The sequence below is a fragment of the Echiichthys vipera genome (assembly GCF_963691815.1).
Source record: "Echiichthys vipera genome assembly, chromosome: 2".
Classification (NCBI taxonomy): Eukaryota; Metazoa; Chordata; class Actinopteri; order Perciformes; family Trachinidae; genus Echiichthys; species Echiichthys vipera.
In genome coordinates, this window is record NC_139827.1 from 22,845,719 (window position 1) to 22,917,807 (window position 72,089).

The 72,089-nt window shown below is 42.5% G+C and overlaps 1 protein-coding gene across 2 annotated transcripts; it reads right to left on the minus strand.

Annotated features, from left to right (window-relative positions):
- Positions 1-16,706: 16,706 nt before the first annotated feature.
- mxi1 (max interactor 1, dimerization protein) lies at positions 16,707-46,388 on the minus strand. 2 transcript variants are annotated; one of them, XM_083922690.1, is made up of 6 exons: positions 46,072-46,388; positions 43,640-43,742; positions 38,755-38,784; positions 21,769-21,883; positions 19,533-19,731; positions 16,707-18,963 (listed from the first exon to the last, which is right to left on the minus strand). In XM_083922690.1, exons 1-6 carry the CDS (start codon positions 46,298-46,300, stop codon positions 18,800-18,802), a joined length of 840 nt encoding a protein of 279 aa, XP_083778816.1. In that variant the 5' UTR covers positions 46,301-46,388; the 3' UTR covers positions 16,707-18,799. The 2 variants fall into 2 exon arrangements, with proteins under 2 accessions (XP_083778816.1, XP_083778817.1); XM_083922691.1 differs by lacking the exon at positions 46,072-46,388 and adding an exon at positions 43,929-44,342.
- Between the last annotated feature and the right edge of the window lie 25,701 nt (positions 46,389-72,089).

Consider the following 72,089-nt stretch of genomic DNA (forward strand, 5'->3'; position numbering starts at 1 on the left):
TAATTGGACTGGTGGCAGCATGTAGTTGTTGTTGTTAAAGAGAGACTGAAGCATGAAATAATAACAAAGGGACGTCTGTGATACTCTTTCACAAAAAAGCAAGCCCACGCAGCCTCGAACACGCATCCACACACGCACGCATGCATGCACACACGCGCGCACTCACGCACGCACACACACACAAGCATAGGCACAAAAGTACACACTGTGCTCTAAGTGTATACACATACAAACTCAACACACGCACACACACACACACACACACACAAACACACACACACACATACACACACACACACACACGCACACACACACACACACACACACACACACACACACACACACACACACACACACACACACACACACAGACCTTCACACTCTGTAGCTGCAGCACACAGAGACGACACACTGAATTTGAATTCTCCTCCCCTACTGTAAGAGGGGGAGCGGTGGTGCTGTGTTGATGTAGCAATTATGATTCTCGTGCTCCAGTATTATAGCCAATCCTAGAGGATTAGGGGCACAGAAGAAGAAGAGTTAGTCATTATGCTTGTATGAGCGTCACCTCTATCATCATAGCAGTCATCTGCTGTGCAGATATGTTAATTGAGGGGTTGGAGCGCAGAAAAAGCTGATAAAGGCAGACACCTTCACTAACAGACTGTGGGAAGATGACAGTGAATGAAAACTAGTGTGAAGCTGCAGCTGACAGATATAGAGAATATAGTCTCTAGTCAATCAGAATAAGACCTGCAACACCACAGCAGCTCGATTTAATGATGTATGGAAACACATGTAGATCAAAATTAACGGCCTGTTCCCTCCAAATTCCTAAACGTATTTTCTCATCTTTTCTCATACCTAGCCATGCAAATTATCTTGGTCTCATTTGCAAAAGCACACTGGTGTTGAGCCTTTAAATAGGTGATTTTTCAGTGCTTTAAGGATCACAAACTGATTTTTTTTCACCTTGGTTGTTGTGTTTTGAGGCGGCGCCAGATCTTCTTTCAGGGGAAGAATCTCCTGCTTCACTTTGCCGTTGTTTATGGAGCCCCACATAACATTTTCTTGCACTTTAAACATAAGCCTTCAAATTTCCCACACACAGCTCAATCTTTTAAAATGTGCTGCCGATACTACAGATCATTTTTTTACATTCCTCAAACATCACAAAGAATGTAATATTTTTGACATAGATCATGTCTCAAACTCCATAGTTCAGTCCAAAAGCATGTAATCCACACCCCCCAATTACTAAGACAGAGCTCAAATACAAATAATAGCTCATACATAGTTGCAACACACCACAGATGTTTGTAATAACATTTCAGTCTACTCCTATAAAACAAAATTTAAGAAAGTTGCTAATTAGAACTACTTAATGTAGTCCTGGCTGCAAAGATTTGTAATTGTATTATATATAACATAATTTGTACCCCTGATTAAGTCTACATACATAATACTTTTTTATTTTTTCAATAAATACACGTTATAGTAAGCGAGTAGTTTGACGACAATCCTTAATGTTCCATTTATTTGAAGACTCTCAGATGAATTACCTTTTGAAGGACAGACCTTCGTTGAGAAAATAACACCACTGCAACAAGCTGAAGTCAGTGTATTTTAGTAACGATAGACAATACAGTAGATAAATACTATAAAAAAAATTAATAATAATAATAACAACAACAACAACAACAACAACAACAACAATAATAATAATATAACAATGTATGTATTTAGAATTCATAATTAAGTATGAACACCATGTAGGATTTTTTAAAGAATATTTGGCCCAGCTGTGGAAATGATGACAAACAGATCCCACCATCACACCGTCACATGGCCTGGGGCTCAGCGCTCTAGCCTGTCATGTTGTGGTCCTGGTAGTCCAGATTGAAGCCTGAGAGAGAGAGAGAGAGAGAGAGAGAGAGCGAGAGAGAGAGAGAGAGAGAGAGAGAGAGAGAGTGAGAGAGAGAGAGAGAGAGAGAGAGAGAGAGAGAGAGACTGTTGGGGACATGGCTGGGCTAATGCTGTGTCTTATCATACTTCCCAACAACACATGGTGACTCATCAGCCTCCTCTTTCTCTTTTATTTTATCAGACCCTACCACATTTTCAGCAGTCATCTCAACTATCTCTGTCATGTTGGTCTTTCTCATACCCTTCAATCTCTTTCACCTCCTCTCTCTCACACACACACACACAAACACACACACACACACACACACACACACACACACACACACACACACACACACACACACACACACACACACACACACACACACACACACACACACACACACACACACACACACACACACACACACACACAGAATCAGATGCCTGGATAGATGATGAGTCGCTGACGCTCAATGACAAGCTCCTGTCCCGACGCTGACATATTTCGCTGTTGTAATCAGACCGTTGTGCACTCACTCCCTGTACGGAAACACAGAGCTACATTCATAGATCTGGTTTCATAAAAACAAACCAGGTGTAGTATTGGTGAATCAGCCTCAGCGTAACCAGGTGTGAGGCAGCAGGGCTGTAGCTTCCCCAGAAAAAATAAAATAAAAAATTTGCCTTTTCAGTAAAGTCAACTATTTGAATGGATAAACATCGGTTATTCAGAAAAACTCTGCTCTGCTGAGAATAAACAGGAAGAATTAGTAGAAATTAACCTGAATCATAGCAGTTCAATTTCTACTATATCGTATGTTCCATCCTGAGGGAACAGAAAATATGTCACATGATGTGTTTGACAGAGCGCTGTTCACTCTACAAAAAGGCTTGTGGTTACACACATCACCTGCCAAGCCCCGAAAGTCTGAGTCAACAACATGAGTGTGGATGATTATCATCTGAGACATCTCCAGGGCAGCTGCTGCAACTGGCTCAGTCCTCCCTGCCTGCCATGCCCTTTTAAACTAACACTTTCCTCCTCCTCAGCAGTCCCACTTCTACACGCAAAAAGTACACACACACACACACACACACACACACACACACACACACACACACACACACACACACACACACACACACACACACACACACACACACACACACACACACACACACACACACACACACACACACACACACACACACACACACGCACACACACACACATACAGAGAAAGAAACAGATAGGAAGTTAGATTTCTGTTATCGTAGAGACCGTGAACCATGTGCGAGAGGATATCCCTACATTGAAAGTTACACACAAAGGAGATGTGGAAAGAGACAGACAGTTTTGGCCAAGTCTCTTGTCTCAAAGGGAAAATCGGTTAAAGGTCCTGCAACATTTTACTTGTATTAATCATTTTTTATTGCCAAAGGGCGAATGGGTTGTTGTGTAACTTAATAATCTAAACCCTTAACTGACTCCCTTTGTTGACTATAAGAGCCTGTGGACATACTTCTATGTAAAGGGTCTGGATTTTTCGAAAGGACGGACATTTTGCACACTGCCGAGTCCCATACATCTCTTCAGCTCGCCTACAGCCAACAGAACAAAATGCAATCTGCTAACGTCAACAAATGACCCAGCACAGTCCACACATGCTGTTATTCCGTTATACATTCTGTAGCAGCAGCCTGGAGACGGATCAAAAGATTGGTGGCTTTACTGTATAACGGCAGAAAACAGGGAGGTGGACTCGGGGCGGTCCTGGATCAGACTCCTGGAGCTGGGGTTTAGGCTGGCTTTCCCCCGGTTCTTATAAAAATCCTAGAGAAAACACTGACATGTGATATACAGTATATCGTGGTTTTAGGTGGCTAATGTCAGCTAATGTTAGCTGGCTTGCTAACGTTCAAAAAACAATGGCGCTCCTAAAGAGGTTAGCTTAGATGCTGCGGTAGCATCAGTTTTACCAAACTGGAGAGTTTTTCTTCATTTAAAGAAGTGAACGACACTGAAGGCTTTTCTCAATGAAAAATGTGTTGCTCTCTTCTCCTGAGAGTTTGATAGACAGATGGTTCATCCAATCACCTGCCAGGTCATGAAAAAGTGCCTGACCTTTCCCAAACAGTCTCCTTCTCAGATGGTTCTGTCAGGTTAAAGATCTTTTTCACCTAGGAACTGAAATGCCTAAATGCATCCATTCTCGGTGTTATTAGTTACACTTGTGTCCACTTTAATAATAATAATAATCTGAGACTAATGGTTTGCATGATGAAACAAGAGATACCAAGACTCCCCCAAATCCCTTTGATTTGTTAGACCCAAAGAGATTCCAAATAATATCATACTTCATATATCACTGTCATGGATTCATTCATTGTGGATGAAGAGTGACAGAGCAATGAGAGGAGACACATTCAAGGATAAGTGAAGCGCATAGGAGGGATCCCTGTGGCCGTCTCCCAAAAGCTGTGCAGTTGTAACCTCTCCAGGGGCTACTGACACTGACGCTGTGTGACGCAGAGACAGAGAGACATGTTAAAGGTACACGGAGTGAGGAGGAAATCGTGCCAAAAAGAAACTGGGGGTAAGAAAAATAGATACTAAAAGATAAAGAGAGCTTGACAGTCGTGACATGATTGTAACAACAGCTTGATAAAAATACTCTAACCTTGAGTGTTCAACAAGGGCAGCCTGTCTGTGTGGCAAGTAACATTGTGACAGAGTCAGCGCAATGGAAGTGTGTGTGTCACCTACATGTGTCAGCGGCTGATATCTGTGTAGATGTGTGTGTGTGTGTGGAACAGGACAGTGGAAATAACACGTCACCCCATCAGCAAAGTGCTACTTCCCATTTTTTGCAACAATCACATCTAAAGAGACGCTACTCAGCAGAGCAGGAGGGCCAGCAGACAAAGACCTTCCTACTTAACCACGCAGTCATCTGTCACGCTGCGGGGACAGACAGGAAGGTAGTAAGCGCCTGTCGTTAGTCATGTATGAACCTCTTGATTGTGTCCAACTGTAACCTTAATGACCTTGACACACTGCTGTTGCTCATTTGCATTTTTTTTAAGAAGTCACACAAGAAGAAGTAGCAGCTGCCCCCCCCCCCCACACACACACCCACACACAGGCGCGCAAACACACACACACACACACACACACACACACACACACACACACACACACACACACGCACACACACACACACACACACAAACTGACAAGCACTCCCTGCTCAATGTGTCACGCATGTTGCCTGTAGCTATACTGCCAACCCATTCTCATTCCCAGGACATCAAATTCCAACATTTTGTCATGGGCCTCGGCGTTTGGCCAAACAGCCTTTAACTGGGATGGTGGGTGAATCAAACAAACACGGCATTTCACCCAGCCCTGTTCATATCATGTACATCACTGTAGTTACATTACAAATGCACTCATTTTAACCCCATCAACAACCTTTCCCGAATCCTAACTATGTAGTTCTTTTTTAATTCAGACAGATAGATAGATAGGAACTTTATTAATCCCTCTGAAAGGTTCCCTCAGGATATTACAATTCCAGCAGCAGCACAACACCATATAACAATAGGAATATGACAAGTATGAATGTAAAAAAGTACAAAAATGCTAAATATATATATATGTATATAGAAATATAGAACTAGAATTATATCAGGGGCAGCAGATATTTACATCGATAGTACACAATGTGGCATGTGTCTGACTCGCAGGGCTACTAAGTGCATCGACAAGTGACACCAGGGCCCTGACACAAGGGCAGTATGTGAGGAGTTGGGATCAGGACAGGTTGATACTGTCAGAAGCGCTTGTGGACGGTTTGAACAAAAATTGCTGCAATAACTAGATGAGACATAATTGACCATTTAAAAAATGGCCATCATATACTTAAATCATAACATTCTAAACGCTTAATCACTCTCATTCATTCATTCATCTTCAACCGCTTATCCCGGGGTCGGGGGTGCTGAAGCCGATCCCAGCTGACATCGGGCGTGAGGCGGGGTACACCCTGGACAGGACGCCAGTCTATCACAGGGCACATAGAGACGCAGAGACAGACAACCATTCACACCTACGGGCAATTTTAGAGTTATCAATTAACCTAACACGTGCACGTCTGTGGACTGTGGGAGGAAACCGGAGAACCCGGAGGGAAACCGACGCACACACGGGGAGAACATGCAAACTCCACACAGAAAGGCCAAAGCCGGGATCCGAACCTGCAACCTTCTTGCTGTGAGGCGACAGTGCTAACCACTACACTAAAATTCCAAATTCATTTACAGTGTCCTAGCTTTCAGATGATGTATACCACTTCAGTGTGACATCTACTGTTGACCTGCTATCGCCCCTTAAAGATCCCCTGCCCCCACTGAAAATGGGTCCACAAGGGTTAGAGTAGATATGAGCAGTGGAGACAGAAATTGAAAGTTAATGTTATTCCTGTCATGGGTAAAGCTTTGAGGAGGAACCAAAAGCAGAAAGCAACAAGCGAGAAGTGCAGAAATAACTGATTTAATATAGCACAAAAACTGACACAGGAACGAAACTGGACTTCACACAAGAAATCTGACGATGATCTGACAACAAGCACAAGGGAACACACTGACTAAATACTCCAGGAAGGGGAGACAACGAGACACAAGTGAAACACATTAGGGCAAGGGAGACAATCACAGATTGGCAGAGACACAGGGCACAAGAGAACTTCAAAATAAACTAAGAAATAAAACCAAGAACACAACAAAATAAAACAGGATCATAACAATTCTGATGTGTGTGTACGCACACATACTTCATGCCACCCCTGCATAAGTCAGTACTGAATCACATGCCATACCATGGCTTGTCTTGAGACCTTTGTTGTGTGTTGTCCCCTTTGCTTTCTCTCTAGCCATGTTTCCTGTCAACCTCCACCGTAATCTGTCAACAAAAGTATAACTTAAGTATCTTTATAATGCTCGAAGGTGAAAACATATTAATAATGTGTTATCACAAAGCTGAAAGCGTGCAAGGTTGTTTTTTTAAATTATTATTATTCTGAGCCAAATCCAGTGGCCATTCTCTATTCAAATATCAGAATACGAGGAATAAAATCATTCACTTGGAGTCGATAAAGAAAGACTTCATGTCAGAAAGTGATATAAGATCAGTTCTGCTGGGATATTAAATTGGTGACTAATCTAATTATTTTCACCAGCCACATTCTCTGGTTAAATGAGTTTCAGATTGGTTTCCACTGATAACATGGAAGCAGCTGTCACTTTTAGTTTCCCGTGTATGTTTGCAAGGCCTTGCTGTTGGTGTTTGAATTACCTCAAGGCTCAAGGTAGATTTATTGTCCTTCTACAACACAGGGTTACACAACGAATTGCACTTGATATCCTATCTCCCCATGGTAGACAGCAGGAAATATAATTTGCATGCATTTGATTTATATGCTCCAGCATACTTGACAGCTTTCCTTCAAACTGTAACAGCAAGCGACAAACGGTCCACCTGTCTGTTTCCTCAGGCTTCTGCACCTGCTGCTAAACAGGAAATCGATTTATGGGAGTGTAAATGGGATAGAGGCGCCAGTTGTTGTGTTATCAAGCTGCTCCACACTCCCTCAAACACTTTAATGGATGCTCAAAATACAGAAATCCCATTTATTCAGGAAATAAAGTACGTTCGGTACAAGATGTTCAGAACAAACAGTGGAGGAAACAGTAAGTCATGTATTTCTGTCGACAACAGAAAAAAATAACAGGAAAAAAAAGTCAGATGCCTAAAGTCTATCATGTATCATTTGCAGTGGAGATCAAAATTAGAGAACAAGTTATTAATACTTTATTCTGAAATGTTGTTATTTTTTATTGTTCAGAATGTTTTAGCTGTGGCTATACCACTGCTGTACTTGTACACTTGTACTACATGTTTTTTTAAATAACCAAGACACTTCAACAAAAACCTTTATTTTGTGAAAAAAAGTGAACAAAATTAGAGAACACATTCAGATACTTGCGGATACCTCCCAGTTATTGGTGTCAATCTGGCACCTGATGACACTTTACCTAATTGTTGGACACACCCTTTTTATCTGCAGCTCTCCTGGTTACTTTGTAAGATGACAAGCTGCTCTAAGGATACTGAAACCCTGAGACAGCAGGTTGTCCAGATGACGCCAAAGGGATGACCCTCTCAGCCATCAGAGAGAGGTCTGGGCTTCCAAATGACCCCAAAGCCTGAAGCAACTACTCATATTTGCAATCTTTGTCCCAGGGCCCAGGCTGAAGAAAATGTCTTAATTGGCCTTTTTCTTTTTCTTTTTTTTTTTACCTCTGAGCCAATGTGGAAAAATCTATTAAAACTTCTTTGTGTGTAAAAGCTCCTTCTCATCCTGCTGGAATTGCTACTTGAATGCAACGATAGCAAACAAGCTGCTAAGAGAAAACCTCGCCTGAAACCTCACAACGATTTGTCTTTGTCCGGGTGACTCACAGGTCACACAACACGCACAATTTCCACCCAGGCTTTTGATTTTGTCTTCAAGGACTAAAAAGGCTTGAGGCGTGAGGTGAGGGGAGGGGATCTACGTGCCCGCTGTGTCTGCTCGTCCTGACAGCATGACTAACCCCATGGCAGAGAGACAGACAGAGGCTTGTCAGGATTGGTTGCCCTAGAGCCTGGTCAGGGCATGACGTCGACCAGCATCCAAAACAGTCCTTATCCTTGGAACATTGTCTGTCACACTGATACACACAGACACACCTCTGCACACACACATACACACACACCTGCCTCCTCATTTCAGAATTACAGCACACCTTAGGTCTTGACAACATGCCGACAGTCACTCCAGTTACGTGATGAATAATTTGTTGTGCTGGCTCCCTCATCCATCAGCAGTCAAGGACATTTGTGGGGAATTGCTTTCCTCCTCTGATAAGGGCGCTGTGATGTCAGAAGACCAGTCGCCGTGGGGGCGATGACTCATGTGCATCACTGGAGGAAAGCCCCACTGGCGTGTTTCATTTTACCCCCTCTCATGGACTCCCACTGTTGCACTATCAGCGCAGTAATTGGCTGCAAGGGTTTGCTTCTCTGCAAGGGAAGTCGAGGGGGGTTGAAAAACAACAACAATATGGAGATGTAGTCCAGACTATGAGTCATGAATGCTTGTGACATTCCTCACAAGTGGCAGAGCCAGCCAACAGTCACTCTGTCTCATTTCGATCCAGGAAACCAAAAGCCGGCCAGAAACATTTTAATCAGGCAGCATAGCCTATTTCCTGTTTACACACATAACCAGCAATTAAGTTGTTAATGAAGAGCAGCAACTGGTCACTACTGACCCATGCGACATCAAGGACCGTCATCTGTTAGTGGATTTGGGTACTCTAATTCAAGTGCGGCCAATCAAAAGCACTTTGTACAAAAAAAGCTGCCTCAGTTTTAGAAGTCCGTCCAAAGTGGCTAAAAAAAACAACTTCTATCCAGCGAGTGTGACCTTGATTGAAGTGCAAGTTCCTCTGGGAAATAAAAGCATGCTTTCCAAAAATCTATTTTTACTTACAAATGCATGATACAAACATCTATGTCTCTTGAATATATGCGTCATACTCACAGACTGTTTGACCTCATAACTCCTAGCCCAGTTTCTAACGGAGTGCTTCTCCGTTCTCAGGTAACAGAGTGTTTCTGAAACCACATAATGGAGTCGATGAAGTCTGATGCAATAGTTCAGCACAAACCGATTCGTGATATGTTGGTCGTAGCTGACAGCCCTTTGTGAAAAACACGCTCGGGGGTTAAAACGACAAAATATTTTATCAGATGTGCCTTTCGTTTAGCGATGGCGCTTGTGGAGCTTAAAAACGCAAAAACAGAGTACGGAGTGGAAATCTTAAAAACGCTCCACTGTTGCGTTTCCTTCTAAATTGGGTTAAAAACACAAAAGTGGGTTCTGATCATAGGTTCTTATCTGCTCCTGCAGGACCTCCCATTTACGTAACATCCATGTGCAGTACAGGCAAACAACAACAAACATATCAGACTATTTCTATCAGTCGGACATGTTTTGGTTTTCAACTGTAGGCTGAGAGGGGATCGGGCTTTTGGAGTAGCAGCTCCTAAACTGTCAAACGTGTTACCTTTGTACATCGTTTGACTGTTTTTCCTATACAGCACTTTGGTAGATTGGTTGTGGACAAAACACAATGAGGATGTCATCTTTGACTTTGGGAAACACCATCCATATTTTTCACCATTTTATGGACTGAATAACAACTCGGTTAATCAAGAAAATAATTGACAGGTTATTCGACAACGGAAATAATCATTAGTCGCTGCCCAAGCTGCAGCGCTCAGTTCAGTGGAAAGACAGCAGGGAAACAGCAATTATACGTGACATTTCCAGGAGCTGATGGCAAGATGAGCAATTAACATGGAGCTAATCAGTTAAAAATGCATGATCTCGTAGCTCTAAGCAGATTCTGTACCAGTGTGGTGTGTTGGTCGTCAGTCTAGGAGGGTGTTTTGTGTTTTATTTAAGTTGTTGCCTATTTTTTCTTCATTTCTCCAATTTACTGACAACCCAAATAACACAGTTTAGAATTAGCAGTGGGCTCTCTCTCCACAAAAAGGTGTCACTTAACTTTACGAGCAAATCAGTGTGACAGGAGTGATAGTTTATCAAAAAAGATTTCTCCAATAATCCCATAATGTCTGATTTTCTTTGCAGCTCTGATTGGAAAAACACAAATTTACATTGTTTATCATAACAATATTAGTAGTCCTGCTTTTTTGTCATACTGCGATCTCGCTCACAGAGGTTCTCTGACTGACAGCTTACTAAGAATGCTCAGCCTTGAGATTTGCAGTCCTTTTGTGCGGCCTAGTGGTGCAGTAAAATGCAGCCAACTCCCCATAATGTTCACATAGTCAGAGTCAGGGGCAGGGTCTGTATGCGTCTACTTTTCTGTATTAAACGTGGTTCAATTCTGTTTTGATGGGAACGGCTAAAAAGCTAAATTCACGAAAAGATATTTATTTTTTCACATTTTTATCTTTTACGGTACATAGAGCAGCATTAAAAATCACATGGGTTAACCTTGCCGTTACTGTGCATTTAAAGTCCCATATTATAAAATGTGAGATATTTCTTTTTTTTTTTTTTAATTTTGAAGCAGGTTGAGGTGCTTATATAAATGTCAAACTGTCCAACGCTCAATCCACGGAAAAATGCACACAGCCTGTTTTCAGACCCTGTGTTTTTAAACGAGCCGTCAGGACTTCGGTACGGTTGTGATGTCATAACCATACTATATAAACGGTGCGGAGATGCTGAGATTGCAGATGTGGAAGACTTTGAAACGCTGACCAATCACAGTAGCTTTTTTTGGGGAGGGAAGCTTCTAACTCCATTTGTTGTGATGGCAGTAAAGTAAACTGAACTCAACGCAACTCAAATCAAGGCCACTATGAATTAAGTCGATATGAATATGAATATACCGTATATGCTTATTGCCTTATTGCTGGAATGCCCAATGCTGAATGGACATGTCTTCCAGCCATGGCCTTGAGTCATTTAATGCTGATCCAGACATCTCTCACGCTCTAAAAGCTTTGGCAACAAATCAGATAGGTATGAAATCAGTGCGAATCTAAATACAGATTCACTGTGATTGATTTCTGTTCAACACTGAGAGGGAGAGAAAAAAAAAATGAGTGACACATGAGAAGAACATCTGCAGTGTGAACACTGGGTTACAGCTTGTGGCAAAAGACAAAAGTATTCGGTGAAATCCGAACTATTTGCAAAGAAAATAACACAGATTTATCTCCAAATAAATTATTTGATAGTTGATTAAATGGAAGACTTTTGGAACAACCTGCTAGGCTCTGTAGAATTATTGCAAATAGAAAAATGATTGAGAAGAAGGCTTAACGCGGTGCCGTCAGACCAAGCAGATTTCTGTGAAAACAAACACAGTCAGTTAGCGGTGACATAACTAATGCTATTGATCATTTCCTGGCCTCTTGTGCCTCCCAGTGGTTTGTATATGTCATGGTCTTAGTTTCCAGCTGTGTCATGTGCTGTGATTAGTCCTGTCTTTATACACTCTTTTCTTTTTGTTTGTTGTCTGTTCATTGTTCATTGTTCATTGTGTTTTCCTGGTGTTGAAGCGTTATTTAATTCTTGAGTTCTGCCTTTAATTCCCCAATTTTATAGTTTATATTCCTTGTTTTGAGAATAAACAGTTTATTCTGTAGTTCTCGTCTCCTGCCTGTTTCTGTATCTGCGTTTGGGTTCACCTGCCTGCTTCAAACCGCGACAGTATATTATTTGGGCTAGTGTCACCCTGTATAGAGATATATTTTTTGCAGGTCTGTATGCTGTATTCATTCCTCACATTATGTCAAGGCAATATGGTTTTATCCCTGCCATGAACTAAGTGTACTGATAGTATATCATGCTATACATAGTACAAAATGCACATAATGATGACTTTGTTTTTGATTTTGTGATAAAAGTAAAAGATGAGACGTTTTCATTTCGCTGTCAGTGGTTGTCAGGCTGATATACAGGAACCACTAACTATTTTTGTCCTCCAGGTGGCAGCATCTCTCTAACTATGACACTGATAAACCAGCGAGGATGCAGCCTGTCACTGCTTTGTCAACAGCTTTTGAGAGGATGCTGTCTGTCTTTCCCTTTATATTTTTGACTCATACTCAAAATAACGTGTGTAATGTAAAATCATCAAAGCAAGCATGCAGGTACATGGAATTACTGCTATGGAAAACATGAAGCGTTGTCAGAAATAAACCCCCCATACAGTAGCCTTGGCTGAGATTTAACTTGAGATTAACAAGACCACAGCATGATTTATTGATAATGATATTGCATATGTATTTCTGCATTTATCAAATAATAAAACTTGTGCACAAAGAGACTGTATTTTACTTTTCCCTATTGGGGCATGCACTTGTTTTCAGTTTGTGAGTTGACATTTTCATCATTAGCCGCCCAGATGTCAGTGTTTGACAGTGTTGATGTCAAGCTGTAATGTAAACTGGATTATTTGTAGTTAAAGTGAGTTCTTTATGACTCTGATGGAGCAACATCTTCATTATCGCTGTGTTTCTCACCGCCGTTTAACACGGTGGTTTTGTACAACTTGGGAGGTCGAGCCAATTTCACAAGCTGTGATCACTTTAGAGACATATTACATGTGGTGGACGCTCATGTGGTCTGTTAAAGAGAACTGTAAGTCTCCCCACAAGACTGTTTTGATCACATAGACATCATGTGATCTCCGTCAGATTTGTGGCACGTGCAGACTGCTGGAGGTATAATAGTCTAACACATTATTTTGACTCACGTGACACCTGTAAGCAAAGAGAAGTGGCTGTTGACCTTCTGAATAAGATCTTTCTTTTTTTCCAGTAAGAAGTGATAAAAGCTGCACAGACTTGTGATCACATTCTTTAAACCTTTTTTTTTTTTTAAATGATCTTACTGTTGTTGTTGCTGTTATTGGGAAAATAATAATAATTTCTTCATTCAAAAAGTTCACATACTTTTTGCCATATAACAACATGACATGTTTGCGATATATTTATGAATCTCGTGGAGAGTTAAAGTGTAATCCTGGCACAAAGTCTTCTCATGGTCTTTTTCGGCACTTACATACATCAAATAAGCCATCCAGACAGTTTTTTTCATGTAACAACTATTAACGGAGATCAGGAGAGACGCTAACAATCAAACGTGGCTAGCACTGATTAGCTCGAGGCAGTACGGTGAAGGCATTAATAGGCTTTTTAACTACTAATACTGCTCAAATAACCCCAAACATTCACTAACTATGTTGTAATGCCTTCACCGTAATGCCTCAAGCTAATCAGTGTAAGCCACGTCCGGCTGTTAGCGTCTCTGCCGGATTTCTCCGTTAATAGTTAATACATGAAAAAAACTGTCTTGATGGCTTAGTTGATGTATGTAAGTGCTGAAAAAGACCATGGGATGATTTTGCGCCGGAATTACACTTTACGGGTCCCGAAGCCGTCTTTTAAAGCTTCCATATTGTTAAAAGCTAGATTGAGATGCCTTTATTTATTATAAAGCATGTCGAGGTGGTACATCAATACTATGAAAGCATCAAAACACTGAATCCACAGAGAAATGCACACAGTCTGTATTCAGAAACTCGCTTTTAAACAAGCCGTCAGGACTTCTGTACAGTTGTGAAGTCACAACTATACTAGATATAGATAGAAAATGCTGCTGCAGTACTGATACAGTCATTCACTGTCTGCAATGACGGTGCAGAGATGCAGAGCAGACTGGACCTTTTCAGGAGGGCTTAAAGAGACAGGCGCTAAAACAGAGCATTTCAGACAGGTATATTCATAGACAGTCTGAGAAATATAGCATGTTTTTTTTAACATTAAAGCACGTAAACATGTGCCAAAAATACAAGTATGGAGCTGGAATTTAGTAGAATATGTCCCTCTTAAGAGAGATCAACATTTCACTACTCATTTCTTTGACGTTCAACTCCATCTCCCTGTCTTCACTAAAGAGTGGAAGTTGCTCAGTTGTCAAAACTGGACCAGTAATGTTTAATTCATCATTGCACATCCAAGCTATTTGTACGATATCAGTACTGCCAGATATTGTTTAAAATGTAACTAATAACACTTAACTGCCACTTTATGACCACTTACTGACTTTTTTGATATTTATAGCACTATTTTAATTTAAAAATATATATATTATATATACATATTTTTTTTCCCCGTATTTATTTTTCAGTGTACTTGTACAGTAAAGCCAGTTTCCTGATATATATTAAGTTTTTGAAGGAAAGTGTTTTTGCAGAATATAGGGAATAAAAAAGTGATAAAATTCTGACAAAAGCAGTTTTGCAGCACAAGTCATTGCTTTACAGTCCACTGAAACATCGCTTGGTATAAAGAGGCCGGTTGAGTCATTCAGGTTTGAAAATCTGGGTGTTTTTATTGTAAGTATTGCATCTTACACGGCTAGAATCATCATCAGACTGTATGTTTTACAAAGGATGGCCACAGGTTCAGACTCCCTATGTGGGACTGCTCGTTTGATTGGGCTAACTTGACCTCATGGACCCGTTTGATCAAAGCCACACAGCAAAATGGAGTGTGGTTTACAAAAGACAGGGCGACTTCCACGTTGTTGTGGCTGGTACACTTCTGGCCAGGCTGCAAAAACTGGAAGTCAGCGCTCCTGGAAAAGTGAGCCTGAACCCCAGTCTGGACAGTGTGTCTAAACCTAACCTTAAACACAGAAGTAAAAATATAGCTTTGTGATCACCAGCTTATGAAGATATGCTATTGTTTGAAACTGCAGCATAGCCAGAAACTCTTCTGTCAGACATCCCAAAAAACCTGGGCTGATCCAGGACCAGTCTGCACCCAACTGACAGCTGAGCTCAGTTAACTTTCAGTGCAAAAAAAAAAAAAAAAATAGCTGCAAATTATGTGATGAAGCCTTCACTCCCAGTTATTATATCGGACACTGGATATATTTGTCTTTTTCGGAATTCTCCAGGAGTGTGATATTTACTGAGGAGCAGGTGGCAATCAGCCCAACTGAGATCAGTGCAGACTAGTCATGGACCAGGTGCCTCTCTAAAGCTCAGCCTTAATAAGAACATGGAGTGCACACACTCACACACAAACTCTCACACACACACACACACACACACACACACACACACACACACACACACACACACACACACGTTACACTCACACGAGAGAGGACAGACCTGGCTTCAGTAAAATATTTTGTTTATCCCATCCGGGGGAGTAATCAGAGTAATTTTCCACATGAGACAACACAATGAGTGCCAGACAGTTTTCACACATTTCAGTGATAAACAACAAAACCCAACACCATCGCAACCGTCCCAATGCAGTAAAAATATACTGTAGTCCGAGCAGGTTAAAACACCACAAAGATGCGATCCAGATCTGCACAATGAGTGGAATTAATTTGTCCTCAAACACGGGACCTTTTCCCTGTCAGCAGGTTCATAAAACATATGAAGACGAAAGAAAAAAAAGAGTTAAAGGTCAATAACTTAAACAGGGGAAGAATAAATGTAAACTGTCCCTCAGAGAGAGAAAGAGAGAGACATAAAGAGAGAGGACACTGAGGTGTTTTGAGGTGTTTTTGGCATTTTTCTTGTCTTTCAAGTACCAGAAGTGGTGACTTTCTGATTCAGTGCCATGTCCAACAACCTCAACATAGCTCTGCAGAGAGCGTACATGTCAAACTCTACACCTTAATGATGTCCTTCAGAGAAACCAAAGAATTTGTTCTTTTTTTTGTTGATTTTTTCTCTTTAAATCCTCAGTCGGAGGCATTGAACTTTAAATGTAAGACACATTTTGTCAACTAAAACACAAGTCTAATAGAGACTACGATCCTCCTAATAGAGGAAAGTGGAGTTTTAGACCCCTTTTATTGTGTAGTCGCTGGCTCAATATTTGCCAGTAAAGTCTCGGCCATTGATAAGCCTTGAGCCTTGGGGGAGTTGGCTCCGGACAAGGCCGGTGACTCTAAACAGGCGAGGCTCAGCACTAGGAGCAGCTTAGGGGCCAATTACATTTCAAGTGTCCATTGAATAAAATAACAGAAAAAATAAAATAAAACAAAAATGGCTACATTTCTTACCCCCCACCCCCCCCCACTCCCACTCCCACCCCCCAAAAGCCATAAAATATACAGTTCTTGAAATAAGGAATGAGGAATAAGCATCAAAATTAGGAGTAAAATAAGACAGAACCAAAATAAGTTAACTTCTTCCCCACCCCATTGCTTGTGTTCTTTGAGGGATTGAGAAATAAATATTTAAAAAGGGGAGGCGTTCTTTTTCTTTTCTTTCACATACAAAAGGATTCATGTGAGCTTTGCGAGAGAGAAAGACAGTGGGAAAGAAAAGAAAAAACTGTGGTGGAAGTGCAATTCTTAATGCCACTGTAGTTGGGATGGCGAACATTGACATCATACAACCCGTTTTCTTTTCCTCCACAGATCACCTGACCACCTGTGGAATGCCTCTGCCCCCCTCCCTCCAATTCATGGGCATTTTAAACAAGAGGGGGAAAAAAATTCTAATAAATAAAAAGAGTGCCACAAAAACTCTCCAATAGAGGTCACACTGGGTCGCTTTTTCTGCAACTGGATGGAAAGCTGTTCTGTTGTTTGCTTTGTTTTTAAAAAAATCACTTTGAAGAGTAACTTTTCAGCAACAGAATGAGTAACAGTGGGCAAAAGTGTCCATGCCACATCCACAGCCACTCTGAAGAGGATAAAATCTTTCCAAAAATGGAATTTAAAATGCACAATAAACACAGATCAAACAGCAACAGAGGCAATAGTTCTATCCATGAGCTCTTACTTTTTTTTGTTTAAAATCTCCTTTTTAAGGTTTAATTTATTAAGCTATTTGTATGTACAAAAAAAAAAGCAACTTGCTTTCTGGACGGTCACACAGTCTTTAGGGGAGAAGAGAAAAAAAACATTAGGGAGTTCAAACTGACGAGAAAAAAAGGACTACAAGAGTTATTGCTTGTTACTGCTGGAAAGAGGATCTATTCCAAAGTTTGTTTGCACTTTTTCCTTGTTGCTGTTTTTTTTGTTGTTGTTTTTGTTTTACTTCTTGGTTTGTGCCATTTCTATGGACAGCTCTAAAGTAGGCAAGTGCAGGATAGCTCGTTGTAGCTGCTTGTCGAGGGGAGAGAAACCAAAAACACACACAAGTTACAATTTCCACTCAGCACCCACATTCGACAGGAATGTTGTTGTTTTTTCCCTCCGTTTTTTTTCTTTTTTTTGGTTGTTTTCCTCCGTGCTTGGTTGGAAACAATCAGAAACTGCAGACACACTTTGTTTCGCTTTAAAAGCTCAGCGGTGGTGGATCTGATCTGCTTCCGCCGTTGGTTTGTTTCACAATAGCACCAGTTTGAGAGTTCGAGCTTCTGCGGTGTCGAGCAGAGGTAATGAAAAAAACATTAAGACAGGGATTAAATGCAGGGCTGAGGGGACGTTTATCAGGGCCGAGCTGTGTTGATATGGCAAAGTTCAACCCACAGTGCTGATTATAGTCCAGATTAGATGTGCTCCCGTTTATCCAGGCCAGACACCAAGAAGAGATAACACAGGGCCAGCTCAACACACACGCTTATACGCACGCACACACGCACACACACACACCCCACAGGAGAGAGAGCTGAACAGGAACTCTGAATTTTTTCAATATCATACAAATTTAAGTGCATTATGGATCAAATTAGGGGTTGTGTATCTAAAAAAATTTGACAGTACGCGGACATAAAAGAAGTCTAATCAATTATTAATTTCAATTGCGTGGGTTTAAAAACCAAGATGATGTATATATAGATATACATATCTATGTATATAGATTTTTTATCAACCAAGTCTCTGATCTCAGTTTTAAAGAAAATCAATCAGCAGTTTCACATCACTGCGTTTGGGGCCCTGGTGTCGTTGTCGGTCGGGGTGGCTCAAAGTGGTGGAAAAGCTTTCGGTGGAGCTTCTCTAACAGTGGTTTCAGCAGCGCAGTAGGAGTGGTTGGAGCAACTGAAGGCTAGGAGCCGAAGGGGGGGGCACTGCCGAGAGGCGGGAGCGACAGGAACGCCAATAGCTGGGGGGCGTGGCTGTCGTCAGTATCGACTGGGTGTTTGTACGTAGGCATGGCTAGGTGGATAAACGGATTGGGAGGGCGGGCCAGTTTGGCAGGGAGGAGGAGGAGCAGGTGGTGGTGGTGGTTGTGGAGGTGGTGGTGTGGGGCTCTAGGAGGAGAAGGCAAGTTTGACACTGCAGGAGGAGTAGCCCTCATCGCTGCCCATGCTCTGCAAGCTGCTGTGGTCGTCCAGGTCGCTGGTGCTGGCTGTGCTCACACTGTCCAGCTCTCCATGGGAGAACTCAGTGCTTTCCACGTCTACCTCGATCTCCTCTGCAGCCGAGTTTAGAGAGACGGACAGAGGGAGGGCGGAGACAGAGAGAAGAGAAGAGAGAGAGAGAGAGAGAGAGAGAGAGAGAGAGAGAGAGAGAGAGAGAGAGAAGAAAGAATGTCAGTGTCAGGATAAAGGGGATGTTTTAAGGATGTACCTGATGATACTCTGTATAGAGTCAACAGATACCAACATGTATAAAATGCTGCATCATGTGTTCTCTTACAGTTTAAACACTTTATATCACTATTTACATCACTGTATTGCAGAGATCCATTTAAATAAATATGTCTCCAATTAACATTCTTTCACTTGGTTGAACCACGTTTTAATGACAAAAACTTATGAAGGCTTTAATGTGAATGCTGATAACTTCAACTAATCAAAGATTACTTCAAAAATGTTCAGGAAGCATTAGCATTTTAAACCTAACCCGTAACGGGACATTTGTGTTGATTATTTTCCTCAACACATGACTGCACCTACAGTCCTACAGGGACTCTGGTGTGCACAACCTTAGCTTTGTAGTGGCTAAATTAAAATCCTGTTTAAGGACTGCAGCCTCGCTCACCTTGGTCTGAGTCAGAACGGTCGGAGCAGAGGGTGGAGCCCACACTGTCCGTGCGTATCCTTTCCCCCTCCCCTGGGCTGCTCTGGGCTGCAGCACCGCTGCCTCCCCGCAGCAGCTCCAGCTGGCGCTGGAGGTGCCTCTGCTCCCGCTCCAGAGAATCCAGCTGGTACTGGCTCTTCCTGTCTGCCTCTTCAAGTTTCTGGTCGGGAGAAAGAGAAAGGGGGGAAGACAGACAGAAGGTGAATTATGTGTATAAGGGACCAGGGTGAAACGGAGAATATATAGATAAAGTGTAAGTGTGTAAGAGAGGGTAGCCAGATAAAGGTGACATTCAGAAAAAAGGTGCGACAAGAAGAGCAGACTGACTGAGTGATTGAGGGCAAGAGGAAAAGAAAAATAGAGATAAGAGTGAGAGTAAGAAAGCTGGAAGAACAAGGAAATTCCTTTTCTATCAAACGGCTGTCACAATACAAACCAAACAAACAGCAATTGTTTCAGCATTCAGCCACAAACGTCTTGTGTAGCCTTGGACTTTCCTCCCGCCAGCTCTGAAATCCTTAAATGATTTCCCTCAACTGCCTTATTTACACCGTGTCACCTCCTTTACTTGTGCCTCTGTGCACGCCTTATACCGTGACAATATAAGCGAGGGCCGTGGCGGGGACTGATACAGCCGTGTTGCAAGTCTGACCTTGTAGCCTTATGTCACGTTCGCCGATGGTGACGAGCGTGACTCCCGGCGATGGACCAAAACAATAGGCCATCGATAAGCTGGCGAGACTCAAGTTGACAGCGGCAGAAGTGTTGAGCGGTGACAGTGGTAGGGTGGAGGGGGGCACAACAATATCAGCTTTATGCCTCCCCTCTGTGTTACATGAATGCACGCTACGCCAGGCTTTTCCCATGCAGACTGCTCAATCTCAGACAGTCACATGCCTGTTTTTTAAGTGGAAGGGAAAGCGTGAAGCGGGGTGTCTCAACGTGTTATATGCTCAGGCAGGGAACGTATCAGCAGTGACCAGCTGGATACTGGTTACATTTTAGCAGGAGTTTGTTTGATACGCCAATTTTAATGCTGTGGCAAATGTATTATATTTACACATCCTCGGCACATTTTTTTTTTGTCAAATCATTTGGATGGAATTATTCATGGATGTACTTTAGGCCTTCCCTTCGTTGGATGAATTTGATTTACATTACTTACACATTCATAAGTTAAAATGATCCGCACAAGTGTAAGAGTCTTGTGATGGAAACAGCAATGAAAATTGCAATAAAAATGCACACTGCAGTCAATAACCACATTTAACGAGGTTCATTTCAAACCTGTGTGCCATGGCATCCTCGCCTCTGCAGCGAAACTAATGAATTGCATATTAAGAGTGGTCCCAGCAGCAGGTAGTTTAATCTGGCAGCAAAGGTCAACGTATTATTACCATAACCTGTCATTTGAGCAAAACATTGTTATCTGGTTTTAATCTTTGATCAGATTTGTTGTGTGCACTGCATATTTTATTGTCTTTGGGGTCAAATGTAATTCAGATACGAACACTGGTCTTGCTATTTCTGCTTACTTAAAGGTTCCATATCATGCTCATTTGCAGGTTCTTGTATTTTGGGTTTGTACTAGAAAATATGTACATGCTTTAATGTTCAAAAAAACACTTTATTATCATACTGCCTGTTTGAATATACCTGTATTCCCCCTCTTAGGGCCTCTTTCTTTAAGCACCCTTCCAGAAAAAGCCCAGTCTGCTCTGGTTGGTCAACATTTCCAGGTCTTCCGCATCTGCAGCGTCTCTGCTAAGTCATTGCAGTCGGGGAATGACTGTAACGACTTCCTACCTTTATATAGTATAGCTGTGACATCACAACCGTACAAATCCTGGTGGCTCGTTTAAAGGCAGTTTCTGAACAAGGTCTGTGTGTATTTCTATATAAACCTTTTCAAAGATGTAAACATAAACATTCTAAATGTGTCCAAGTTTTATTCCTGTTGGAGTGTTTGTGAAGGATATCAGCTGACAGGAAGTTAAAATGGACCATGGCTGTTGCCCAGCAATGGAATTCACTCAAAAAGGTCTAAATACTGTATGTATATAGCACCTTGACCTGCTTTATAACAAAAAAGACATGGAAATCTTACTTTTTACAATATGGGACTTGCGTTCATCTTTCACCCTGTTGTTCATATTTAGGTACTTTTAGCTCTGTGTTTTGTGTAGTTATCTGATACCTTTATGTGTGCTTTGGCTTTGTTAAGCAGGCCCAGGGTGGTGTGGCGGTTGCAGTCGGGTCCCAGGGGTATGAGGGCCTTCAACCTCTCGAGACACAGCCGCAGGTGAGCTCGTCTGCAGAGGAAAGACAGAAACAAAAAGCGGAGCAGAATAGATTAGCTAAATGACAGTGTACAGAAGGGAAGGGCTGGACGGTAAAATGTGACATGTTTTGCATGCTCGTTGTTAAATGTCTTGCTCAAAGGCACCTGGGAATTGCAACCATATTTTAAAGGTCAGAAGGTTCTTAAAACACCTTTTAAACCAGCTATTGGTGACACACCTTGTGTTTCTCTGCCCTTTATGTTTTTCTGTGGCATTTTCTATATTCTATTTTTTCTCAGGCGCAGATGACTAACTAAACACAGATGTCAAGGTATTTCCATGACTTTACACCCTCCCCTAGAAAAAAGCAACTCATTCACAACTTTTCTTTTTTTTTTTCGTTTGAAAGATCTGCACGTCGGCACCTTAATGCAAGCAGCATTCTCTTAATCTTGAGACGGAGGCTCATTAAGACCCATCGCATTCTGACTATGTGAGAATCCACCGGCTGCAGATCCGGCTCATGTGTTGTAAATTCCTGGCTTATAGTTCAACAACACGGCAGGTTACTTATGATTCACCTCTGATGTAAGCCTTGAGACGATACATTATCCTCTGTTGGGATTTCTCGCACCGGGGTTTAGTTACCCGTCACGCTTACATTACACACAAAAACAACTTTTAGGTGAGACCGGGAGGGGCAGGGAGGAAAGGTGTAATGGCATTTCCTGGACCCTGCTCAGCCCGTCCGCTCCATCATCCTGACAGTCGCTTATTCTGTGACTGCAGACAGGCCAGGGGTACTATCTATCCTGCTAATGGCTCCGAGTTGAGAGGTAAAGAGTGATAATTGTGGCTATAACACAATCAGCGCTCCATTAGCAGGAGCTGCCCTTTCAGCCAGCCTGAAGGGAAAAGTGGAGAGACATTAAGAGTCAGTGGACTCAGTGGAGCCACCCAGGACCTCAGGAACAATCTCTGGGGGGGGGGGGTGGCGGGGGGCAAACCCAGGGGACCAGAGCAGGAATTCACTGCACTCATTACGGTGGGCTACACTGCTTTCTGCTATGCTCTACTGCTTTATAACTGGTGGAGACATGTGCACTGGCTAGACTAAGTTTATCTGTGTGTGTGTGTGTGTGTGTGTGTGTGAGAAAAGAGGAGGTTTGGCTATGCATGGTGCTGATAAGAACAGCGAGCCATTGCAACAGCACAGTATGCGTGAGTGCGTGCTACACGAACAAGTTCTACATGTCTTGGGACTAAAGGGGGAGGCGCCCCGATTACGTCTGCCGTGCAAAAAAAGTTTGAAAGTCAGAAAACACGTATACACACGTCTTTAGTAGGGAGTTTGTCATGATGATCAGTAAGGCTTCTCTCAGGTCATCTGTCTGTGTAATCAGTTCACAGGAGAGAGAGTGCACCTTTATCTGCGAAGTGTCTGTCTGTGTTTGTCTCATCTGAACCCCAACACACCGACACACACACCGGCACACACACACACACGCACGCGCACACAAACACACGCACACAATATCAGCTGGCTATTAATCACTTTCTACTCTTTCAAAGCAGCCTGTGGGGATGGGGGGTACACACAGCTACACCTGGGAGATGTCTAGGACACGCTACAGAGAGGACAACATAGCCGAATATCTTATTGTCTCAGTAATTCCGAATTCTGACCATTTTGTCCAACACTGTAATTATGATTATTACTTGATCATTTGGAAACAAGGCACTTTAGTTATTTGCCATGGTTTCCATATGACTATTTTGAGATTAAGTAGGGCATGTACATGGAATGTTTCAACATTGCTGATAGGCCAATAAATTATTTATGGTGCAGCTGTAGCTGAAGAGCTGACGTAAATATAATTTTAACGTTACATGCAAGAACAAACTCGCTCGTGAACGTACCATTTTTAATCCTAAAACGTTTGTACTACTCATGCACGTGTACACTGTAAGAACATCTTGTACGCATAACTTTTTCCTCAATCACAAATACAAAACATTTTTCCACACAGGGGCATGGAGTGCCTGATAAAGAAGACTGTGAGGGCAGAGCAGGACACGCTGGTCATGTATGGGCCCGTCTGTGTGTCTGTCTGGCCCGTCGGGCGTCGAGTTAACACACTCCAGACACTGGAGACCACGATCTTCTCCTCCAGTCCCTTCGAGATTAAAACAACCATCTCAGCAGACAACCTCAGATAACCCCAACTCCCCTCTTCCTGACCCAACTGACATGATGAATGTAGGGAGGAAGTGGAGGGGCACACTGACCGCACAGGCACTGCAGAGTATCACCCACACATTTAGCGCGCTCTATGACCGAAATACCCCGTTATGGTTCTTAGCGCTAAGACTTCAATTAGTGAGTGTGATGTGAGGCGTCACTTGTCAGGCTGCTGAATCACCACCTTTAGCAGAGTCTGTGTTAAACCACAAACACCCTTTCACACCCCTATGATGAGGATGCGGAAGAGGGGAGTCTGCCACACTCTCATCTCTATCAGCAGTTTCAGTCCTGGTTCTGTCCTTTTCACAGCTACTTTCGTGGACTCTGTGATCTCCTCTTACAGCAACGCATGCTAATGGTTGGTAGAATTCAAAACTCTCTCTCCCTGCCTCTTAGTGATAGACAGACATGTGAGAAATCTGCGTGATATTCGCCCCAATCACTGGTCGCATGACGTGCTTTGCTGTGGAGCTCTCTGATAACTACAGAAGGTAGAAGCCCTGAAAAGCACAAGAGGGAGTGACGGTGAGAGACGGAAAAGAGAGATAATGTACTAATGCATGACCATCACACTGGGCTGCCTGGTAATAGGAAGTCAAACAACTGGAACCCTTATACTCAGCTGCCAAGTATTGCCGAAATCATCCTGGGAGAAAAAAGTGATTATGTCCTCAGACAAGCGGCTAAAGATAATGGCAGAGACAGATTTATCATGTTAGTCTGCACTATCTCTAACTGTCTCACTCAGGGGTTAAAGGTCATAAGCTTCTGGCTACTGGTAATGCCCCCAAGACAGGTCCCTGATCTTTGAAAGGGTTTGTTTATCATGTAGACCCACAGCCAAAGAGCTTAAGCCATTTGCAGCTTTCTATATGAGTGGCGGCTTGTGACCATAAATACCTGCATGCTGCAGCCAGAATCTCTCTTTGCCTCTGCCCTCTTGTAGCCACGTAACACAGCAACTGGCAAGTGAGCCTACTGTTTCCCTTAGTTCTTAGAAAAGACCAGTGCTCGTTACATAAACAGCAATGGATTTACTGTGCAGCCAAATAACTCTGTGTCCTCAGTTGTTAAAGCTTGGGATTGGTAAAGTCAACTTTAGTAAATGATGTGACATCACACACAATCATTTTCAGTTGTTATAAAATATCAAGTTGACATATAAAAGAAACTAGATAGATAGATAGAAGATATTAAAGGTTCCATATTATGCTAATGCTTTAGCCCCTGTCTCTTTAAGACCCCCTCCTTAAAAAGCCCAGTCTGCTCTGAGTGGTCAGCGTTTCCAGGTCGTCTGCATCTGTGATCTCTGTGTTTCTGCACTGTTGCTGTTCCTGTCATTACAACCATGGGATGACTGTAACAGCACTGTAGCAGCATTTTCTAACTCATAGTATAGTTGTGACATCACAACCGTACAGAAGTCCTGATGGCTCGTTTAAAGGCACAATTATACAGGCTGTGTGTATTTTCCTGTTGATCGAGCGTTTGGATACTTTCGTTGTATTTATATAGCACCTCAACCTGCTTTATGATAATAAAAAAAGACATGGAAATCTCAATTTTTATGATATGAAACCTTTAAAAAAATAAGTTTTGTGCTCAAAACAATCAATCAAAGTAAAACCTAAAACAGTCAACTGTCAACAACAGTCAAGGTGGAAAAGAGCAAAAAAAGGGGTAAAAGTATGACATTAATTAAAATATCCCTAATGCAGACTAATAGCATTGAAGGCTCCACTCTTTGTATTTCCAGTGTCTAATGAATGGCACAGTGAGCTGTAGGTTGCCTGAATGGGGTAGTCTTCATCTGCATTGGATTACATAACACGTGGCCAGTTGCTACCAGGACCTGTGCTCCAAACTGTCACGCACAGCAGGGATATCAAATCCCTCACTAACAATCAGACAACACAGGCAGAAAAGCCACATCTTTGCTTGTATTCAATGGTAGGAGATTCCTGGCAAAGTAAGCAAATAAAATACCATGGTTCATTATGGGTTGTTTTGGGGGGATTTTTTTGCTGCCTTGCGGGTACACCTTTGCAAACAGCTGTTTTTGAAACAGCTCTTTCTGGTGGTAAGGCAGGGTGCTTCTGTGGATTCAAGCAGAGTTCATAGGAGCTACCTGCAAGTCACGGTAATGCATGCAGCTTGTAACAGTGTTTATTAAAGAGCTGCATAGGCAGGAGCTTTTAATGTTCACCTATTATTTTTATACATTCTCCCTCACAGTGATGTCTCAATTAATGGTGGCTTGGATCAGAAATTACCCTGAGACATCATAAAATTATTCTGAAAATAGGACAAAACATGCATTTCAACAGGTACATTACAAGCATTATTAAAGTATTCACTAAAATTGCTGCAGAAGAACAAATCATGGAAAACATGTCTTTAAAAATGCAAGCTGATTTATACACACCTATCAAAAATAGGCGAATTAAAGTGTTCTAAAGGCAAGACCTGCAGGCTCACCACAGACACAGCCGGCCTTCTCTTTCCCCCTGAGACAATGTGCGCTTCCACTCTACCAGCGTGTGCATGTGTACCTCTCTCATGCTTGTGTGTGTGCTCTTGTGGCTTGTGTTCCTGATGGGCCCCAGATGGGTACGCAGGCAGGCAGCTCTGCCTTTTGGCTTTGACATGTGAGCGAGCAGCCAGCCGGCCCCGGGTCACTGCACCACACCTTCCCTCCTCAGCCACCCTCCTCTCTCATCCGGCTCCCTGTGAATCACATGCAGCAGGAGGACCTACCCTTTTCTACCAAATCCAACTACTTTCTTTCCTTGCTTCAGTTCAGTTGAATTCAAATGCATAGCTTTTGCCCCATTTGCAAAGGTTAAGCAACACTGAGAAACATTTATAGTAAAACAAAACTATCTTCATATTTCTGTTCTGCTCTTCCACTCACTGTGGTTGTTTCACTTGTTCTGGAAATGAGTCAAACTGCCTCCGATGTGATTGAAGCAGAGTCCTTTTTAAAGAAGTACTTTGAAGCTGTCCCTATTGGTATGGGAGAGCTGCCCACCACAACTCTTACAGAACCTACGCATATGTACATCTCTCATCAGTGAACAACAGCTCTGTACTCAACCTCCCTCGACCTTGCATTATCTCATACACATGCAGAGTGCATGTGCCTTTGGATGAGCAATAAAGGGCACACACACCTCGGTGTACATGCTCACACTATTTGATACCTGATATCTCTGTAGTCAAAAACCAGTGTCAGACAAATAGGCCCTATACTTTTTTGTTGTTGTGACGTGAAACAGGTGTAAAGGCAGCAGCAATCTGTCATAGTCTAGTTAAAACACAGTCACACACAATTTTGTCTTTTACGGTGTTAAACTGTGTATTACTCCAGACTGTAGCAACTTGAGCACTAGTTGTCTCTGGTATCAATATTAGGAATTGGGATGGGAACTGTTTTTAGTTGCATTGACACTAAATGTGGCTGTGACCCCAGCTGCTTGTTGTCTGAGGTAATTTACATAAACTCAAAATACGACTGGGTGATAATTCAATACGATAATTAATCGTCTTATTGAGATTTTGTGATACACAGTAACATTGTCTAAATTGATAAAATCAAGCACATTAACTCAAACTTCTCAGAAAATGTTACTGGATTAAGTAACCCATGATTTCACATACGTGAGCAGATATTGTAATGTGTTGATGTCCCTCTTTAAAGAAGATAGTAGAGGAAGATGTTTATCGCCAAAATGATTAAAAAAAAAACTGTCTACTGTATACACAATTATTATACAGCAACATTTACCCTATGTCATTTGGAAGACCATGTGTTCTTTGTGTGTGAATAAGAAAGAAACAACTGTATTTTTCCTCTTTCCAGGAACCAAAAGCGGCTGAAAACAGCACTGACAAAACAAGAACAGTTTCTGCTTATTTCTCATTCATAGTTCTCTGGAACCAAGACCTTGGAGGGAAAAAAATGGCTGCCCTAGATTTCAAACTTGTGAATACATAAATAATGGATAACTTCTCAGGCCATCCAAGATGTCTGACATAATTACTGGATGTGCTCTTAAAAGGGGAGGGTCATATTTCCAGCCCAGATACCAGTCAATACACTTCTCTTGGGCAAATCCGACACTTTCTCAAATCTATTTAACACACACACACACACACACACACACGCGCACACACGCGCGCACACGCACACACACACACGCACACACGCAAGCACACCATTTGACCTACTTCGAATGCGAGCAGAGGGGGAGGAGATTTGACCCTTTACCCAGTTATTACACTAATTACACATCACCAATGACCGTCTCAGCGGTAAATCTTCCAAATTGACATGTAAAAGGAAATGAAGTCATCATTATACGGGCCCTCTTGGGAAGAAAATATAAAATAATAACTTGACTTTTCCATTGTTCCTCCTCTGCCTCACTCCTTCTTGAGTGTCGAGGCTCATTCAAAGCAGCCACGGATCATGATTCGCAGCAATGTCAAAGATTATTGGAGTGATTAGAGTATTTTGTAATGCAACGCCTCATTTAAAGTAGACTAAGCCATGTCCACTGAGCACTACATCAAATCAACGGCAAATTATCTCACTATGTGATGAAGAGCACTTCAATCAAACAGAAAATGGGCACAGATGTTTTTCTTTCTACGCTTTGAGCATTATTTTCCAAAACATTCCAAATTCATTATTTCACGGTTAAAAATAGCAAGCGTGAGATGCCTGTGGCTTAAATGGTCCGGACCAGTCGCTACAACGAATCACATGTAAGGCTCTTTCTCCCAGAACATGTATAGTGAAACAACATGTGGCACAGGGATCCGTATTCTGCAGATGGTGACATACAATATACATGGAGAGGAGCACGGCTCAACCCACATGGCAGCCAACATTGTACATTTGTTCCCCATGATGCTTTGCTGTGATTGTAGGAATGTTGAACACAAAACACTTCATTCGAACTGTTGTGGATAAATGATGACAAATAAAAGTCATGTTGGTGGTGGTTTAGTGGATAAAAATTATTTCCATACCCATTTGGCATCTCATATCAACACCTGGACCATGTTCAACTAATTTAGTTTGCCTGGCAGAAAAAATAAAATGCAATGCAATACTTAATTTATAGTGAAAGATTGCAATTATTTTATCAGGAGAATAAACCTGAGAAGATGAGACTTCAATATAATACTAGCATCTCTTTCGATACCACGGCAAAAAGGAAAAAGTCCATGGCACACAAAACAGGGTCATTCTCCCCCCATTGTTTTAATCAACAACCTGCACACAGTGCTGGTTCAGAGAGAGTCACAAACACAAACCAGCACGCTGTTGATTTTTCCCCCCGTTGTGTCATCTTTGCAGCCTTGGGCTGAAAATCTGATTGTAGATCTGTTTTTTTTTTTTTAATAGCTTCGATACTTTTGATACTATGAAATGTGGATATGGTATAGCATTGAAATATGGTATTGTAAAGTATTGAAGTATCTTTACTTTTGACACCCTTATAAACAAAAAAACAACTACAGGAAGCACAACGGTTCTGTGTTTGTGCTCACCACCTTTGTTTACTAGATCGCTAAGTTAACACAAAGAGAAGGGTTGTTCTTTCTGCTAAAGATGCCTAGTCTAGGGTTCTCTGCTTTTTTTTACGTGCCCCCCCTCCCATATCTTTCTCTCATTCTCTCTTTCATTGAAGGAGGTCATTCTCCCTCGCTCACATGACTGCTGTCAGGTTACAGCCAAGATCACATGTTTACCCATACAAACAGTGGCACCTGACTAAATAGGGTTTTTTTAATAGGGGGAAACTACCACTCACTAGGTTGACTGCTGGAACAGTCATCAAACAGCCAACAGCCTGGCTGCAGAGCTGGCGCCTGCTGTACATGCTTCAGCCAACTACAGCCTTATTGTCTGAGCTATAAATGGCAGGTTCAGGAAATGACAAATGCAGATGGAGACCAGCTTATATCTTGGATAGGTCTGGATTAGGATGGGGGAAATCATTATTCCTAGGTTTGCCTTCATGTTGAAAACTTTATGATGATTTATGATTTGACAGAGGGTTCTAGCATTAGCACATGGACAGCAGCATGTGCTGTAAAACTCGTGAGGTAGCATAATTAATACCCACTGGACGATGCGTTGGACTGCACCACTGACTGCTAAAAGGGTGTGAGAAACGATCACCATCTCAGAATATATCATGGTTTCATGGTATCACAGAATGGAATTACACAAATGTTTATCATTATCGGTTACAGTGACCCTTAAATGATTGAATTTTTTTTTTTTTTCTAAATTGAAGTATGTTTAAAAAACACATAGCTAGGAAAACTTAAACGGTATGATAACCGTCAATTTTCATATCACGCTATACCATGAAACCAATATATCGCTGCAACCCTAGTGGGACCTTAAGAGTAACCTATATGACTTTAAAACTTTACATGACATCCGTGTTACTAAGACAAAAATAAGCAAATGCGAAAGGTGTACATTTAAGCTGGTGTGGGGATATTCCGTCCACTGCTGATGCTTCAGTTTGTACGTCATATGTTTCTACATGCACACACAACATCAGAGCGTTTTTAGCCCTACAGCAATTGTAGGCTCTCTTTTTTTCTGACAGACTGATGCTTCCCTCATCTCCTTTATGAAACACGGACAGATGGGATAGATGCAGAGAGTCAGAGCGAGATAGAGAGGGTGAGACATAAAGAGAGAGGGGGAGGAAGGGGAGTGTTCTGTCAGTGTAATCTGCCCAGAAACTAGCCATGGGCACAAACGAGAGCCAGTCTGTCAGGACTTCCGCTGGGTTTACCGATGACATGACTAAAATCCACTTGCTTGCCTCGTGTTAAGCCAAATACTATAAACTACTAGAAAACACAAGAAAGACATGCATGCTCTGTGTTGAGTAAATAGCATCCATAGTGCCACAATAGTATATATTTTATGTATGGGTGACAACAGTGGAAATTTAACCCCTAACCCTGAAAGATTAAGAACTATGCTCTACTCATGGAGCTACAAAGGACACAGGACTGCTGTAACTAATCCTGTAAAAGTAGGTTCTTTGTTTTGACAGTGACAGTAGGAGAGTGCTTATGAGGCTACTCCATCTGTGATTGTTAGAAAAGTTCTGTTTAGCTCCACATCTTCACCTGACATGGAGCATGAAGCGAGAAAAAACACAGAAACATACTTTAACACCAACAGCTCCTCTCTTCAGGATGCTCTCAAGGAAAAAAAAAAAGCTCTTACTCGGGTGCAGCCGTTCTTGTGACCCACGTCCCAACGGTTCAATCATCCACTGAGGGTTTTACTACACTGTCCAAACTGACAGCCAATTGCGAACTTTGACAAACAGGGCAGAGGAATGAGGGGAATGCTCATTTCTGTCCCACACACAGCAACCGCTTTCTCGTCATATTAAACAATTATTAACAAGTCTTGGGACTCCATGGGAAGTATGCTGGATGATGACCAATATTGGTTAGATGACAGGTAATGAAAAAGAAATGCAGAGGGGTTCATAATGCATTGCTGCATGTGGATGGGAAAGAGACTTTGATATTTCTGAGCTTTCACGCAGTTGTGACCTCCCAAAAACGAGATTCAGTGTGTGGAGGAGAGGGAGAGATAGTCTTTCCGAGCTCACTGTATAAACGCATATGGTTTCAGGGCTGAAACCACGAAACTGGGGGCAGTAAAATGCAAATGGGAGTTCAAAAATCAATTTGGACGCCCAGGAACCCACCCTGCCCCTGCTCAATCAATCCCAAGGCCACAAGTGGTAAATAAAGCGAATTGCAGTTGATCAATAGGCAGACCGATGCTCTTGTCATGCTTAACTCGCTGAAGCCACTCCAAGCTACAAACAGCATCCGCCATGCATATCAACAGTGCAGAGGAGGGATGGAGGACAACTGGGATAAAACACAGGAGATGGAGATGAGGCAAAAGACCGTTGAGTTTGAAAGGGAAGGGATGAAATTTGGCCCCTTCAAGTTGCAGACATAAACACGTGCTCTCTCACACACACACAAACACACACGTGCAGAGTTCATCAGAATGGCGGGGGGGGGGGGGGGTATAGCCAAGAGACTCTGGGGCTGAAGCCCATCACCAACACATGGATTAGTTCACACGTGCGCACTGCCTTTTAATCTGCTCCACTGACAAAGGTTGGAAGAGAGAGAAGAAAAGAAAGAAGGCGTAAATGACAAAAAGATGGAGTTGACGAAAGAGATGGCCATCGAGACAGTGCCAGAGAGAGGGACAGAGGGAGGGAGGGAGGCAGGAGGATAGAGTTAGTGGGATAGAGGGGGAACGATATGGAGAAGGAGACGTGTATTTAGGGTGCACTGCACAAGAACAACACCACCTGTGTGTTAAAGTGAAGCAACCAAAGTAATCGAAACACACAAATCTTTGGCAAATGCCCTAAATCCCTTTAAAACACTAAAAGATCATGTGACTGGACTCAAACTGCTCTCTTCCTGAATCCCACTCACAGTGTCACTGACCCACCCACAACACTCACTTCCCTTTAGCCCTGTGTGACTCAATGGGCAAGGGCAGATTAAATCTCCAATATGGCCCGGCTCCTAAAACGGCCTGGTGTAATGCCAGGGAGATCCAACCAGATGTTGGCTCTGGGGGCAGGGAGGAGAGAGGGTGCATGTGTGTGGGATGGGGGTTGCCCTGTCAGACTACAATGGGTGCATTTTCATACGTCCATTAGAGGGCAGGGGTAGGACTGAAATCCAAATATTCTATATCAATCTTTAATGCAGAAATGCGCTTTTGTGTGTCCAAACAACACAGAGGCACAAACACTCACAGAGATTAAACTCACTAACTTATCTGGCTCACTTAGCCCCGTTGGCACGTTACAGTAGGTCGCTCCTTTGGGCTTAGACGTCCGCAACACAGAAATGGTAAATAATGACGTGCAGTGTATGCACTGGTGATGAGCAAGGATGGGAGGTAGCTGTTACAAGAGTCAGGGGTGGGGATTTATCTCTCTGCTTCTTCATCTCACAGCTCTCATTGGTGAAAAGCTAACATCTATGATTGGTCAGAAGGATGTGGTGTTTCCCCATTTTTCCCCTAGTTGTACGGCTAAATATAGAAGCTATAGTCAGATTTAACCTAATTGAGTCTGTCTTGTGTCTTCAGCAAGCTTCATTTTCCCCTCTTCCTATCTCCGTCTCTCTCTCTCCCTCTCTCTCTATGTGTCTCTCTCCTTAAGGTACAGATTAAGTTAGCGAATGGAAAACAGGAGCATTTCTTCCAGGAACACCATGTAACCGCAGCCTCATCCATTTGGCCCAATGTGAGCTTATCAACAAGCCCGACACGATACCGATAATGGAACAGGTTGAACAGTACACTCCGAGGGAGGAACAGGACACTTTGAAGCATACTGCAGTAAAGCCTGGACATGCAGTCACAATTTCAAGCTGATTAATTAGAATACCTACAAACAAATCACTGATATGTTCCCATTTCAAGCATTTCAATGTTCCCTGAGCACCAAATCACAACAGAAGTAATCTAATGACATTTTTTTTTCAAATGGAGCAGGTCTAGACCGTACTGTTTCATTTACTGAGATCCAACATTCCCCAGACTTCCTAAAGTAAAACAAGCCCGGAGAGCCAGTGTTTAAGTCTGATGACTAAGCCTGTATGCCCATCTGGCCTTGTTCCGTTTGGTTACACTGTTCTTTCACGGAAATGCTGTACAGATGCACTTTTGCAGGATAAGGGCACAACAAGAAGACACAAAGATAACATGAGTCAAGGGTCAAAGGAGCAAGACAGGACTAGAGTGATGGTTGGGCTTTCATGTGCCAACATCCAATCCCCTGTGTGAGGCTTTCTTTACACCTGTCAACAGAACATCTGTAGGGGGATAGCTTCTGAGGATGCAAGGCAAAACAATGGTGACCTGTAATTTTACACGGTCTTCTACCATCTGACAGCAAGCCGTTTGGGATGCCAGGATATGTCCACAGCACTATATAAGTCAGTCAATGATGAGTTGATGTGGATAATAACAAATAAGGGATGCAATATAATTTACTAAGCTCACTTGAGCTTATTTCTTTCATCCTTTATCAGTGCTCTGTCTCCTTTGTTGCTTGTGTTTTTCCCACCAATTTTGCTGAAGTTAGAACACCTGGTGTATTTGATCTACCTTGTTCGTCTTCAGGCCTTAGTTTCTTGATGTCTAAGTGCCTCTCTTAAAAAAAGGTATGTGACCAGAGAGTGCCAATCTCAAAAAAAAATTCTACTGTCAGAAACCTGGCAACCCAGCAGGTAGATGTGATTGAAAGGTAAATCAATGCAGGGTAATTCACTTCTCCCCGGCTCAGAGCTACAGACCAACATGGCACAAGTGAAAATGCAAGCATCTTGTCTTGGCTAAAAGGAGAAGGTGCTTTCCCAGTGTGCAAAGTACAATTTTACAGTTACTTTTAACATCTTGTGAGCCAAACCGAATATGACCTCATTATAACTGGGCAACGGCCACACTGGTTATAAAGGAGGCAGACTTCTAGCCACAGCCACCATTTGTCACCAAATGACTGTTTGTGGTGACTAGCCCCACCCTGATACTGGCTCATATGTCACTGTGTTAATTACAGGTCGGAAATGCTTACTGTGTGCACACTGACACAGTGGGAGTGTGGCTCATGCTTTGCATGCTGCTCAAGGCTTCCCTTAGTCAGGTGTGTTTGACCTATCCCTCTGCTCATCCCATCAGCCTGTCAGTTACTTCCTCGTCCTCTGACACGTCGTTAGCTAAGGCTAAGCCAAAGCCACGCTAGGCTATTAAGGGCTAGCACTGGGTGGCCTGCGTGAGGAAGGGTGGCTAGCCCCAGCACGTGTGCATGCTCTAGCTGGGCTCACCAGACCAAAGATCAAGTCCCTTAAGCTGCTTTTCTGAGCCAAGAAAAGCTTACAAGTCATCACGTTGGTCAGAACAAATGGTCACAGTTTTAGGCCCTGCAGCAGAGCCTGAGAATAGGCTGCACTCACTGGGCACACAACAGAAAGACTGGTGAAGCAGTTTGGCTTTCTCCGTGGAGCATCAGCACAGCCAGAGAAAATGTAGCCCGAGTTTATTCATGTTTGACTGCTCATCCAAGCCCATGGCTGGCACAGCAGTACTGAGTTTATAGCCCACTGGTTAAAAAGAATGGAAATACATGAAGGGCTGAATAGAGTAGTATACCATTTGAAATGTAACAGCTAAACCCCTTTAACACATGCACTGCTAACCTGAAATGATCTAGACATTACAGTGAGGCTCTATGTCAGAACACAAATGTCCAATTTCAGTTGGATCAGACATTAATAATAAAAATAAAATAAATAGAAATAAATAAAAACAAAATAATAATAATAATACTAATAATAATAATACATTTTGTCATGGGCACCTTTCAAGAAACTCAAGGTTTGGGTGATGGGAGGAACATTTCTTTTTTTTTGGGGGGGGGGTCAACGTATTTCCAGTACAGTAGAAGTAGAAGAAGTAGGTCTGAAACAGACAATTTCCTGTTGTTTGCTTCATGTGTGAAAGGGAAACTTTAGACAATGTCCAGACCTGGTTCATCAGACATTGTCTGGATAGTCTGAAAGTTCTTTTTTGCAACCAGAGAACAAAACCTTCTCACACACTCACAAATATAAGAGTCGAGGAACACCCACACAAATCCAAAGTTGATCGCAAATGAGGCCTGACTAACTTCATTTACCATTTCACATACCACTGAGCCAAAACAAGTCCCGCGAGTACAGACCTCACGGATGCTCCTTATATGCCACCCAAGGACAACCAGCTACCAAGTCTAATGGGCAAGCCTTTTTAATATTCCACAGGCACACACTGTAAGGTGTTTAACCCACACTGTTTGCCCAGCTCCCCTCATAATGACTCAAGCGGAAAAGCTAATATTGCTTCCACTGCCTGTGCACTGGGGAAAAATATAATTTGCTGTGTGTATTATAAGCCTGGCCTTGATAAACAGTATTAAAATAAATAGGCCGCTGCAGAGGAGGAGGGTAAATGATAAGCGACGGTTCTTGTGGATTTATTGTATCAATTAAAAGCCCGCTGTATTGATTATCAATAAACTGAGGCATCATCTGAAAAGGATGAAAAAAACAACAGGATAATAACAACAGACAAAACCCTGGGCCATATTTTACTGCAAAACACTTCAACAGACAACGATCCCTAAACAATTAACCTGCGCTGGGAAATTTGTTCTCAACATGTTTAAAATAAAGACGGACTAACGGGCAGATGTGAGATCAAAGCAGTGGAACCGCAGCACAGCAATTCATACAAGCCTTTTACTGTTAAACCTTGCTGAGGCAGTGTAATTTAGTAGTGACATGAGGAAGTGAAACAGGGCCGTTAGGAGGTACATGATCAAAGCGGCGGACCCACCACATTATCTGGTCCCGCTGCACAGTGTGAGCATCTGGAATGAGCCCCCCCCTTCTCTTTCGGTGCCTTTTATCTGGGTCCTGTGGTCTCTGCTGTCACGGCGGCTCTTCTCGTCACAGAGGTTATCAGAACCAGCGGTAGCCATGCAAGGCAAATCGTCTCGCTGGCAGCAGATATACAGAGCTGATAAGTGTTGAAAAAAAAAGGCCCGAGTCAGGCTGGACCATAAAGGAGCTGCCTCGAAATTACAAGAGTTGGAAGTGTGCTGAGATTAAACGAAAACTGCTGCTGCTGTTGTAGAATCATGGTATAAGTCTGACACACTTGGGTGAACAAGTATGTCTGATACATATAGTTTACAGTGAGGCGTGTGCTTAAAGGGAATGGGATTAACTGCAGACATAAAAAGGGAGGGGGGGAATTATAACGATTCTGACTTTAAGTGTGCTTCTCAAAAGATGGATTACCATATCAATTTTTACTCTCTTTCTTTGCTAATGGGAATCTGAATAAAGTCTTGTACTGTTCAACTACTTAGCAACAACGCCGCACTCACTGTGATGAGCTGAAAAGGAAGACCAGACTTGGGGACAGAGTGTTAGTATCTGGATGTGGTACAGGACGACCTGTTCCCAGCGCTCTCTCTCTCTCTCTCTCTCCCTCTGTGACTCTCTCTGACTCTGCATGGAGCAGTGAGGTGGAGCCAGGAAAAAGGAGGAGGGAGAGGAAGCAAGTTTCAATGGATGTTGTACAGAAATGAAAACAAATGATAGAAAACGTATGTGGTCAAATACACAATTTAGTGGTTTTATCACCTTTGTACATTTGGCAAAATCAGTTTAATTATGTACAGAGTTTTCTTTCACTTAATTAATCTCTCTAATGGTTCATAACTCTAAAGTAATTCAGTGATCCCTTCTGTTCTTCCATCTACAGACTTTGCACTCGTCTGCTCTGACTGTTGCCCATAAATGGCCGCAGTAACCGGCCATACTACAAAGTGCCTGGCTGCTTGAATGTAGAAGGAGTGACGAAAACAGCCTTCACACTGTGTTGTAGGAACAAACATCTGAAATGCCTTTTATTTAAAAAAAAAAAAAAAGATTTGTGTGGGTGGAACATTGGAAAAACGCAACACTGCATGAGTACCGCAATCTGCCGAGGCCAGTCAGCCGTCCGGCCGGCCTTGTGTGGCATCGCATATGAGCACCAAGATGTCACATCAACTCTTGTCTATATTTAACTCACTGGACACCTCTCCTTCCAATGTTCCCATCTTTTTAGAAGAGGCTGCCAGGGAGAATGGTGAGAAAAACAGGCTGAGGTGATATGTAATTACACTGAATGGATCCAGCCTCCGACATCTTCTCACTGTACCAACGCCCCCAGAGGTAATGAAATGGAAGAGAACGCTTTTTTTTTTGCATTTACCATAAATCCTGCAAGTCTAGCTGCTCTTATTTATGATGTAGAAGAAAAACCCTTAACCGCTTGACTCTTTAGTCAAGTCACAGAGCATAAACACCACGGAGCAACCTATGTGGGTGGTGAACTCAATCTGATAAGGGCTTCTAAGAAACCAGCGTACGCTTTCTTGAGAAGACGGTGTGGTAGACCATCACAAGCCAAGGTCTCCCTGAACACCCCACATTTCTCCCACTGCAGATACTATCTTGAACGCAGAGACATAACTCACAAAAGAACCATGATCAACTGAAAGGACATCCTGTTCAGATATAAAGCTCACTTTGTTGCGCCTACTACATACAAATAAAAAAACATATTTGCATCAAAACAAGCAATGAACTTTTGACTTCAGCTCCAGCTCTGCCTGCATGCACGCTTGCCTGCCCCTGTAACTCGAAGCCCTTAGCCCGGCAACCAATCTGTTGCATAACTCTAAAAAAGGTGCAAAGAGTTTGTGCACGAGAGGGGCGAAACAGGGAGGAAGGAATGTCCTTAACTTAACACAACTGGGTCACCCCTTACTTTTGTTTTTCAAGGACCTGTTGAAGAGGAAGTGCTTTTTTAAAGAAGGGTAAACACATTGTGGGGAACATGAAAGTAGGACATGATGGACTTCACATGGCGGGGCAGGGCAGGGTGTGCATGTGCCTGCAGGCTCTGCTCTATGATTTAAAGGTGAAATGTTTTGAAAACGTAATGCCAACTCACCTATTCTTTTCCAGCTCATTATGTGTGGACCTGCAACGACAGAAACAGAAGTTGTCAAATAAATAGCAAATGTAGACTTTTGCATGCTGATCAAGCAAAGAACAGACAGACCTGAAGTATCTGTTCCTCCTGAAAAAGGCGATGCACTCTGTTCGGTAAAATAATGCGTAACGTTGAGCTAAGACTTAAACAAGCGGGTGTTCAGATAGGCAAAGCGAATTATCTCTTTAAAATTTGTTTTATGCATTTATGAATGAATTTCAAATGAGACCAACTCTAGGCCCAGGGCCCTGGAGCCTTTACACCAACAAACTTCAATGTGAAAGCCAGGCATTCACTGTGGCGTTATACAGCCTCTTCCTCAATAATGCACAGCTACACAGCAACTCTGTGTGTATGTGTGACACTGCAGCCACTAGAGTTCACACTGTGTATGAGTGTGTGTCCGTGCATGTGCTGCTGGGCAAGTGCAAACGTGCACACACACACACACACACACACACACACACACACATACAACTACATACAGTATATGCACACAGTGTGCATGCAGCAGTCAGGGTTCAGCGCTCTGTTAATAATGTAAAGTGAATCAGCTGGTTCCTAAGAGTCTCTTTGTGTGGCAATACACTGAAGGGAGACAAGCCCTCCTCCTGATGCTTAAATGGTCGAGTTCCCATCCACACAAACTGCACTCCACCTCACCTCAAGGGGGGTAGGGTTTTTTTTCTTTCGTTTTTTTTTTTTTGAGGGATTGAGTGATGGACTCCACCCCTGAGTCATGCATACAGCACTTCTCTGCGTTATCAATACTGCAATATGCTTTCCTCGTCTGTTTTTTTTCTTTTAACACCAAGCGGACAAAATTGTTGTCTTGTACAGAATATGGAAGCAGTAAATATGGAGAAAACAGGAGATACAAAGGGGAGGAAGGAAGTAGCGAGAGATGAGAAAGAGGGACGAGGCTGTAGTTCAGGCCGTGCTTCAGAGGAAATTATTTTTTCAAGTTTAATTATTTACACCAATAAAAAAAAAGCGTGTCTCTATCTTAATACATTACATTTCATGTAGTTGGGTATGCAAGGCTGAATGTTAATTCAACTGTGGCAGTATATTTGATTTAACATGACAGGGTGTATGACCAGGTTGAGTGGCTGCTATCAAAGCAAAGCACGGGGCTCACATGTAAGCCGGCCTGGGCCACTTCCTGAGCGTGTAAGTGCTCATACGCTTACTCTTGAAGGGTTTCAACTTACATATTCTACAACTCTGTAGTAGTCATGCATGCCTTTACTCTGCATCAGCCAAGCACTCACATAAAATAAAATAAAAATCACAAAACTGATCAATCTTAAAACAAGCTTGAGTTTCTTTTGCTACTATGCTCTAAATGGCATCCCCGCTCCAAAATGACTTCTTTGTAGGGAAAATGAATAGTCACAGGCTTGAGCTCAATGCAGGCTTTTCCGTGAATATATAATTTCTTTCTAATGGCAGCGAGTTCACTGATTTCTGTAAGCGTTTGTGAGTCAGAGCAATAGTTCTGCTAACAGAAGATGAATACTCTGGAGTGCTTAATTTGCGTCATCAGCTGTCACCGCGCTTGCACTGTGTTGCTTTGAAACCTTCATCACGATTAGTAATCTCTTCCAAACTGAGCATTTCACCACAATCTGATTCGGTGTAGTGAGTAATTATGTCAGGTATTTTGGCTGATTGCCACTCTTTAAGAATGGTGAAAAATTTATTTCAGGGGACTGTTTCAAATGTCGCCATGTCTAGCAGCGTACAGTGTTTTGCAAAATGAGTGCTGAACTTCAAAGGACTGTCACTAGAGATACAAATGATGGTTGAAACACTGACACTCCAGTTTGAAAAGCTGGTGATAATACAGACACTGATGGAGAAAGTTTTGAGAAAATCCCAATTATTTTCCCCATAGATTAATAACCTAAGACCTGTGTGTTTCAATGTATGACACAGAGTGCTGTTTCATATTTCATATCATTAATGGTCAAATAAAATCAATCAATCAATCAAGTAAGTAAATTTTGACTTCAGATGAATGCAGTAGTCACTTACGCATGCCGGTCACTCTGAAGAGAAGCCTTTCTGGTTCAAGCCCCCACAATAAAGCTACCAACACACTACATCTTAGTATGGCCTCTCCTTCAGAGAAATCAATCTAAGTCAGCTTCTTTCACTTTGGCTTTTAGCATCACAAACTGCTTTCCCTGTTGCCTGAATCAGATATCTCTGTGCCTGGAGCTCAACAACAATGTAATACAGATTATAGCCACACACACAAACACAACTGCAGCATATTTCCTTCTGTAGGCATGCACACATATGTGTATGTGTGTGTACATGTATATGCACGCACATAGTGGGTCAATGAGATAAAGTAACCCTGCTATAAACGGCAGGCAGGAGAGGACAGAGTCAGATAAGCCCATCGCTTTAAGCCTCAACACGCTACTATGAAGATAGCTACTGTACAGCTGGACCAGGGTAGTGTCAGACAGCAAACTGGGTTTAAAGGGGAACTACGCCCATTTTCAAAATTAATACATGTTACATCAATACATATTCTTATGCTCTAAGACAGTCCAAAAAAAGTCTAATGTCAGCAGAAAATCTAAAATTATGAACGTGTAACTTTTCATCCGTCGACATGACGGTCACTACACTCCACCTTGCCTTGGGTGGGGTGGAGGGGGGCTGGTGAACTCAAATTCTCCTGAGTCACGCACACAGCACTTTTTTAAGTGAACTGTAATGTTTACTTAAGTGGTGTTCCTCTTTAAAGAAAATGTACTACAGTTATTCTAATCATTATATCAACTTGTTCCAAAGAGGTCTGTTAAATGTTAATTTTTAGAAGTTCTCAAGTTATTATAAATGAGGAATCAACAGGAACACTGTGACTGGGGTGTATGATCTCATTTAGACGCCACCATTGGTCTTTTCTTTCTGTGATTCTAGATGTGAGATGCAGGTGTTTTGTTCAAACCTCTCTTGCTTCTGTGGAAATTGTAATCTGACATTTCAAGGAGGTGAAAATGGTTCATAACTTTGACCAATTAGCATGATTTTTCTCATCTTCCTCTGTCAGCAGGCCATAAATGGGACTGTTGTATAAAATAGACCACTGTTGACGCAGACGTGTGCCCCATCAGTGACCCTTATAGCACTAGGGACACAAAAATAATGCTGTTTTGTTGGTTTGCAAAGTTGGCAATTCCAGTGCGAAACAAATGCATCCCAACACGATGCTGAGAAATGGTGTTAAATGCTAAATGGTGTTACCTCACTGAGAGAGTTGTGAACATGTCTCTGTAGAGAACATAATTCCTGAATAGACTATTTCATGTACAACTCTACATTTTTCTTCTCTGTGCTTATTGGGGCCACTGCCCCTCCTACTGAGATGCTTCATGAAAAGCTTTTAGTTTTCAGAGGATTAAAATTTACATTGGGGGCCGGTACTGTTCCGAAACATCATTGTTCTGTGTGATCATGAAGAATTTCCCCATTAGGAGCAACTCTTCAGAAGCTCAATGAAAATGGCCTCAACCCTATATCTGATCATGACTGTTGCCATGCAGAACTAGGCAGCGATCTGTCTGCGCTCATGAGGAGTAATGCGCAGTTCCTGTTTGTGGCTTGCTCTTACATTAATATTAGAGAGAGAGAGAGAGAGAGAGAGAGAGAGAGAGAGAGAGAGAGAGAGAGAGAGAGAGAGAGAGAGAGAGAGAGAGAGAGAGAGAGAGAGAGAGAGAGAGTGTGTGTAAGCTTTTGTTTGATATATGACTGTCAATGGACCGATTAATGTAAGCAGCCTAGAACCAAGAAAAAACACAATACCAATGGGTCTTAGTTTGGAAGATTCTCCCCTGCTTCTCCTACTCAATGCAAGTTTCTGTCATCATCATTGGGAGCATTGTGTCTGACAGGGGCTCAGACAGCTGATGATGTGATCATCGTCTTACATTGAGCTACTCAATAGAATACTAAATGCATGCACCTCCACACACATCTGCTGCTTGATGTTGTGAATGTTTCATGATGCACACAAAAAGAGGAGCAACTTAGATGGTGCAAACTTCATTTTCTTTATAGCATATAGGTGAATATAAAGGTGAAAAAGCACATTACTGAGAGCCCTAAACACCATTAGTCCTGAAAAGGACTCCATGTATTCACCTTCGGAAGTCTGCAAACAACACTGGCCATAAATAGCAGTTTTTCCCCTTTAGGGCACAAAGCAAAACTATTCACCTCCTCCTTAGTGTAGAACACGTTTGACATATGAGAAAACAAGCACGACTACCCCCAAAATATACCCCAAAAAATAAATATTAAAAATGAAGCAAAATGCTTTGTGTTAATTTAACACGGGGTGCGGGTAATGCAAAAGCGACCTTTTTTCGTTTTCTAAAGCAGTCACTTTCACCACGATCCCCAACCTCAGCCACTGCAGTCCGTTTGACAATCAGCTGATGAAAAGCCCCCCTCCTCCCCCCCTCCCAGCAAAGCAGCGTTGTGGACAGTCATATGTGCACCTGTATTAAACACGTTTCGGCAAGTTTGAGGAACATCCATGCAAAGTTTTTTTTTTTTTTTTTAAAAGAAAGTGTGCTTTCCGGGCAGCGAAAATGCTGGCAGCGACTGTATTCACCCTGTGGTGACAGCTCGCTTGTTTACCAAACGTTGCGATATGAAAGCGTTGGCAGCGAGTTCAATCACATGCTGTCTGCAACACTTCCCAGTAAAAATACAGTTTTAATTATGAACATCTTTCAAAGCAGAAATGAAGCGTCAACAGTGCTCATTTTCGTTTTTAGCAGGTATCATCACACTGTTAAGTAGAGCAGTTTCTTACCTATTGTGGTTACTGCTGAACTTCTTATTTCGGAATTTCCGTTGCCTCTGGTAGTTTGTGTTCTGGTTTGATGGAAACGTCGAAGCATATCCGTGTTCGCACTCTGTTGAATAGAAAATTTGGGATTTAACAGTTATAGCTGCATGACTTTGGACACTTTTTATCCACCGTTTACAGCAATCCTCCAGGGTTAACGTTAACTATTTCATAAGCAGCCAACCTATGTCGACGCTGTTTATGGATATATTTCTCAGCTGCACACACAGTTGAACACATTTAGGCCTGTTACCTCGTTCTCTCCTTTCTAGAAAATCCGCAGCTTCCAATAACCGTTGGATGTTTATTAGCTGAACAGCCGTCATTGTTTCCTGAGGCTGGCTGCCGTTAACGTGAGCGAGGCTCTCTGCGGGTTACGTTAGCAACGACAGGTCGCTTTTACACGCAGGGAAGACACACTGAGATACTTTAAAAACAAAATAACGTCGTGTTATTATCTTGTTTGGTGTCCTCGCTGGCTCATTTGTCGAAAGGAAGAGGGGGAATCCAGTGTTTCCAAGCTGGCAAGCTACAGCCAATCCTCGCCAGGTTTCGTTGTTAGAAAATGTCCAAAACCAGTGTATCAAAGTATTAAAAGCTTCTTAAACACGATATTAAATTTCTTACAAAACTGATATAAACGATATAAAATGTCCCAGAGGCCAGAAATGTGCCTGCTGCTACTAGTTTCCTCTCCTCTACTGTTTGTTTACCTAGCTTCACAGCTGAGAGGCGGGGACCTAACGGAGGAGAGGCCGGTCCGACGCGATGCATTCTGGGAAATGGAGTCTTTCGGCGCATTGATACAATACTGCCAAATATACACACAATATCTAGATATATTCATATACTGCGATTTATCAAAAAGACCAGTGTCCGTTATTACGCTGTGATTTCACTGTAACGATGGCAGATCAGTTTATTTAATAAATACGTCTGTGGGACAGTGCTACAGGCCACAGACCAACAGAAATTATTATAAGTAAATATGGTGATTTTTGTTTTTGCAAAGTTTAATCAAGGTTATTGCTGCAACAATAAGGAAAATAATGTTGAAATAAATTATAATGAAATATCCACCATTATTCTAGCTCACAGGCCTGTAGCTATAGGTATGACAACTGCATTCTGTAGAATAAAACAACTAATTAATTAATTTGGGCCAGAATTAATTAATGGATTAATTGAAGCTGTTACTGACTAAACACAAATACACAATGTGTCATTTATTTCTCTAACATTCATTCTTACAATCTCCTCTCCCTCTCCGAGAACTTAAAGAAACACTACCATTCCCATAATTCACCACGATCATGGGGGTGTACTTGCCGGCCGACGCCAGGCCCAGCAACACATGACGTCGCTACCGATCTGGCATCTGATTGGCGGATGGCTTTGACAGGCGTCGAGGGTTGAGCTCGCACCTGACCAACCGCAGAGCAGCTTTGCGCCATGTGGAAACCAGTGCGACACGCCCTCAAATAGCAGGAAGCAAACAATCGACAGGCAAGCAGAGCCGAGTCGCTGCAGCAGCGAAATTCCCACGTTACATTATAATAAATGATACTGTTCAAAAGGTATTTTACGACGCGCATCGGCCTGTATGCGCGGCCTTTCTGCACAAACAGCTCGGGCAGACGCATACGAAAGCGATGGAGAAACACATAGTCTCTTTAAATCATGACCATTTCATTGGAAACGGGGACATCATTAATAAATCATGTTTAAAAAGTCGTTTTTAATTGTGCAAATGATCGTCCATTAAATCATACATTCGCTCTGAGCTATTTGCAATTTGAGAGGCCAATTGCAATCACTACAAAACCGAGTTATAGGCGAAAAGTTATAAACAAGAAAAATAAACAGCCAGGTGAGACATTTCTATGTTTTTCTATATGTCCGATTCACCGTACAGTGTCGTCATTTGCGTTTTATCTATAAAGTTGTAGGTTTTTTCGATCGAGTCTGCGGGGGCACAATGACATCATCCTAAACTGAGTTGGAGGGCGCTGCAATGTGGTCAGATTTATCATCTCGGAGTGGTAGCCAACTTGCACACCCACACAACCAATCATTATGTCATATTGCTTATCCATACTGTAGGAAAAACATACATATTTCTGGGTTGATACGTGTGCATGCGCGAAGCGATGCACAGTACCCAACATACAGAAACAAATAGTCCAGAAAAACAGAGAAAACATATGTTTATAGTCTCCTAAAACAGCAATGGGTATGGAACTCATAGTCTGGTACATGCTGCGCTTATAGCAGGCAGTGGTGCTTAGTTGAATTAACTCAGCCCTTTGTTGTCTGAGTCTATTGACAATGAAGTCTTGTTTTCCTGAAATTCAGAAGCAAATGACAAGGATCAAACGCAGCACATATAAACTCACTTCCGTCCTTCCTCTCGGCGCTCTCGAGATACCGAGCAGCCTCCAGCAAAACTTGTACGTTTTTCAGAAAAGTGTTGATCTGCTCCATGTGGGAGTCTTTGGAGTTGAAGACGTCATTGAAAGGGCAACTAGACATCTCGAAATCTTGCTGATCCAAGAGAGACGCCTCGGAATCAAAAAAAAACTCCTCACTCTTCAAACTTCCTCTTTGCATCTCACTTTTGGCCATTTTCCCTCTTCAAGTTTGTGTGGCTTCTCGTTCTGGCGACGTGCTGAGCTCAATAAACAGTGAGGCAGCTACCAGTGGATGCTGCTCTTGTCAGATGGTTCCTCTTTTCTTTATCTTTTTTTTTTTATGAATGCGGGGTGTTTAATGTGGAGCAGTGGCCAATGTCAGTACATGGTGGTGCATGGGAAAACGAGAGCCCGGCCCCCTCTGGATGAGGAGTCTGCATGGTCCTTGTGCCCGTCAGTGAAGCGCTTTCTATTATACAGAATAAAAGAAAACTAACACGCACACATTCACATATCAACGTGACATTATAAATACACTGTTTAGTACGCTATTTTATACACAATCTGTGTTTTATATATTTCTATAGTAGGAACAATGTAGTAATAGTGGTGTGTGTAGCAGAAGTAGAGATAGAAAAGCAATGCTATTAGTTGGCCTACACTACAGCAGTATCCTATAGTGGGCTGTACAGTCACTGTGCTGATATTTTAATTAAAGTAGGCAACTGATGTAAATATCTACATGATAAATTCTAAATTATGCTCAAAAGTTGTTTTTTAAATGTAAAACAAAAGTGGCCTACGTATGCTTTATTGATACCACCACATTTCTTCCTCACAGAACAGGGAGCAGTAGCACAGTGATAGAAAAGGAAAATATCAATAAAGGGTCCGTATGAAATCAGGAGGATGGGTCGACATAATTCAGACTAGAATGTCGGCACCTTATTGATTCCTGCTCAGTCTTCTGTGTTAAAAAAAAGTAGGCCGAAACAGCAGCTGTTTTTGTTAATATTTTGTAATTTGTTATAACAGGATATTTAATCTTGTTAACGGACGTAATGCATGTCGCTAAGGAAGATGTTTCTGGTCTAATTCCTAATTTTTCCTCTAGTCTTGTTTTCAAATTCAGAGGCAAAGGACAAGGATCAGACGCAGCACATATAGACTTCCGTCCTTCTTGGTGCTCTCAATAAAACCGAGCAGCCTCCAGCGACAAAAAGTGTTGATCTGCTTCATGTGGGAGTCTTTGGAGTAGAAGACGTCTCCTATAGACATTTTGAAATCTTGCTGATCCAACCGGCACAACTGTTGGAAAAACATGTTGACACGGATTAAGGCAATTGATAAGCCAGGCATACAAGATATAACAATGTGGGACTTCGACTGGAGCTGGTTTTAGATTCCAATCAATAGAGGAAAAATTAGAAATTACATTTGGTAGTGAAGCCACCAACCCTTTCCTGCTGATTTAGCATTTAGGCTACTGGAAATAGTTCTACTGATTTTCTGTCCAATTCTTGTGAAATATGCTACTTCATTACACAAATAACTTATAGGTAAAGCCATTTTCATTGCTCTGTTTCATAGGGACTTCTGCCGCAGAGACAGGCCAAACAACCAGTCATCTGAACGCATGCACGCATTGCCATGAAACAGACCGGATCAGCAAAATATCTCTCTAAGTGCTGACATTTTACTTAAAATAGCCAACTGATGTATTAGCCTCAGCCCGAGTAGTAAGGCTAGTGTTACTGCAGTATCTGGTAGAAGAGGCAGTAAAGCTGCTGAAGTAGTAGCAGTAGTAGTTGTGATAGTTAAGTGTTTGCTCTTTTAACATTTTAGGTCTGAAAGACACATGAAGAGGGGTGAGTGAGACAGACTTCAATAACTATGTTACCACTAGTGAGTCTACAGATCCTTCACTATGTGACAGGACTGGAGAGATAAGTCCTTAGCCTTGATCTGGTGCCATTCTCAGTAGACCTTTAACTGAGTTGTTTTTACACTACCGCAGAGTCCATTTTGAACCGGAACATGTTGAGGCAGAGGCCTGTATTCCGCTCAGATACCCCCACCTCTGCCACTTCAAAGAATCAGCAGCAGCCCGTGAGCGTTTGATGTAAAGTTCACAGAGACAGAAACTTTCAAGTCCAACGCACAAGGGGATCTCTGAAGGTCCCTCCCGCCCCTGCCCCACCTCTCCACCCCCAGTGAGGAGGTAGCTGTAGAGGAAGGAAACCCATTTTAGAGCGGGCGCCACTGTTTGGAGTTTGGAAGGTGCCATTGCCAGAACTTGGCCACATCTCTCTTCAGGATTTTAGGCCAGCTTCCCCATTTGAGGTTACTGGGTGCAATTTTTTTTGGGTAGCGTTTGACCCCTGTAGTGCATTACTTCAGTGACATTAGATGCAAGAGCAAAGATTTAAAGTAAAGCACGAGAATGTGTTAAGGCTTGATCATAATTTGTTAATTCTCAGGGAGGATTCAACAAGTCACACGCCTCTGTTGGGCCAGTAATGTCGCATGCTGCAGGGAGAGAGAATAGAGGAATGCAGGAGGGAGTAATGTGTCCCAGTAGGAAACACTGGTCACAGTATGAAGGTACAGACTTCAGAGAGACTATAGCTCAGGGGTATGGATGTCCTACAGATACATTGTTTTTAGCCTCCCCACATATTAACAGGTCAGGTCATTCCTCTTCACGCTATCTCTCCGATTAAAGGAATTAAATCCATGTCGAACCAAGGAGACAACCGTCCTCAGTCATAAAGCCGTGGAGGGACAGGGACAGAGGTCAAACATTTTTAATAAGTGAAGCTCAGTTTTCTTAGCCTGAGGGGCAAACCACAACAACCACCAGCTCAGGGTGGGGGGAGCAGCTAAATGGCAGTACAAATGCTAATGGATCCCAAATGGAAATGAAATGATGTGCTGCAACAAGGATTGCCCATTAACTGTAATGACCTTTGATCATCAGTCATACTTAATGTTGCAGGCAATTTGATTATTGTTTAATCTGTTGATTTAAAAAAAATGAAACAATGCCGGCACATTCCCAGATTCCAAAATGAAGTCAAAAGATTTATTTTTCCAGCAAATTGTTTCAAACCCCAAAGTATTCAATTTAATAATATAAAACAGAAAAAGCAGTTAATCCTCATATTGGAGTATCTGGAACCAGGGGATATCTCATATATCTATTTTTTATTATCAGGTCAGAATTTTCATTCATCTAAAACCATGGTTTAGGACCAAACCCCTGCAAAACTTAAATGTGGTTTAGTGCTTATTAGAAAATGTTTGCTATCTAACCCGTTAAACTAAGCATGGGAACATGGGAAACATTATCCCTGCTAGACATCAACAAATTAGCCTTGTGATTGTGTGCATGTTAGCATGGTGACATTAGCACTTAGCTCAAAGCCCCGCTGTGCCTGATCCAGGCCTCAAGGAAGTGGAAGTGGAACTTTGAAGCCAATCTGACAGAGCGGCCAAACAGGGGAATTGCAACTACTGGGTCCGTCGCGGGATGCCCTTTGGCCCAAAAATACTTTTCCCCAGTGACTTACATGGTGAAAGAGATGTTTGTAAATCCCTTGATACATTTTTTTTCGAGCGTCACAACCCCCTCGAAATGATTCTCGTTAATATTGGAATTTGATTAATTCGGCCCATTTAAAGCACCTATTTCAACTCTAGTAAAATGTATTGATTCTATTGAGGGACATCTGTAGAGGTCAAATAGAGAGCAGTATTAGTGATATGAGGATGATAAAGCAGTTGACAAGGATAAAGATCATAATGTGATGACGATGACATTGCAAGCGCATAATTTATCATAAGCGATAATGGTTTCAGAGGATATAAAACCATTTTGAGGCATGGTGAACATTGATCTAATCGCATTTCACCTGGGAGAAATAACAGAGTTTGTTTTGCTGGAGCCATTTTGCATCATCCCTGAGTCAACATCATCTCAGTCTCTGTGGATTGAGGACATATTACAGTACCCAGTGAAATGAAACTCTCAAATCTTGTGAAGGCGGTAACGCAGGGTCGGGAGACACATGATACAATAAAAACGCTTGGCTATGGGCCTCGCTCGCCCATTATTGCTTCCTCTGAAAACTCACTGACATTTTCGTAAATGTCACAGATTTACATCATTCTCAAAGGACCATTTCAGCTCGTGGTGTTCATGGGTAATTAGGCAACGTCCGCAACTTGCACCTCAGGAGGTAGAGCGGCAGGATACAGAAAAGGGATGGAGGAGGGGACTGAGTAATATAAAGAAGAGGAAAGAGGGCAACAGGTTTAAAAGAAAGTGAGTGATAGTTGAGAGAATATCATCGAATCTCTTTACAATAAACATGCACTGCCCTCCAGAGTGAAACCTTTGTCCTGGCAGCGGGGCCGAGGGAGTTGAAGAGTGGCCATTCATACTGCTGACCTTTTTACAGCCTTGTATTCCTATCTGTTTAGCTTTCCAAAACACCAGAAGCACCCTTCTGCCTCTCATTCACCCAGTCGGCCTTTTGACCTCAGCCTTTGCTGTTTCCACAAGGTGAATGAGTAAAAATATGGACTTTAATTGAAAGTAAAGGGGAATAAAGCACAGGAACATACCTAAAACGTAAAATAATGTAAGCATGCAAAATGAAACGATGCATTTTCAAATACATCACAAACAAGTTTTTTCCAAAGATTGAAGATAGGGCATGTGAGTGGTAGCTGCAGGGTAGCACCATCTCTAAATCAACCTCTCTCTTTTGTTTTGGCCTCTGTCCACTGGTGTGGTTAACAAGGCCTCTGAAAAAGACCCTCATCCTTAACCTTTATGTCCTCTCCTCATCACTCACAATAGGTATTTGTTCTCCGTGGGAGGTCAAGCCTGACACACAAACACTGAATCCATGTCCTTTTCCCCTCCACAGATCAATTACTGTAATTGTTGGCTTACATGTGACCCAACCATGGTGGCTCTTTACATTTACGCACACAAATCCGCAAATCCGAGGTTGAATTGTCCCAATCTACAAAACAAATAGCTCCTGCGGCGTTTCAGTTACATCTTGTTTACAAAACTCACTGTGCAAACGGATAGCAAGCTAGCACAGGTGCACGAGCATAACTGCTGCCTGCTCAAAACACCGTCCGTCAGATAGAGGGGAATGCTCGTTCGAGGAAAATGAAGACTGACAAAGCATTTTTTCGTGGGAGCCTCTCCAACTGACCTCATGTTGACACCACGGGCTACACTACTGTTAGTGGGCTTGTTTTCCCAAGGGCCCCGAACTGTGTGGTTCTCTGCTTTGTCAGGGCTTTCTAGCCAAGATACTAATCTGTCTTCCATCAAGATTGCAGTCAGGCTGTTCTTTTGTTTGGCTTGAACTGTGCGGCCGCTTGGGAAAGGCTTCCTGGGTATTATCTCCATTCCAGGATATTCTCAGCCCTTCCTTGTGATACAGTATCAAAACAACAAATTATACAGCTGCGGCCCCCGCCCCGTTCCTCAAATCGCTGCTGCTGATGTGACTACTTTTGCACCTCTCAATCTCAATTCTCACTTCCTGTCTCAACACTCTCCCTGGTGCATATTTTCACTATTCTTTATTTATTTATTAAATTTCAGTGCCCTGTGGTTGGGGGGGGGGGGGGGGGGTTTGGGGTAAGTCATTCACAAACTTGTTGATGAAATGACAGTGTGGGTAAAACATAAACCTGTTGGACAGCATGGTGTTACCCCTCCCTGGGCGATTGCCCTTTGGCTCTTGGTGACCATTGTTCGCCTCTGTTCCCAGGCACTGACATCTGGTGACAATGGCCACGGCGGGAGAAAGGAAAAAGAGCCTGTGAGTGCGCACTTACACAAATACATACATACAAACACACATAAACAAAGAAACATGCACACATATTTGCAGACATCAGAGAAACAAACAAACGTAGGTGCGTACAGAAACAAAGGGCAAAACTGAGTAAACACACAACCACACACACCCTCGGGCTTGGGAGGGGTGAGAAAGTGGCTGAGAGTGACACACACACACACACACACACACACAAGGGTACATACATGCAGAGCCATACAAAATAATGCAGACAAGCCAGGTGTGTAAATGCCTATTAAGAGTTTAAGGGATCGAATAAAACCAGCACACACATGTACACACATACACACAGTCACACACATTTTTAGCCCAGTTAAAGTGGAAAGTTAGGCAGAGCGGGGGGAAACGCATATCCAGCATGTCCTTTCTCCCAGCAACGACACACCAGCGTGAGTATTGTTTGCTTCAGGTTTCCGTGCTAACCTGTCATTTATCCACAGGGGCCTCAGACTGCTGTCTCTGTGTCTCTGCAGCTCCACTGGAGGTGTGGCACCGCACTCCCCTAAAACATTACACAAATCCCCCCTCCAGCCACCCGCCTCTACCCTGTGTCTCTGATGTGGGATGCTGCCAAATTAGCCAGGAGGGCCTTGGGGGCAGTGTGTTTCCTCTGCAAATTAGAGAGGAGAGAGACCAGAGAGAGAGGGTGTACGAATGACACAGAGAGAGAGAGAGAGAGAGAGAGAGAGAGAGAGAGAGAGAGAGAGAGAGAGAGAGAGAGAGAGAGAAGTTTATGACCTGCATGGGAGGGGAGCAGTAACGTGAGTCAGTGGAGAAATAGGACGAGAGAAAGACATGACCTCATCCCTGTTGATTGTTTAGCTTGATCAGACCAGGAAATAGGATGGCACTCAGATAATAAGTTAACATAGTAATGACTGTGTTTGCAACATCTACTTCTGTCTAACACAAGTCAAGTCAAGTCAAGTCAAGTTTATTTATATAGCCCAAAATCGCATTACATGCCCCAATGGATTGAAGCAGGCAACCAATATCAAGCCAGAAGAAGTGTTTTAAAAACAATTAAAAGCAGTGTATTGGAAGCATACAAACAAATGAAAACAATTCACAGACATTAAACCATTTAAAATGAAAAATAAATAATAACACAAATGCAAATGCGTAATAACAAATAAAAGCATAACACAAACCATGTCACATCTTTTTTCATGGAGCCGACCATGCTCCGGCAGAGCAGGGTTTTGTGAAATTACCTGGTGTGATACAGACAATATAACAGCTCTGTCATTGAGCCCTGAGGCCAGTTTGGTATTTTCTAGGATGTATCAAATAATAAAAGCTGGCTACATATCTTTAAAAAATTCTTCCCGTGATATTTAATATTCCCTAATTCACCAGCCTATATGTGGCAGACCCAGTCAAGTCAATTAAACAGGTCTCAAATATATATTTCAATCTACAACAAAAAAAGGACAAATCATTTCTTAAAACAGCTAATATTGTAGTTTTTATGCAAACTTTACTCACAAAGAAGTAAAAAGTACATTTGTTGGGGACTATTTTCAGAAGTGGGTTATTACCAATTTGGTGCATAGTGAGGTGATGTTTACAGCAGCAGGACGATGTCTGTGGGATTGACTCAAAATAAACCACAGCACTGTGTTCATCGGAATAAAGGAAACGTGAGCTGGTGCAACGGACTGGCTTGTGGAGATATAGGATAAACAAATGTGTTGGTTTTAGTCTTTAAGTATAGTTCAAAACCCCAACTTGAAGCAGATTTCCTTCTTGATGATGAAGACATAATGCTGCAAATAGTGTTGGAGTTGCATTTGGCCAGTTAAAAACCATGCATGCTTGGCATGATTTGCATGACAAATGGCTCCACTTCTTTGTGGATTTGCTGGAATGGTGTCTGTAAAATGTCTGTCAACCAGCAATCTTTGATGTCGCTTCAAGTATAATGTGATGGTCATTAGTTTGTACATTAAAATGCCGCCAAGGGCATTTCTTTGGTTGACATAAGATGAAAGTATTGAATATGGTGAACATTATCTTATCCACAAAGAATACCAAGTGCTTACACACAAACCACAAACATGCTTTTGTCCCCAACAGCCACAGATGCAGGCATAATAACACTCTTGCTCTCATCTTTCTTATAGCTATAGACAAGGAGCCTCAGACCTCCGGAGACACCACGGTGTGATGATTGTGTGCACTTAGAGAAGCTGAAGGGGAGGTAATAAGAGGAGCCAGAGGAGAGGAGAAGACAGCAGAAGAGATGCTGTGGGAATCCTCCCTCTGTCATTTTCACACTGGCTTCCTGTTGTCACTGCTCCCATTTCCTGTCCCAGAGGAACTTTGCTCGCACATCCCACAATTCTCCCTTTTGTTTGTGTCTATTTACCCTCCTGGCTGGCTAAATACATTTGTGTGTGTGTGTGTGTGTGTGTGTGTGTGGGGGGGGGGGGGGGGGGGGGGGGGGTATTACCTGTCTTATTTATGTCTGAATTCATGAGTAAAAAATAGACAATTCTTAATTTATGTGTCAGGGAACAGGAGTCTTGATGGGACCACGTTGATCACATTTTCTTGTGAAAATCCTTGTTATGTTTCCAATCGAATAACCTGGCTGTGTAGGAACAAATCATTGATCTGATTGGGTCAACACAAACTGAATCTTACCTTCCCTTCAACTATGTACCTCTATCTTCCCTCCCTTTTCTGTTTTTGTTGTTTGGTTTTCCCAGTTACTTCTTCCTTTCGCAGGCCTTCACCTTCATCCCCCCAGGGTCTGTCTGCAGATCTCCTCCTCTCCTTCGCCTCCTCCTCCCCTCTGTGGCGGTTCACTGTCTGTTTTCTAAGGCGGGGTTGGGGGGTGGGGGGTCGTGTTGTCTGGTTGGGGAAGCTGCCTGCAAGAGGAGCAGTAACCTTTCTTTGGGTCCTTGCTGATTTCATTATTTTCATTATTGGGAGACTTCCACCGTAGCAATCCCATTAGGATAAGACGGGGCCCAGCAGGAGAGGGCGCGCCGCCTTGGGGTTGTCGGATGTGTCTGTGTGTGTGAGTTTATGATGTGGGCATCCCATAGGATAAGAGGCTAACCTTGTAACTTAATAGCTGTTTATATTATTCATCAAAGTTATCAGGCTTAGAATTTGATCATTGGGTTCACTGTACAGCAAGTACAACCTTCTCCAACATTTAAATACTCATCGTTCTGCTCCTTCTGTGGCTGGTTAGAAAGAATGAGCTGCGTAAATGATATGTTGCATCTGTAATCAGTTATTGGTGGTGTAAATCACCTCAGCTGCAGTAATGAGGAAGTCCTACAGCATTGCTATTCGAGGACCCAAAAGAAAAAAAGTGTCAAAAATGGTCACGTTTGTACAATAAAGAGTCACATAAAGCACATTAGAACTTGCATGTACTGTATCATTAAAGAACACAACACTAACTTGACAGGGAGGGAATATTTTTGGACTGTTGGACAAAGTTATTCTGATGTGCAGTACATATGTTGGAAGGTCTCATATAGTAAAAAGTGAGTTTCCATGTCTTTTTTTCATTATAAAGAAGGTTGAGGTGCTAAAATGGCTCAAATGAGCCTCGCGGTAATGGCCATTTTAAAGCCACTCCTCCCCTGTAGTTCACCCACACAGGTGTTTTCACTTATGTCGACTGATTAGATCTTCGCTCAGGACTGTTCACAAAATTGACCTCTGAGTCATCTTTCTCATTCTTCTGTTGCACCTGTTTGGATAGGACAACTTAGACTAATGTGACCTTACGCCATTTCGAGTACAGCTACCCGCCCCCCACTTCAGCGTATCTAGAAGTCTAATCTGCCCGAGTAATTGAAAACACCGGTGTGAGTGAGCAGGACCTTTAACTTAAATACCATCACAGAATGCAAGTCCATATCTCCTGCCTCCTTTCAGCTACTCAATGCCCCTGATGAAGCCCTTCATTTCCTGCTGATGATCAAGTATGCTTTCCTTTCGTGGATGTCTGACTGAAGCGCAACTTGATGTTTGTAGAGTCGGTAATAACAATGCAGACAGGCTCCAGGTGGCTCCAGGTGAAAAGCATTTAGGTTAATTTGATAAGACTGTATGTTACCAGGTTCATACAGTCTTATCAAATTACATTGGTAATCAAATTAATGCGAATGGACGTTCTCCTGGAGCCAATATTGTGCCTTGTCATCTGATGAAGGCCAATGGTCAGTCTTCATATGTGATTATTCATATCTTCCTGCTGGCCCACGTGTCTTGGCAGCACCTCGTCTTATCTAACACTGACAGAGAGCAAAATCTTTCAGCACTGTGTTATAAGACAACCTTTAACCATATAAATGAATCTTGGAGGAGGATTGTTACCATTTTCGGACAAATAATGCTAGTCCCTTGCTTAGCTATCATTTACTGCCTCGTCTCTGAGCTCACTTACTCCTTTAATGAGGCTCAGAAGGAGCATAAGGGTGTAATAGCCAATGAATCATCTCGAAAGTGAGGGGGTGTGAACCTCAGCGGCCTCCTCACAACATCATCATTTGAAGCCGAACTCCCGCCCTGCACTCATCACTCTGACAGCTTAAACGCCCCATTTAGTGCCCTTTTTGTAGGGTGTGTGTGTGTGTGTGTGTGTGTGTGTGTGTGTGTGTGTGTGTGTGTGTGTGTGTGTGTGTGTGTGTGTGTGTGTGTGTGTGTGTGTGTGTGTGTGTGTGTGTGTGTGTGTGCGTGTGTGTGTGTGTGTGCGTGTGTGCGTAGGAGGGGAGCAGGAGGGGGTTAGGGGCTTAAACTTCAGGGAATGTGGCCACATTCATACAAACCCTCACACTAAATAGCCACATTTCAACAGATGCACAGACACACAGCCGCAGCCACCCGGCCTTGGCTCAAACAGACCCCTGCTCCCTAAACTCATGACTGCAGTAGTTAAATTCTTATCAGTCTAATACTTGATTGTCACTGTCAGCAAAATAAATGGCATGAATTTGGTATTACAAGGGTGCCCCGCAAGTGATGATCAGAGGAAATGTGTGTACAATGTTCGTGGTGCTCAATCTCCAGTCTGATATTTGGCCAGTCCAGTAAACACAGAAATAGGATTGGAAAGATGGGACAACTTGCACAGCTCAATAATGAAATTAGGGTGGAGACTGCAACATGCTGTTTGTTATCCTCTTGGTAACCATGGAGATTAAGATCAAGTGTCACTGCTATGCACACACAGACACACACAAACCCATGAATGTCTATCCTTATGAGTAGTGACAACACTCATCCCACATATCCCCTTAACCATCAGCTCTACATGTGAGACCTGAACCGTAAATAAAACTAACTTAATCCTAAACTATAAACTAAACCATAATTCAAGTCCCATCTGTACTTAAGAACTGAGTCACGGCAATGACCAGAATGGCCTCTCTCTTCAAACTGATGTTGACGATCTACAACTACAATCTTCACATGGATGGAAGTACCAAAACACGCTGACGCACGTGAGGCTTTCCAATTTTTGAGTGATTCATCCTATTTTTCAAAATAAATCAAAAACTGAAAATATCCAATGAAATTGTGATGAGGTTCCTCTTTAGTGGATGGACATCACTCTGATGATGTCTGAGTTTGTTAAAACAATCTCGGGATTTAGTTTTAGGGAAGCTGGTCAAAACGTTTACAAAATTTCAAATGCCTATGTGTAATATGAAAGGGGTCGCTCATAGTAATGAGCCCACAGAGCATTATCACCTGACGCAGTTCCCCTCAGCTCAGTGGAATGTTTTAGGGCCTTTCTGCTCATTGTTTTGGTTTTACGAGCTGGAAATGTGCTGTTTTGGTTCACTGTTACTGCTCTCATTTGTGTAATTTCCAGCAGCTGTGATAACCCCCACATGTGCAATACCAAACATCAGACAGACTGTTAGGGACTAGCTGGTGAACATTTGACTGCTAAAGAGCCAGACTCTTGGTTGAGACCAGAGAGGAGCTAAATGGAGAGTGAGTATTGCATTTTTATTCATCAGGTGGCCAGAAAAACGATAAATGCTAATGTTGCGCCGTAATTGCTGGATGTGTTAATACTTTAAGGAACTGTTTGATAACAAGTACTCTAAAACCTTATATGGGTGACATATGTCAGTTGAGCGTTAAACAGTTTGTGCTGCTGCCCCAAAGCGACCGAAACAGCTTACTCTTCTGTAGAGTTCTGAAGGATTGAGTCCTAAAACCCAGAAATGAGTTAGCAATTTTGCCATTCCAGTTCAAAATTTCACGTTTTTTTTTTTAATGGGCCTTGGGTTAGATGCCTGAAATAATGTTAACTCAAGTAGTGCAGAGAAAAATAGAGTAAATACCCCAGACGTGAATTTGGAAACTTGTACGTGTCTTTATAAAGGCGGCTGTTTACGTAGCGAAATTACACCAAATGCAAATGCAAGTCAGTTGGAATCGTGGTAGTAACGTTGTCATGTGATTTTGGTGACTGTTTATGTTTACTTGTGGTGATTGCAATTATGCTTGAAAAATTTGTGAAGATTATCTTGCTGAACAGAGTTTATTTTCTGCAATAATATCAGTATCATCTGGTACACCGCCTTATTATTCTAGGATAGGGGGAAAATGCTCTGGCTTGTTTTTATTCCAATCAAAATAGATAGCAGGGAGCCAGAAAGATATTTTCTAAAGTGTGTTGGTGTCAAGTGAATTAACTGTGTAAGGTTAAACCTAACTAAGATTATGGGAAACATTGTGAGCCTATTTTTACCGCCATATCTAGGATACCAGCGCAATTTAAGCTTGTTTATCAATTGATGGTTTTGAATGTCCATGAACATAAGTAGTCAGAAGAGCTATATGCAAAGTTATTTGACTAAACTTTTGGACTGAGAGACTCTGCGTTCTCCCATTGACCCACAGTGGAAATAGGGTGACCTCAGCAGTTGAGTGTTTCTGTTGAAAGTAGGTCCAGGATGGGCCTCCAGCGAGTAGGAGGCCCAGCCAAACAATAGGAGCCAAAGGAAAAGAGTTGTGGAGAGGGTCCTCCAACCTCTACAGTCAAAACTAGGTCTTCCATTCACTGAGCTGTTCTCCACAGACAATGGGCCTGGATGGGGGTGAGTGAGTGAGTGAATGAACAAGTGAGTATGTAAGCGAGCGGGTGATGACTTTATGGGCATGTTGAGATTGCCGGTGCCAGGCAAGCACATGTATAAAATGTTTAAGGCGTGTGTGCTCTGTTTTCTTTGAGAGGAATCTACATAAACTACACACACAAACACAGACAGAAGGAGCTCCTACAGCTGCGCCTTGCACCCTGGTTATGGGTCCTCTGCGGTCCAAATACGTGTCCCTACTGAACATCTGTGCTTTATCAGAAGCAAATGGCTCTCCTCTATTCATCTCCCACTCTTATAGCCCCTGAATGGTGATTTGATGTCTATTGTTCAGCCCAATGGTCATGAACCCTGCTCTGTGATATTTTACTCCCAGGGAGGTTTCCAAAAAAGTGTAATGGCCCTTTAGTATCCCAATTCCATGGCTGATTACATGTCAGATGTCACCTTTTCCCACTATTTCACCCATTCTCTGTTTCTAGCTGGACATTAAAATGAGTTATGAGTTAGTCACCAGGGAGGCGTTTCTTTCTTCTTTTTCTTTTTTTTGGCCTTTGCATCATGTTTGATATTTAAATACAAATCTTTATCTACTGTCGGTTGAGAACAACTCTGGTGAGAAGTTATTGCTCTGCTGAATAATTCAAACATTATCTTTTAAGAGGGTGTCTGGTCTTTTCCCCCAAAAAGCCTGGGTAGGGACAATGAGCTGTGCGAACAATTTCGGCAAGTCAATCGGCAACTCCCAGGAAAACACAGCCTCTCATTGTGTGATGGGAGAGACTGAAGAGAAGAAAGAAAAGTTGATATTTCATACTGAGTGAGTGAGAGGACGGGCAGAGCTGAACACAGCCAGCTGCGGAGGAAAAGAAATGACTGCCTCAAAATGAATCCTTTCTTTCTTATTTCTTTTTCTTTCTTTCTCAGAACGGATGGACTGATAGACAGAGAGGGAATCTCCTCCACCTTGAAGAAAATCTTTAATTCTGAGCTGCTCTTGTGCACTACCCTTCTCGTAGTTGTGTGTGTGTGTGTGTGTGTGTTTGTGTGTGTGTGTGTGTCTGAAGGGGTCTGTAGAAAAGAAATGGGGAAGCTATCCCCCCCTCCTTAGACAAAGGGCGCAGATGGCCGGCCCTTCTCAGCTTTGGGGTGGGGTGGTGCAAGCAGACGCCTGCGACGGAGCGCCGTGCCCTCCCATGGAGTTCATTTCAGTTCCCCCTGAAAGAGACGGCAGACAGGGGGGCCCTGCATATTACAAGAAGGGCTTAGAGACCCTGAACTGCCCCACCCCACCACCACCACCCCCACCCTAACGCCCCCTCACCACTGGCCCATGACCCTTGATCCTCTCGAGGTCACATGCACAGTTACGAAGGTGGGAGGAATATGTCAAAGCAGAGGAACGAGACCGACAGAGAGCACACAACTTGGCCATAACAACAGGAGGGTTTAAGAACTCATCTAATCTTACACTGAAAGCAGATTGTGCTCAGTTTGTCATCTGGTTAAAACAGTCACAGATCATCTCATTCTTACTTTAATATAAGAGATAAAAGCCTGACCGAAGGAGTAAAACCACTGTAGATGTTCCCTGAGTTCATGAGCAATTTTAGCTGTAAATTTGCTGATTGTGGTTAAAATAAATAAATAAAATAAATAGTGAATGGGTTGTGACATAACTGTAAAAAATTAGACCTGCTCTGACTTTCTCAATTGCCTATAACAGCCTGTGGACTGACTTAGTGGACTCAGGTCAAACTTTTCAGGAAAATCCAAAGTATATAACGTTTTGTGTGCTCTTGAGTCCCTTGCCTCTCTTCAGCTCCCCTTCAGCCAATGGTGTGCAACATTAGCTAATGTTAGCTTAAATCTGTCCACTAACGTCAACAAACAAACATGCTGTTTCTGCTACACATTTTGTACAACGGCCTGGAGATGGATCTATTGTATGGTTGCCAGCTGAAATGTGTAACGCAGCAACTAGTTTGCTGATCAGGAGGGGAGTCTGATACTGATACTCGCTCACGCCAATGCGAGCAACCAGATGCTGACTGCACTTCACATAATAGCCACCGGTGTCACTAATAACAAGGGTTTTCTGAAAGTTACACTTAGAACAGGGCTGTCCAACCCTGCTCCCGGAGAGCTACTACCTTGCATGTATTAGGTTTCTCTCTGCTTGAACACACCTGATTCTAATGATTTGCTCATTATCAAGCAGCTGAAGCTTGTCACAGGTTTTATAATCATTAGAGTCAGGTGTGTTGGAGCAGGGAGAAACCTAAAACATGCATGACAGTAGCACTCCATGAGCAGGATTGGGCACCCCTGACTTAGAACCTTTGATCACAAAACTAAATGCTGTTGTGTCACAACGTTGACAGTGTGGTAAATGTACTGTTTGATTTTTGTGACAAAATAAACATACGATAGGCTCATGTTCATACACTTAATAAGCTAGACCCAGGTATAATCCGGTTTAGTGGATGTACAGTGTTGGGATAAAGCCTGACATTGAGCGTTTCTCTCATGTGCGGCTCTCTCCTTCTTCCACTATCTATTTTGCAAGGGCAACATTGCTGCGTCCAAGGCATACCACCACCCAATATGATTGTGATAGCTTTAAATAAATTAAAACAAGACAGACCATTTCTTCCCATTATCCAAGAATGATAAGCAGTGCACTGAGATAGTCCGATAATGCAACACTAGTTTAGGCTTATCTTTCTGGCTCGGGCAGAGCTAAGTGGACAATACCCAGATAGCGGTAGAGGCCTGATGTCCGGCACGTGAGCCTGCACCAGAAGTCTCCACTTCATCCCATCACTGTAAATCCAGTGAGCCAGACTGATGGTAAGCTATTTCACTCTGCTTCCTGTCTATAATATGTTTATACATTTAGTTTAACTATTCCATCAACAAAGAGGAATGGCAGCCAAAGGTAGACAAAACACATGCAGACAATAAAGACAGACAGAGACAAGGGTGTTGAAAGAGGAAAGATAGAGAAAGAGGGAATATTTTAGAAGAAGGAGAAGAAGAAGGAGAGGAAAAAGAGGACACTGAACCAACGATCAGGCTTTTCCACCTATCTCAAATATTTGTTGTCTTTGGAGAAGGTGGTTTGTTCATGCGCTCATGTTCGTGTCACAATCATCCCTCCTTAATTTTACCCAGAGTACTTGGGTGTCTTGTTTTGATAACCCACTTCAGATAGCTTGGTCTTGTTTCAGGAGATCTCCCAGGTCTGCCAAGATAACAAGGTCAAACTGATTCAATGTGGCTTATTAGCAGCGATCCAATCCCACTCAGACTGCGCCAGAACATGTCAACATACATCGTTTACTTTCCCTAAGCAGAGTTTGATTAAGGGCAGCATTCGATGAGGGATAATCTGCAGGTGATTATCTGTGGTAGATAGGGAAGAAAAGAGGGATGGCACATACATAATTCCTATGTAATACACAGCACTTAGTCGCTTTGACCCAGTGACCCATATCCTGTCTTGTAGAAGGGGGAGCCTATATTGTGATACTGAAAGGCTTACAATGGCTTATCTGGAGGGACCTAAGGCACAGTGAGGCGCTTGTCAGCCCACTCCTGATCAAGGGGGATTTGACCACAATGTGTGTATTATAATGGGCAGTGGGCTCTATGTAGGCAAACTGGCAGCTGTCCCACACACTGTACAGAAAGTATAGTGTGTGTGTGTGTGTGTGTGTGTGTGTGTGTGTGTGTGTGTGTGTGTGTGTGTGTGTGTGTGTGTGTGTGTGTGTGTGTGCGTATGGGTGTATGTGTGTATGTGCTAATGGAAGAGGAAAGGGAGGGAGGGAAGACTGTTTGTAAGTCTAAGTGTGTGTGCGTAATAAAGATGGAAAAGACGTTATATATTGTCTGCCAGTCAAAGGGGGCATGTGTTGTGTGGCATATATTGTGTAAATATGTGCCTGTGGGCATCTGTGTTTGTATGTGTGTGTGTGTGTGTGTGTGTGTGTGTGTGTATGTGTGTGTGTGTGTGTGTGTGTGTGTGTGTGTGTGTGTGTGTGTGTGTGTGTGTGTGTGTGTGTGTTGTGTGCATATGTGTGATGCTTGTTTAAACCAGTCCCTGCTAAGGTGAAAGGAGGACATGCACATACATATGAAATATTTAGGCCTATGTATCCCCAGATTTAATGTCATTCTGAATATGTTTTATACAGCACGTGTGCATTTGTGTTTGTGTGTGTGTGTGTGTGTGTGTGTGTGTGAGAGTGTGTGTGTGTGTGTGTGTGTATGTGTGTTTTGAGGAGTGAGTGGGGGATAAAGAACAGATTGTTGTCAAGGCTGTATGCATTAAAACATTGTGTGTAATTGGAATGAGGGAGCAGAAGTGCGTAAGAAAAGGTTTTGTGTTGCAGTTGTACAGTGTGTGTGTGTGTGTGTGTGTGTGTGTGTGTGTGTGTGTGTGTGTGTGTGTGTGTGTGTGTGTGTGTGTGTGTGTGTGTTTGTCTGTGTGTGTGTGTACAGTCCCAGAGTGTAGCATTACAGTGAATAGGGGTGGACTCCTCGTTAGTAGCTGGTGAATGGAGGTCAGTGACTTTTGAATAGTGGGGGAGAGAGGAAAACATGACGGATAGAGAATGAATCGACAGCTCATCGCCTCTCTATCTCTATCTCTCTATCTCTCTCTCTCTCTCTCTCTCTCTCTCTCTCTCACTCACTCTCTCACTCTCCCTCTCTCTCCCTCCCCCACCTTCTCCCATTGACTCTCTACTCCCTCTATCTCCAGTCACAGTGAACTTTACCCTTGTAATCTACAATAATAGCAAGCAGGATACTCCCACAGTGGACATAAATATGACATGGAAGAATACTCAAAATTAGTCTCTACGGGATCAGTATATTAACTCTGAGCTATACAACAAAATGTCACAAAAAATTTCAAAGCATAAAGAACAAAATCAAACTCCAACTTTTACATCCACACTACTCTCTTTGCATTTTAGGAAACGAAAGAAAATGATCAACGACAACAAGGTCAGAAACAGATGTAATTCTTTATCCATGTTTTCTTCCGAAAAAGGGTCATGTGATAGGGGTGTGACTAATTAGGGCAAAACACGTTGTGACACGTCGGGGTCGGCACTAAGGGTCTACTCACTTACCATTCGTATTGTGCCCAAGCACGAATCACTGCTAAAGTCTAGTTCGTTTGACCAGTGTGACAACAACTGTTCTGTGCTTAAGCACGGTACACTTCCCTGCCACAGCCCGGTTGAGAGAAGTGGGTTTTAGTAGACACCACGATTGCACATGCACGAGCATGCACACATGCATAGGCACAAGCTTACGACTGTTCCCCGTGATAGGCATTTAAAAAGATGCCGCCGAAGGGTTTGCGGTGGTCTGATGCGGAGGTGAAGTGTTTTCTGCAGATTTGGTCAGATGAAAATATTCAAAAACAGTTGGACAAAACAAAAATTATGGGATGATGACGTATAGACAAGACGCAATCCTGCTGTGGCCCTGATCGTCTGAATAGTGTGAGTGCAGGCCGGGCCAGGGTCTTGGGGGAAGAGGGGGGGGGGGGCGATCACACTGAAGCACTGGATCATCTGGGCCAAGTGTGAGTAGACCCTAAGGGCGCACTCACACTGTCCATCCGTACTGTGCCCCGTTCTTAAGGGTACTTGCCCCCCCTCTCCCCCTGCGCCCCAGGCACGGTACGGTTTGCACCCTAAGTTTCCGTTTTAGGGTTTTTTAAACGCAGCAGCAGAGTGAACGCTAGTGAAACACATTTTAAAGCAAAAATGCATTAGTGTGAACGTAGCCTTATACAGTATACCACTTTGTTCCATGTCAGTATTAACGACTCAACATCTAAACTGACACATGTGAGTGCTCCACACCTGTGTCTAATGTGGCTCACAAATGTCTCAGCTCTGGTGTGAAAGGGTGAACGGTCATGAGGATCGATCCACTGTGGGTTGAAAGCTTGTGCATGATCCAACATCAAACACAGCGTTATTGTGGGAAAGTGGTGTTATTCTCATCAGCAAACGAAGATGATTTCCCCTGTGGGAAGCATTACATTGGGTAAATTCTGCCAGCAAATGTGATTACAAAAACAATCCATAAAAAATCCTCTATAAATGAGACATTCATTATTCCTGTGTACATTTCTACAGCCATATTTAAGCTTTAACCCTCTGCCTACATTCTTCCTGTCTGTATTGTCATTGTAATGTCAGTCTGAATATTTTTTTGCATCAGCTCAATGTCAGGGTAATATGCATGTAAATGTACTGGGGAGGTAAATTGATTCTGATGTATTAAGATTCATTTTTGAGTGTTTAGCTGCCCAGATCAATCGTGAAAATTCATTTTTGCAAACCCTTGAATGAATGACTGTCATAACTTGCTTTATAAAATATGTCGATCTTTTGAGTGATGCGTTTAAAAGGGCAGGTTTCAAAATAAAAAAAAGCATAATCCATTACTCATCTTGCTGTCTGGGCTCTACCGTGTCTGTTTTATTTCTATGCCACAGTCATATTGCCTCTCATATTGCAAACAGGAGCTCAGATTCCTCGATAGCATGAAGGTATGACCGAGCAGAAAGTTTATCCCGATCCATATTTCCCCCTCTCTGCAGTCCTCTGGCTCTTCTCCACGTCTCACATCTCTCGTCCGTCTGCTACACCTCTCCTCCCCTGTGCCCTTCATCGCCTCCATCCACCTCTCTCTCCTTTCTTTTTACGCTTTCTCGCCTCAGCAGAGGGATGGTCACCGGGGACATGCATTTCTGTCTCTGCCTCCCTCCTCCCTTCAGAATCCCGCACTCTGTTGTTGTTGTTGCCATCCAAATCTCTGCTGGCAGACTATGAAGAGACTGGAAAAAAATAGACTTATGCCTCCCCCAAAAAACAACCATCCTCACCTCACCATCCCCCCTGCTGTCGTTGTTGTTGTCGCCCCTCCAAATCTCTACTGGCAGTCCATAGAAAAAGAGAGAGGGAAGGTAGGCAGGCAAGAGAGGTTTGGGAGTCTTCTGGATAGGGGAATAGTTCTCAGGGTGACAGGAAATTACCCATGTTGTTCTATGGTAATCCTTTTTTAATATCAGGTTTTGGGACAAGGGAGGGTGGGAGAGGATAAGAAGGCAGAAAGAGAGAAAGAGAGAAAGAGAGAGAAGGAGGGAAACAAAAGAGGGATCCAGGCCAGACAAAACGATTGGCGGCTCCCAGGGGGACGATATGGTGTCTGTGTGTACATAACAGACATCTCAAGTGCTGGAAATGAATAGCATTATGAGACCCACACAGTATGTCTTTGCTGCTCAGAAATACCATTGGTATCCCCTGAAATGAATAACATCACGAGCCAGTTCTCCCTCATGTTTTTTTTTTTTTACTATTACAAAGCTCCTTTCACAAGGCTTTGGTTACAAGACAGATAAATTGCTGAATAAAATACAGCCCCTGTATACATACAAATAATTTTGCTTGAAAATCAACTCGATTGGATGGCTTGAATTTTTAATTTTTGCTGGCTTGCCTCATTTGGCGATCACGTTTGAGACATAAGCTCCGGCTATTTTCCAAGATTTGCTGGCATTGCTAGCTTTCTAAAGTTTAATCAAGGAACAAAGGTTTAAATTTTAACAAACTACTTTTATATTAACGATGGATCAAATCGATATACAAAATGTATAAGGTGTTGTCATACAGTGTGTTTACATGCAGTTTAAAAACCAGATTATATTCGGGTTAAGGGCATACTCCGGTTTCTTAAACTCCATGTAAACACTGTACCGCAGGTAAAATCGGAGTTCTCATCCCCCGGTGTACAAACCTAGATAACTCCTTCAGTACCCCGATTATTCATGCATGTAAACAGCATTATCAGGTTACTTTCGGGTTTCTCATCTGTACAAACTTGTGGGTTATATCTCCCCCTCCCCACTCCACGGCAGTGGCTTTTGACCCAGAAATAAAAATAAAGCAGGAAGCAACGGTGCTGAAAACAATGTGAAAAAACAACAACAACAGAGCGTCACCTTTAATCCGAGGGAGAACTTCGCCATGGAAAGTAACATTACTACCAAGAAGACCAGTTTCGGTCGTAATTCCTTCCAAAAGTCGGCTGTTGTGATTTGGCCAAAGGTGAACTGGAAAAAAGCTGTATTCAGTCCAGCTGTATGTTGCCAGAGCGCCACCTATGGAGGTCGAGTTACTTTGTCATCTTCCCATTCAACCTACTTTCAGTATACATGGGCGACTCAAATAATCCGATTATTCCCTTACTCGCGGTAAGGCCATTTACGGGTTACTGATATGCATGTAAACGCACTAATAATGACACATCCATAAAAAACGATAAAATAAAAAGTTCTGATAAACCCACCAAATGCCAGACAGAGTAAGCAACTAGCAGGCAATGTTGGCGCCTGTCTGTTGGATGATCAAATAAGCAACAGTTTGCTGACATGATGGCCTTAACAACTTATTTATGTCATGTGTCTTCAGCGGATCGCTAAAGAACTGTCTCAAAATGAATGCCAATGTTACTTTGTATCTGCTGGATGTGTAAGCAGGCAGCTATTCGGCAAAAATATACCAGTATTGTGTTTATAGCTTATTTCGTTGCACCCAAAGTGTCAAAACACAAACAACAACAACAACAACAACAACTGTAGCTTCTCTATAGCAAGACATTTTTCTGTACTTTAAAGAAATGTAATTTAACTTTCAAAAAGTCAAACTGTTCCTTCAAAGGCTCACTTCACTTGGTACTTCAAGGCTACATCAGTATGGGCTTGTACTGATAAGGAGGAGAAGGATCTGCCTGCATTCTCAGCCATTAATCAGTGTCACTTAGGGAAATCCAAGCCTCCCATCAGCGTACCATTGTAGATAGTGGCTGACACAAAAGAAGAGGATAAGCCCACAAGACAACTCACAGTAGTCTGGTTGTACCTTACTGACCCCCTTTATGGCAGATGCACCCCTTTCGTAAGGGAGTTAGGCATCTGTCAGTTGTCTTCCACTCCTCCCCCACCCCTGTTTCTTAAATGGGGTGTGGCCGATAGAGAAAGAAAGGAAGGACAGGAGAATAGAGAAAAAAAGAAAACTATACAGTGTCTCTAATAAGACATTGTCAGTAGACATGTACACCCTCTTCTCAGGATGCCTCCTGACCCTGGTAATTAGCGCAAAAATGGAGAAATCGCTAACAACGTGGCTAACACTGATTAGCTCGGGGCAGTATGGTGAAGGCATTAAAACGTCTATTTTAACCACTAATATTGCTCAAAATAACACCAAACCTATCATGATAAGAGTCACGACACATAAAATGAAGCACCAATGGGCTCCTTTCTTTTGGATTGTGTTTGGTAATGGACTTTACTACGACGGGAGGTGGTACTGGGTCTAGTTGGTAAGTCTTTCAACACACTCTTTTAGTAAACTCTGAGTTCGCTTACTACGTTGTTGGTGCTTTTAGTGGTTAAAAAAGCTGTTTTAATGCCATCACTGTAATGCTCAGAGCTAATCAGTGTTAGCCACATACGGCTGTTGGCAACAGTTAGGAACTCTTCGGGATTTCTCCGTTAATACTTCATACACACAAAAAAAACTGCCTCGAGGACTTATTTGATGTATGTAAGTGTTGAAAAAGACCATGGGATAATTTTACGCCGAAATTACACTTTAATGACGGGCCTTGCTAGTTTGAAAATCTGTTGCCAAACAACCAGGTGTAGCTTTGACTTCTTGCGTTAGGGCAGCAGTGTCTGCTATATTGTATTCAGATATACCCTGGTTGTAGATCTAGTTTTGTTACTCCAGGACACATACTGACCATACAGTAAATGGATCTTGTGACCACAGAATTTCACTTTCGATGCTCTCTTTTGATTTAATGGAAAAGAAAACTAAATGGTACCAAAAGAAGAAGGAACACAGATTTGGCTCTGACATGCAGCCAAGAAATTGTTAAATAACAATATTTGGTGTCTTGCTTTATGTGAAGGGATTTGGCTATCACTTTGAATACATCCTCTGTGGGAGCTATGCAAGGCCCCTGGATTTTGAAAAGTAGTGACTATTTACCAATAGACACAAAATAAATTGTTCTGTAACGTTATAATCCTTCAGATTTCAGTCCTGGTTGATTTGGAAAGTAATTACTTCTGGTAACTATAGGCTCATTTCAATGCTAGAGGTCCCATACTTTCTGGGAGGCAGTAAAAACTCATTGAGCAGTTACTTTGCCAGAAATATAACAGAATTTGCATAGGATTGCCATATGAATACAGGGCGCAGATGGCGGACTTCGCCACTGAAGATCAGAACCTGAATACATTGAATTGCTACAGCTGAAAAAAATGACAACAATTGATAATATTTGATTGGGTTTCAGTCAATGAAAATCTTAAAGATTATTATTTGATTATATAAATATCTAACCGTATCTGTGGATGTAGTTTCCCTTTAAATGTAGCTACTTATAGACTAGTCCAATGGACATATTTATAAAATCCAGTCAAGTACATTTGTGTCTGTCCAGTCTGGTTAAATCCAGTTCAGCTGTTCTCGTTCTACTAGTCCAGTCTAGCCCTCTTCAGGCCAATTTCATTGAGTGAACTCATCCCCAGGGCAACCATAACACACAATTTAGCCTATTTAAACTCACCCCAGTCCAACCCAGCAGTCTGGCCCAGTTTAATCATAGAACTTTTTTTGTCAGTTCCTACATTTATCTTAACCTGTGTGTCATACCAAGCAAAACCCTTTAAAACCTAGCCTAGATCAGCACACTTCAGGTGCTTTTCTGTCTCCCTTCCTTCCTGGATCCCTGGTTTTTGGTGATAAGGAGGTTAAAGGGCAGTGTGTGTGTGTGTGTGTGTGTGTGTGTGTGTGTGTGTGTGTGTGTGTGTGTGTGTGTGTGTGTGTGTGTGTGTGTGTGTGTGTGTGTGTGTGTGTGTGTGTGTGTGTGTACACAAGGGACTGTAGATCACAGTCAGTAGCCATAACTCTTTCCTTTTCTGCTGAGGATGCAGAAACATGTCCCTCCATCAACAAATGCATCAGGTCAGGTTGGTTGAGGTTATGTGGTACATGTGGCACTCAGGCTCAAGCGCTTTACTTATATCATAAGAATGCTCTGTTTAACCAATAATTAATCATAAATGGTTTGATATGAAATAAATCCTGCTTTTAAAAACATTTAGACGAAGTCGTGTCTATGCTAACAATCTATTGAATATTTGACAAGCAAACAGGAAATAGGATGCTATTGATCTCCAATGGGGGATTAGATTTCCTATAGCAAAAGGATACAAGTCTGATTCTTTAATGGGAGGAGCATATGACGGAGTGGCCCTGAATATAACCCATAGCAGGGAGTCAATAGCTGGGAGAACAAATGATGCTGTGGCTGAAGGCAATCTAATTCCTCTCAGCAGTCACTGCATTTGTCACATGGATCTTTTGATTGTAAGAGAGAAAAGCAGCTTTTCATGTTTCAAGAGCTGAAATTTGTTTTTGTTTAAAATGCCAAAAGAAAACTTTTCTGTTTTAACTTATCATTATGAAGTAAATGTTGACTGCCCAGTGTTATGGCTGTTGAAAAATGACACCATCGGCGTTTGGCCTTGTTCCCTATACACCTTTTCAAAGTTGTAAAGTCAACAAAACAGCTTACAGAAGCTATCATCAGGTAGCCTCATGAGACCATCCTGATCTTGCAAGCTCCATTGTATTTTACCCGCAGATCATTCTAGTAACTTGCATCGGAGAGAATTTGGAGCTGTTAACCAAGCGAACGTCCAATCATTGTTGGTTTGAGGCGAGTTTAAGTGTGATGCCAACGGCAAACTCCTCCTCTAGTCTACCAAGCAAGCGGAAGCAACGCAGGCAAATCTGACCTGCTCTAAACACATCTTCGGGCCGCGGTAGCCCTAATTCTGTTAGCCGCTCAGTAACGCTTTTTCTCTTGGATCCATCTGTTGGAATATGAACCGAGCACCTGATATTGTGCCTTTTATCCATAAATCCGCATTACATAAACAGCAAATATTCTTTACTGACATGTTGTTTACTATCTGAGCTTTGCCTCGATCCTCTGTTTGTACGTCATACGCTTTGTTGATCTGATTGGTTGATTTGGCCGAGCAAATGCGAACCATGTGAATCAATCCGTCTAGTGGTGTCAGGTTATTTTTCAGGTAATGTTAGTGTATATGACAGACGGTGGAACAATTGGAGTAACTGTGGGAACGAAAAAGAGCCCCCCAGATGGTGGTTGATAAAACATCTTTCTGTTAAGCTAAATCAGTAAGTAACAAAACCTGCCCACTTATTCATAATACCTGGTGTTTTATTGCCTTTATCAGAGCACTGAGATCAGGAATGTTGGTTGAAATTGGAATACTTAAAGTTGTGTGTTGCTTTGGGCAGCATCCATGCTGCTAGCGGTAGCCATGTCGCTAACAATAGGAAGTAACTGAAGGATCCAGTGATTGGAGAGCCAGTTTGGCCCAGCACCAATAATACTACTTGAGAACGCTAGGGGGGTGGAAAAGGGCACTTTATATGCATCACTCGTCTGGGTCCAGACCTAAGAATCCGCCCACTCCACAGACTTAACTAAGAAAGGAAGCAGTCTTAAAGGGGTAAACTCCAGCAACACTTGCAGTATGTAGAGCAACTTTTTTTTTTTTTTGAAAATTGTATTCAATAACATTGATTGACATTTTTTTAATCGAAGCAGACCACAAAAAAACGGACTGGGTTGTCTTATTTCACAGTTTGTAAGCTGGCACACACACACACACACACACACACACACACACACACACACACACACACACACACACACACACACACACACACACACACACACACACTGAAAAAGAGTCTTTAATGATATCTCCACTTTAATAACAGTTTAAGGAGTTAAGTTTATTGGCAACCACAACTCTAGCCTGAAACTAGAAAACTACAGCACACTGAAGAAGGCCTTCGCCGAACATCTG

Excerpts from the sequence above, each read along its gene's own strand:
- mxi1 (XM_083922690.1), bottom strand. The coding sequence starts at position 46,300 with ATGGCCAAAAGTGAGATGCAAAGAGGAAGTTTGAAGAGTGAGGAGTTT. Across the intron at positions 43,743-46,071 it reads CGCCGAGAGGAAGGACGGAA|AGTGCGAACACGGATATGCT; the intron begins GTGAGTTTATAT and ends TCTATTCAACAG. Across the intron at positions 21,884-38,754 it reads AATGAGCTGGAAAAGAATAG|ACGAGCTCACCTGCGGCTGT; the intron begins GTGAGTTGGCAT and ends TTTCCTCTGCAG.